Genomic DNA, 53,377 nt, shown 5'->3' on the forward strand with positions numbered 1-53,377 from the left:
TTCCTGTAAACTGGGTGTGAGTGGAGCCCTCCAGTAGTCCACCACATTCCCACTATTGTAGCTTGGGTTATTTCATTTTATTTTAAATTTAAATTTAATATTATTTTTTAAACAGTTTAAAACTTTAATAATCTTACAATGACACACAGTCTCAGAGTTAATTATTCTGAAACCAAGTTTAGGCTTTCCGCTTTCCGTAACTTTTCCATAACACATTTGTTTTGTATTCAAACACCGAAGCTGGTATGTTGTAATAATTTAAGGTTGGCTTGTGACCACTCCGTCATTACTGCCTAAATGAATGTCATGGATTTAGGTGATCCAAATGTACAGAAGAACTTAAGTACAGTGGCAGTGGAGGTGGGTTGGAGATGCATTGACCTTAAACCTGCAGGTGACCATCCTCACTGAACAACCATCTGTGACAGAGGACTCATCTCTCCTGGTGTCCTGCAAGCTAACGATCAAGTTCTTTACAACATCAACTTATTTACTTTTTATTTGCATTTTTTTCTGCATTTCCTGTAGAACACACCTCAACTTTGACAATCAACTGCATTATTACACTACTACCCCCAAAAAATATTGTAAATTTGATATAAACAATTATGCCATACATTCATTTTCCTCCACTGGGTTTATCTGCTGGGTTCAGGTGATAAGGATGTGTGACTGCATGACACCAGAGGAATAGTGGATTTTGTTCTCAGAACATTCTCAAAATTTTGCCCACATTTATGAGTGATAGTAATTTTTTAGATTTTTTGTCACTGGATGTGTCAGTGGATGATACTATCAGTGTAATTGTGCTTTCTGTCAAAACTTCAGCCATGTCTGGAGACCAAGCCTCGTGTTTTTTAACACTGGCGTGGCGATCCTTGTGGGTCACCCTGCCCGTGGGTCTATAAAACATGCTCTGTCAACATGTGTGGTTTTTGTTATTCTCTTCCTCTCCCGCCTCTGTTTATGTTTTGGTGTGGGGACGGAAGTTTTGGTCGCTGAGGGATTGCAACCCGGAAGTGTTCCCGCGCTGGAGGCAGCCACACCTGCCGCTCCTCAGCCCTCATCAGCTGCAGCTGATTGGCTGTTTAGCGGTGTGGTGGAGCTCCAGTCGACGCTGGATTCTTGAGACTCGTCAGTACAGTCGTGGATTGTGATTGTTTGAAAACCTCGCCAATGTGTTGTTTTTGTGTCACTAGGAATTGGGAGCGGAGTGTGTTTTCACGGGAGCGCTGGCACGGTTTTGGGAACAGGAGTTGTATAAAAGACCTCAAAGTTCATAGGATAAGTCTATTGGTGTTCATAAGTTTATACAAGTTTATCTACTGTTCATTTAATATTCAACCTTCTCTAATTTGGGCTAGCCCACTGTCGGACAGTGTGGGGCAAGTTACTTTGAAAAAGTAATTCAATTATAGTTACTAGTTACTTCTTCAAAAAAGTAACTGAGTTAGTAACTGAGGTACAATATTCTAAAAGTAATTAATTACTTGAAAAGTAACTATTGCATTACTTTAAAAAACGTTTAACCCTCTGGGGTCCAGGGTATAATTGGTCATTTTTAACTACTTTTGATTTTTCCTCCACATTTTCCCTTTAAAAACTATTTATTTGCCTTGGTATCATTCTTTTCAGCACAACCTCACATGCCTGAATTTACAGTTATGTTTTCATTTTGACATACTGTATTAACACAATTGATCTATAATCAGACAAAAAACATAAAATCAGAGTAGAAAAAGTTAGATTTTTTTACTGTAACAACCATAAACATGTTTAATGAATCATATTTCATAACTTTAAATGCAAATATAAATTGTCAATTTTAAAATCCTATGCACAAGTTTTGCAAACAACAAAGTTATTTGCAGCCATTTACCTTTTACCCTTTTTTTAAATAACCATTTCAAACTATTTACAGAACAATCACCTGTTCTGCATTCAATAAGATGCCACACTAATTATTTGTGCCACTCCAAAAAAATGCTTTCTGTCCACTATAAAGGAGAACATCACAGCCTGATACCTGCAGGTCTGACAGCAGCAGGTGTGTCACTCCTTTTTCTACCTGGAGACAGCAGTCGCCTTATTGTTCTGACACACAACACGAAACTATCCACAACACTACACACTAACTACACAAAACAACACATTGACTACACACTCCAAACACGCTAAACATCACTAATCTCTCACATCTCAAAACTCGCTCTCTCTCTCTTTCTGCCGTCTCTCTCACTCGCTCTCTCTCTCTCCGTCACTCCTAAAACTTCCCTATTTTTTTTTGGGTTTGGTTTGGTTTTTTCTCTCATAAGCAGAGAGTGCTTGCTAGCGCTGTCCTTAATAAATGTGATGAAAACATTAAGGAAAAAACGCCACGTATATATTGTTTATCATGACTCTGGTTTTACGTGGCCTATCAACACAATTTATAAACTGGTATATATCACCTTGTTGCTTTGTCTTTAAGTGGTCATGTGATTGGCTTACCACGACTACTTTATTCTTCCTCAGTCAAACAGCAGCAGTAAGCTGAACACAGCTTCAACCGTCTGTTTGTTGAAAAATAGTAACGGACCGCGTTTCCTTGTTAGTAACTGTAACAGCGTTGTAACAATAGGAATAGTAATTAGTTAGATTACTCGTTACTGAAAAAAGTAACGCCGTTAATAACGCCGTTACTTGTAACGCCGTTATTCCCATCACTGCTGTCCACTATAAAGGAGAACATCACAGCCTGATAGCCTGCAGCCTCGCCTCTGTCAGTGCGCCCCAGGGTGGCTGTGGCTACAATGTAGCTTACCATCACCAGTGTGTGAATGTGTGTGTGAATGGGTGGATGACTGGATATGTAAAGCGCTTTGGGGTCCTTAGGGACCAGTAAAGCGCTATATAAATACAGGCCATTTACCATTTACCATGATACCTGCAGGTCTGACAGCAGCAGGTGTATCACTCCTGTTTCTACCTGGAGACAGCAGTCACCTCATTGTTCTGACACACAACACAAAACTATCCACAACACTACACATTAACTACACAAAACAGCACATTGACTACACACTCCAAACACGCTAAACGTCACAAATCTCTCACATCTCAAAACTCGCTCTCTCTCTTTTTCTGCTCTCTCTCTCTCTCTCTCTCTCTCTCTCGCGCAGTCACTCCTAAAACTTCCCCTGTTTTGTTTTGTTTTTTTGCTGATAAGCAGAGAGTGCTTGCTAGCGCTAACGTGACGAAACTATTGAGGAAAAAATGCCGCGTATATATTGTTTATCCTGACTCTGGTTTTACGTGGCCTATCGACAGAATTTATAAACTGGTATATATCACCTGGTTGCTTTGTCTTTAAGTGGTCATGTGATTGGCTTACCACGACTTCTCTATTCTTCGTCAGTCAAACAGCAACACTCATGCGATTGTTTTGCCCCCTTAGCTCCAGGTGTTGTGCTAGACAGTGATCGTGATTGCCGTCCGCAGGAGCGCGCAGCTGCTTAAAGCTGTAGCGTCCAGATTACAGCTACTTCTGTGTGATTGATATAAGATGCGGTAAGCTGAACACAGCTTCAACCGTCTGTTTGTTGAAAAATAGTAACGGACCGCATTTTCTTGTTAGTAACTGTAACGGCGTTGTAACGATAGGAATAGTAATTAGTTAGATTACTCGTTACTGAAAAAAGTAACGCCGTTAGTAACGCCGTTACTTGTAACACCGTTATTCCCATCACTGCTGTCAGATGAGCAGTGGTGGTCCAGTCGGGGTGCACTGATTCCTGTGGGATGTTATGTGTGTGTGACTGATAAGTGAGTATTAACCTGTGTTGCATTTTGCGTTTGTTTGTGTTGATACTAGAGATGGACCGATCCGATATTAGGTATCGGTATCGGTCCGATACTGGCCTAAATTACTGGATCGGATATCGGAGAGAAATAAAAAATGTAATCCGATCCATTAAATATCAAAAAAGCACCTCACAAAACTTGCGACACGGCGTAACTCGGCTCATAACCGTAGCACGTCGGAGCAGTGTGGTCACGTGATCGAGTGGCTGTGTGTATTTGGAGCCTCGCTACCAAACCGGCATTTCATCTCCGAGGAAGTTATCCCAGAGAGAAGTAAAGCAAGTGTGTAAGTTCATCTCTGAATGTTTGTAAAGTGTTCCTGCATTAAGCTTAACAACCGATATATGGAGCGACGGCCTCTTCTCTCTCCCTCCCTCTCCTGCTGCTGCTACAATCGTGAAACTGCTTAATGATCAGCTGATCGGCTTTTCTGTCACGAGTCCATCCCTCTTCTTTGTTTTTGGCCCACTTTGCACCAGAAAGAGGAAACCAGTGGCTGAACAATAGCAGCACGTTTAAGCTTGATAAGCTGTTGTTAGAATTCATTTAATTTATTACTTTCTAGACCAGGATCCTTTTCTACGTAGCTGACGGCTGGTAACTGTGCAGGGGCGGATCTAGCAAAGTTTAGCCAGGGGGGCTGATAGGGCATGAACAGGGAAAAGGGGGGCACAAAGACATACTTTTCTTTCTTATTCTCATTTAAAATGTCTCGCTTTTAATAAATAATTATCTGAATCTTACACCCAAAGTTTTAATCTGATGTAAAATGTATAGAAGTCCATTACTGTATATAGTAACTGTTAAGTCTAATATACCCTAGTAAGCTATAGTACTTTTTCCTTTGGGAAAGTACCATCTGTGAATTCTGCAATTCTGTTGAAGAAAGATGTTGAATCTATTTAATTATTCTTGAAAAATAATTTATTTCTGTACATTTTTTTTCACCCTGCATCAAATTAAATTTGATTACATCGATTAAGCATCATGAGGTGGAGGGTGGGGGGTGGTTCCCTATTTTCTTTTGCTGGGAGTTTGCAACCCTATTAGTTAGGGTGCTTAATATTTCTGCTAAGTACTCTTTAAAATACCAGAATAGGGAGGATGGAGTAGGTTTAACTTTATTAGATTGATCAGTGTTGCTGAAGTATGAAATATTTTGGGCGCAGTGTATTTTTTACATACAGGTATAACAGAATAGCTTTAGTGTTGTTGTTTATTTAAACTTGAGTATGAACTTATACAAAATGCAGCAAGATATTTACGAAAAACTTTTATTGATTAAAAAACACACTATATCGGATTAATATCGGTATCGGCAGATATCCAAATTTATGATATCGGTATCAGTATCGGACATAAAAAAGTATCGTGCCATCTCTAGTTGATATGGTAGTATGTTTACCATTTAGGAGCTAAGGTGGTCCATAGTCGGAGCGGTAGGCCACACATGCAACGCATGAGTTCATCCTCATTTCATATGCTAATTGTGTGCATCCACACTATTGAGATCCTGTTTCTTTTTATTCTTTATTCCACTATATTCTACTTGCTTCCGTACGGTTTTTTGGCGCTTAACAACTTCCTCAGTTTTTGTGCTATTTTCACTGTTCAAATTTTACAATATTCTGCTATTTCTGCTCTTTCCTGCTATGGCTTTTGGTGCTCATAACTTCTATACTTTTGGAGATATTAAATTTTTTATGCAATATTTTTGTCCCATTGAAATGAAGGGACCACATTATCAGTGTGGTCACTGATTTTGCTTGCCGGGGTGAGCTGTGTTTTAGCTCAGTGAGATGAGCAGCCATTCTCAGAGGGGTAAGGCCCGAGTTCGAATCCCGCTTATGGTAAAAAACTTTCAGTTAACGGTTAAACTTTTTAAACTCTTTTTTTAAACTCTTTTCAACAAAAATTTCACCCCTTTTCAGTAGAAAGTTCTGCTTCTTCACCTCTTTTCAGCAGGATTTTCAGCTTCTTGGCCTGTTTCCAGCGGAATTTTCCGTTTTTTCACCTCTTTTCAGCAGAAAGTTCAGCTTTTTCACCTGTTTTCAGCACTAATTTCAGTTTCTCAACCTCTTTTCAGCAGAATTTTCAGTTTCTTCACGTCTTTTCATCAAAATTTTGTGTTTCTTCATCTCTTATCAGCAGAAAGTTCAAAAAGTTCACCTCTTTTCAGGAGAATTTTGAGCTTTTTCACCTCTTTTCAGTTACCTGAGAACCAGTTTGGCTCAGTGAGATGAGTAGCCACCTTGAAACCAGGAGGTCCAGGTTCAAAACCTGCTCATGGAAACATTTCTTTTCAGCAGACAGTTCAACTTTTTCACCTCTTTTCAGCAAAAATTTCTGCTTCTTCACCTGTTTTCAGCAGAATTTTCAGTTTTTTCACCTCCTTTCAGCACATAGTTTTACTTCTTCAGCTGTTTTCAGCAGTTTATTTCTGCTAAATTCTCCTTTAATATAGTTTTTTGGCAAACTTATTATGCTTCTTCTAAGTAACTCTATTTCTGCAAAGTTATTATATTTTTGCTACTTTGTAATTTGTCTGCAAGTTATTACAATTTCAACAATTTTTCAGATACTGACTTCAGCTTCTTCAGCTCTTTTCAGCAGTTTTCAGTGGACAGCTTCAGCTTCACAGCATCCACACAGCATTTTCGCAGGAAATGCAAATTTTTCTTTATGTTGTTAGCTTATCCTGGTTTAGCTTTAGTTGACGCATGTACGGTCTGTCATATATCCATAATGTCATTCCTGTGTTATCAGAGCTTCTCTATATGTTGTATGTGGTGCTTGTGATTGTTTACTTTAAAATACAGTTTGTAGCGGACAATTAGTTATGAGGATTAATAAAATGCCGATCGTAGTTCGACCGGAAGTAACCGCTTGCCCTTCACAATAAGAACATTACGGCAAATTATAATAGGAAGCTTTTATTTTGTACAACTACCGGAAGTAGTTCCTATGTACTGACAGTAACTTAACCTCGCACTAATGCTGTTACATAGTGTGAGCAGTTTGAAGTGTACTATATTGTTCTGACCTATATATATGGTTATGTTGACTATATTGTATTATGTCTATATCTGAGTATGTCATCTGTCTATTCTCTTTTTTTTATCATTTATTTGTATTGTTTATTTCCTTTGTAGAAAACCACACACACACACACACAGACGCAACTGTTTTACAGCCCCAGGAATTGAGTTGTGACAATAAAGTGCCTTGAACCGAACCTCAAGCTCCTTCTTCCATACTCTGGGACCATTTGGCCTTAAGTGGTGTTCTGGCCAAGACCCCGGGGTGACCGTAGTGCTAAAGACTAAATCAGTGCCACAATCATGCCTATCCTTGATATCTCCACTACAGGAGTTTTAGGAGTTGTTGTTTTTCACATGGTCACAGACACTGTCACTGTCTGGGTTTAAGGGAGAATCGCCATGGGAGCCACAGTGCTGGGATTTGTGTACAGTTGTTCATCATTACCTGAATGTAAATAAACCTCAGTTTTTCATCATCAGAGTTCTGCGTTTGGGTCCGCTCATTCCCTGTAACTCCACGGTCCGTGATACTGTCAGATATTATTACACTATAAACATTAGGCTATAATCCCACTCTCTAACACAAATCCCTATCCTACTGAGGGCACACATAGAATATTTCTGTTAGTATTTAGGAACATAAAGCCAGTCTAAAGAGATCTCCACGGTGATTCCGCTTTAGAAATCAAGGCTACAAACTAAAATCACCTGATTGTAGTGCAAGTGTGCAAGAAGAAACAAGCATGTTTGTATTATTTTTTCTGACATAACTGTAATTACTGAATGAAAGTGCAAAAACATGTTATATTACAGCTTTGCTGAAAAATGTTAGGTCGCGTTAATGAGCTAACCGCGCTAACGTGTTGACACCGTGCAGCTGGGGCAATCCGCGTTAACTCACTAATTGATATTTGCCGTGTTAATGCGTTTATGGCGTTTAACGTCATTTTACAGAGATTAATGCTGACAACACTAATATATACATACAAATATATATATATATATATATATATATATATATATATATATATATATAGCTGTCCATGCCTGAGGCCTTGGAAAACTGCCAAGCAAAGACTCACAGCCTTGGCCAGCCGCTTGAGGAGGTACACCAGAGAGATAGAAGGCAGGAGAATAAACCAGCTGTTCTCCACGGAACCAGCAAAGGTGTACTCTCAGTGGCAAGGGAACAAGAGAACAGCACCACCAAGGCTGGAGACGGAGCAATACTGGAAGAGCATATGGGAGAAGGACGCAACCCATAACGGCAATGCTCAGTGGCTAGTGGATCTGAGGGCAGACCATAGCGACCTCCCTGAACAGGGTCCAGTAACCATCACAGTGGCAGATATCCAAGAAAGGGTCTCCAGTATGAAGAGTTGGACAGCACCAGGGCCCGACATGGTTCACGCCTACTGGCTAAAGAAGCTGACTGCACTCCACCAGCGTCTGGCAGCACAAATGAACCAGCTGCTAGTTGAGGAGAGACAGCCAGAATGGCTAACCGAAGGTCGGACGGTCCTGATCCCCAAGGACCTCAAGAAGGGACCGGTCCCATCCAACTACCAACCAATAACCTGCCTCAGTAGTACATGGAAGCTCCTGTCAGGCATCATATCGGCTAAGATGAACAAGCACATGGGTCAATACATGAGCGGGGCACAGAAAGGAATTGGCAAGAATACCAGAGGCGCAAAACACCAGCTACTGGTAAACAGAACACTCAGCCGAGACTGCAAGACCAGACTGACCAACCTGTGCACTGCCTGGATTGATTACAAGAAGGCCTATGACTCAATGCCCCACAGCTGGATACTGGAATGCCTAGAATTGTACAAGATCAACAGGACCCTAAGAGCCTTCATCAGGAACTCAATGGGGATGTGGTGTACAACACTAGAGGCAAACTCCAAGCCCATAGCACAAGTCACCATCAAGTGCGGGATCTACCAAGGAGATGCTCTGTCCCCACTGCTGTTCTGCATAGGCCTGAACCCCCTCAGTGAGATCATTAACAAGACTGGCTACGGATACCGACTACGGAACGGAGCAGTTGTCAGCCACCTCCTGTACATGGATGATATCAAGCTGTATGCCAAGAGTGAACGAGACACCGATTCACTGATCCACACTACCAGGCTATACAGCAATGACATTGGAATGTCGTTCAGACTGGAGAAGTGTAGTCGGATGGTAACAAAGAGAGGGAAGGTAGTCAGAACTGAGGGGATTGAACTACCAGAAGGCAACATTGGAGACATAGAGGACAGTCACAAGTACCTGGGGATCCCGCAGGCGAATGGGAACCATGAAGAGGCTGCTAGAAAAGCTGCAACCACCAAGTACCTGCAGAGGTCAGGCAAGTCCTAAGGAGTCAGCTGAATGGTAAGAACAAGATCCGGGCTATCAACACCTACGCCCTGCCCGTGATCAGGTACCCAGCTGGTATAATAAGTTGGCCAAAGGAGGAGATAGAAGCCACTGACATAAAGACAAGAAAGCTCCTTACCATGCATGGAGGGTTTCACCCCAAGTCCAGCACCCTGAGGCTGTACGCTAAGCGGAAGGAAGGGGGCCGGGGACTGGTGAGTGTCAGCACCACAGTCCAGGATGAGACAACAAACATCCAAGAATACATTGGGAAGATGGCCCCAACTGACCGAGTGCTCAGTGAATACCTCAGGCAGCAGAAACCCAAGAAAGAGGAGGGAGACGAGGAACCATCATGGAAGGACAGGCCCCTGCATGGTATGTACCACCGGCAGATAGAGGAGGTGGCTGATATCCAGAAATCCTACCAGTGGCTGGACAAAGCTGGACTGAAAGACAGCACAGAGGCACTAATCATGGCAGCACAAGAACAAGCTCTGAGTACAAGATCCATAGAGGCTGGGGTCTATCACACCAGGCAAGACCCCAGGTGCAGGCTGTGTAAAGATGCCCCAGAGACAATCCAGCACATAACAGCAGAGTGCAAGATGCTAGCAGGCAAGGCATACATGGAACGCCATAACCAAGTGGCCGGCATAGTGTACAGGAACATCTGTGCCGAGTATAACCTGGAAGTCCCGAGGTCAAAATGGGAGATGCCCCCAAGGGTGGTGGAGAATGACCGAGCTAAGATCCTGTGGGACTTCCAGATACAGACGGACAAAATGGTGGTGGCTAACCAACCGGACATAGTGGTGGTAGACAAGCAGAAGAAGACGGCCATAGTGATCGATGTAGCGGTTCTGAATGACAGCAATATCAGGAAGAAGGAACACGAGAAGCTGGAGAAATACCAAGAGTTCAGAGAAGAGTTCGAGAGGATGTGGAGGGTGAAGGTAACGGTGGTCCCCGTGGTAATCGGAGCACTAGGTGCGGTGACTCCCAAGCTAGGTGAGTGGCTCCAGCAGATCCCGGGAACAACATCGGAGATCTCTGTCCAGAAGAGCGCAGTCCTGGGAACAGCTAAGATACTGCACAGGACCCTCAAGCTCCCAGGCCTCTGGTAGAGGACCCGAGCTTGAAGGATAAACCGCCCGCAGGGGCGTGCTGGGTGTTGTTTATATATACACACACATGTATATACATATATATATACACATAGTAGTGCATTATAGTGCAAGAGGTGGAAAAAATCTCAGGGACAGATATATCAAGGAAAGACCCTCAGAGAGAAGAAGATTGGTGCAGTGGCCGAGCAGAAGACAGCATGGCGATATTTATTCATTATGTATTTCCTAGAGCCTCATGTTAGGGAGAGGGCCACTACTTTCAGCATGTCCCAGCCCTAGAAGTAAGTTCCATAAATTTTCAAACTTTGCCATGTACCCAGGTTTATGAGTTATCACGTGGTAGTTTGTCCTACTCCGAATGCAGAATTGCACAAGATCAACAGGACCCTAAGAGCCTTCATCAGGAACTCAAAGGGGATGTGGCGTGCAATACTAGAGGCCAACTTCAAGCACAAGTCACCATCAAGTGCGGGATCTACCAAGGAGGTGCTCTTTCCCCACTGCGGTTCTGCATAGGCCTGAATCCTCTCAGTGAGATCATTGACAAGACTGGCTATGGATACCGACTACAGAATGGAGGAGTTGTCACCCACCTCCTATACATGGATGACATCAAGCTGTATGCCAGGAGTGAACAAGAGATTGATTTACTGATCCACACTATCAGGATATACAGCAAGGCCATTGGAATGACATTTGGACTGGAGAAATGTATTCGGATGATAACAAAGAGAGGGGAAGTAGTCAGAACTGAGGGGATCGTATTACCAGAGGGCAACATTGCAGACATAGAGGAGTACCTTCAGAGGGTCAGGAAAGTCCTGAGAAGTCAGCTGAACGGCAAGAACAAGATCCGGGCTATCAACACCTACGTCCTGCCCGTGATCAGGTACCCTGCTGGGAAAAGTTGACCAAAGGAGGAGCTAGAAGCCACTGACATCAAGACCAGGAAGCTCCTGACCATGCATGGAGGATTTCATCCCAAGTCTAGAACCCTTTTATTTTATTTTGTTTTAAATTGAAAAGTCAAAGTCAAAGTAAACTTTATCATCATCTCTGCTATATCCAGTGCAGCATATGGAGAGACAAAACAACAAGGCTCTGGTTACACGAGTGGAAAAACAACCTAATAAATAGATACAAAAGAAGTAAGAAAATAAATATACACTTAAGATTAGAGGATGAAGAGAAATTACAATTTAAAATTTGCATTTTACAATTTACAGTTTAGAGTGGTTTAAAGTGAACAGTGTAGCAGCTTGTAAACTTGAGCAGATTTTCTTGGGAGTAAAAATTGTCCATAGAGCAGCATGTCTTACAGAGGTAGTGGTGTGTAAAGTGCAATAGAGTCAGTTAACGGTTTGTGTGGGTGTGTGTGGTGGGGGGAAGTGGGAGAGCCGGTAGTGAGTTCAAGAGTCTGATGGCTTGTGGGAAAAAGCTAACACGCAGTCTGGAGGATCTGGCTCCGACACTGCGATAGCGTCCGGATGGAAGGAGAGAAAAGAGTCCATGTGAGGGGTGTGAGGGGTCAAGCACAATGCAGGAGGCCTTACTGATGCAGTGCTTGTGGAAGTATGTCGTGTAGCAGTGGGAGAGATGTTCCAATCATGGCAGCTGCTTTAACAATCCTTTGTAGCTGGCTGAGGTCACGACTTGGCAGTTTCCAAACCACACGGAGATGCAGCTGGTCAGAACGCTCTCTATGGTGCCCCTGTAGAACATGGTGAGAATGGATGGAGGAAGGTTGGCCCACTTCAGGCATATCAGGAAGTGGAGGCGCTACTGGGCCTTTTTGGTGATGGAGGTGGTGGTCCAGGTGAGGTCGTCTGAGATGTCAACTCCCAGGAACTTGCGGTTGACATGCGGTTAACAGTCTCTACCGTGGAACCGTGGATGCTGATTGGCGTGTGGGTGGAGCGAGATTGTCACCGATTCGGACGGACTGAGGCCTCTCTGCCAGGAAATCTAGTATCCAGTTGCAGAGAGAGGTGCTCAATCCCAACTGACTAAATTTGTCTAACAGTTTTTGTGGAACAATCGTGCTGAATGCTGAGCTAAAGTCTATGAACAGTATTCTGACATAGGCGTCTTTCTTGTCCAGGTGGGAGAGGGAGAGGTGAAGTGCAGTGGAAATAGCATCCTCGGTCGACCAGTTCTTTACTTCACGCTGGGTTGAATGCTGGAGCCACAGATAACCCATTTTATAGTCCAGGGAGCGAACGTTAGAGAGCAGGATGGATGGAAGTGCTGGCCGGAATGGGTTAGCCTTTAGCCTAGCACTAGTGTTGGTACACTTGCCTTGCTGTTGTTTACGTTTGCAGTGCTTGCGTTTCGACCAGCTGTGCCTCGCTGCCTCGGTGGGGGGTGGGGGAGTTAGCAGACCCAGGCTCCATAGCTCTGTCAGCAGATTTGTCGTGGAAATTGTGCTGTTTTTCCTGATTTTGTCTGCATGTTGTAGGTAGGTAGGTGGTCTGCATCGTAACTCGTTCGTGAAAGAAAAACAAAACAATACACCATAAAAAGGACTGAATTAGCCAGAGCACTATCAGCTGCTGCCTGCTCGTGGTGCCGCCGGAAGTATAGGGATAGAGAGGGCTTAGCCCTGTCAGCCTATTCATACCAGCCATCCCTGATCCTATGCTCTTTTCACAGTAAGACGTCTATAGAGACTGAATAGTCTTAAGATGCCACAAGAAAAGGTTAAACATTATGTACTGATGAGACACAAGTTCTACTCAAGAAAAAACATAATGATGAGCAAATAATTTCACTGAGGCTAGTTCTGCTGGAATGTTTCTTCCTGTTAAAGTGGAGTTTTTTCCCCACTGTTGACAAATTCTTGCTCACAGAGGTTCATCTGATTTTTGGGGTTTTCTCTGTTTCCTTGGTATTGTTGCAGGGCCCTTACCTTACTATATAAAGCACCAGGAGGAAACTGCTGTTGACTGCGTTCTAAGTCTCTTTTTTTATATATTATTCTTTGGCAACTATATTTAAACGTTTTCTCTTGACTCTGCACTTAATTTCACTTAATAATAAAGATATTCAGATTCTGATTATGACTATATAAATAAAATTGAATTGAATGGCCACAAGATGGCAGTAATGAAAAGGATGAATGCACATGAGGAGCTTTATGACAGCACTGTCTGACATGAAAGTAGAGCGATTGCTTTATTATTGCGCGTTTTTATTTATATATTTTTAGATTTGACTTGTTCTGACTGAATGCTACTGTTAAACAGGCAAACCTGACTTTCAAAAATTCAAAATCAGCAAGACAGAGAACTGCTGCTATGTAGCACAGATCACCTCTTTCTGTCAGGGTCCTGGGCTTTGCACATTTAAATTCTTCTTTATTATTTAATAGTCCATTTGGTTCTTGCTTTGTTTGCTTATTCTTGATTGACACTTGCCTAAGTATGTTGAGTCTTAGTTCTTTGTTTCAGTTAATGCTTATTTCAGTTAGTATTAGTTAGTATCTGAGCCTTTCCCTTCTGTGTCAAGTTCATTTGTTCAGTCTGTGTTTTGTAACTTTGTTTATATTGGTAGTGCGTTGTATTAGTTCTACTTTTTGTTGCCTCGTGTGTGGTTACTTTCAGCTGTGTTTCGTTTGCCTGATTATCTCTTGTATTTATTGTCTCTGTCATTTGTCGAGAAACATGCTGCGGTATATTTCCTACTGTTTCTGGTCATGGTGTAATTACGCATCATGGCTCCTGTGTTTTGCTTTCTGTTTTTGGTCTGTATTTTCTTTTCATCGTTCCTGCATTAGATACTTATCCTCTGTGTTTTCCATTTGGGGCTTGTAAATATGCAACCACAAACCACTTTCTACCAGAGTGCGGTGCTGTCACTTAGTGTTTGCCCTCTGTGCAGTATGACTTCCTGTTCCTGCTACAACACACAGTAGTGTTTTGTATAGCTTATTGGTGTACTTTTTTAATTCCAAACTTTTAGATAACAGATTATTCAATTTCAGTGTAATCTTCACAAAGCACACTCTTTGTTGAATCCTGCTGATTATATTTGCTAGCTCATGGTGAGTCTCAATAGCAGCATTGCTTCTTTACGTGTCCCTCCAGCTTCTTCCTTAGTGCTTGCTCAGTGTGAAAGATGTTTAGCTACTCCTCAGCCTCTTTATTTGGGATTCTATTTTGACACCTGTGAACCTAGAAACACCAGCAACCCTAGTAAATTGTCTTCCATGGGCCAGAGCAGGCAACACTGCTGGCTAAAAAGAAATGTAAATTCTGTAAAATTCAAAGATGAAGATGAAGAGAATTCAAGATGGCTGCTAGGGTGCAGACACACAGCTTGGCAGGTCCTGTGCTTTTGCCCAAAAAAACACCTAAAAAACATCTAAAAACCCCTGGATCTTGGCATCAACTTGCCATTTTGTTTTTATACATTTTTATCTTCTGTGGAGTTCAACATGTCCAAGAAAGCTGGATAATTATACCATTTTCCCAGCCAAATGGAGTCAACATCTTTTGTTCACAAGATTCTTGGATTTTGGTCATGCTAGACCACCCCCAGGTAAACATGAACAATTAAATACACCACAACTGTCGCTAGAGATTCTAAAACTTGTCCTGATGCTACTTTTGGCTGGTGATATAGAACTAAATCCTGGACCTATTTCAAACATCAGTGATTTGGACTGGCTACAACTAATTAGCCTAGTTAGCCTATGGGCACAGCTATCTCTGCATTGCTTTCCACCTCAACTAACTGTGCTCCAACCACCGTCTCAGTTAGTAAGGCTACATCTGCAACTAATAGTGTTTACGCCCCTGTTGTCTGGGCCTCCGCTTCTGCTGTTTGGGTTACCACCTCAGCTGCCTGGGCCTCCATTTCAGCTGCCTGGGCCTCCATTTCAGCTTCCTGGGCCTCCATTTCGGCTGCCTGGGCCGCCATCTCGGCTGCCTGAGTTTCCACCTCAGCTGCCTGGGTTTCAAACTTGGCTGCCTGGGCCTACACCTCAGCTGCTCGGGCCTCCACCTCGGCTGCCTGGGCCCCCATTTCGGCTGCCTGGGCCCCCACCTACTGTACCCATATAGTCTGCGGTAAAGGGTTTCTCATCATTAAATGCTCATAGCATTGTCAACAAAAGGACAAGAAATCCTGCTATTAAAAGTTCCAGAGGAACAAAGATCTGCAAGACATTTAATCAACCTAAAGTAATCTGGGACACTAAAAATAAACCAAAGGGGCTTCTATGTGGACACATTAACATTCGCAGTATGTTACCAAAGCATGAGCAACTGGAACATATTCTAAGCAATTCCAATATTTCTATTTTGGGTATCTCTGAATCTTGGCTCACAAGTTCTTCTCCTGAGTCTGCAGTTGTCTTTCCAGAGTACACAGTATTCAGAAGGGATAGAATTGGAACAAGAGGAGGAGGAATACTTGTGTATGTAAAAAAAACACCTGGATTGCTCTTTACTTAGTTCAGCAATAGATGTTGAAATAGAACATATTTCTGTTAAAATCACTCTTTCCCCAGAAATGTCATTTACGTTGATCTGTTTATATCGCCCTCCTTCCGCAAAGAATATTTTTTATGAACAACTACAGATATTACTTAAATATCATACTATAAATAATAAGTCTAATGAAATAATTGTAATGGGAGATTTTAATGTCAACTGGGGCTGTGAAAAGGACAGAAAAACACTCAAGGACATAATGGAGACTTTAAACGTTACTCAACACATTGAACAACCCACAAGAATAACGAGACACTCTAAAACTAAAATAGATCTGGTTTTCAGTAATAAGCCCGAGCGAATTATTAAATCTTATAATTTTATCACTGGTATTTCAGACCACAATTTTATATTATTTTCTAGAAAACTTATAAAAACACGGGTTAAGAATCACTTTCACAGTTCATCTAATAGGAGATCCTTTTATGAATTTATACCAAGAAGTCAGCGACAAAATGTAGCAGAAGCATTAGCATCAATTAACTGGGAGCCTTTATTGTGTAGTGATGATCCACAATTCTGCGCAGAGAATTGTGCAAGAATCTAATGACAACAAGAGATCAATTACTAAAACAGTTCCTGAAAACAGGTTTAACTCTGGATAGACAGAGATTTACTTCAATGCGGAACAAAGTAACAAGAAGTTTGAGACAGGTCAAAGCAAATTTTTTTATAAATATAATTGAAAGAGCCAAAGGTAATGATAAAATTATCTGGCAACATGTAAATAAATTACTTGGCCGTCTTTCAAACAAAAGCAAAAATACTGGTTCCACAGAACATTATACCCAAATTACAATGGTGAGTTTTTTAATAGTACAGTCTGTATCTGTGAAGTTGTTGGTCAAAGAACTGCCATTTACAACATGTTAGCTTTAATATTGTTTTTCTATAAAAACTTTGAATTTTTCAGTAAGAAAACCTGGACAAGCGAGCTGGATCTTTGGATAGAGGTCAATCAATGATGAAGGAGGCGCAGAATGGTGGTGCCACAACCCTGAATTAGATAAGGAAGAGAATATGTATGGCACCTTATTTTTGTGTACTGTGTTAGGGTTCAGAAATTGAAGGAGGAATACAAAATAATGACCACTGATCCGGCCGGGTGAAATTAGACGAAGATTTAATGACACACGTGCGGAGAGATCTAACCCTGTTCGCAGACAGCATCAGATCTCTGTCTACCAATACTCAAACAAAGGTTTTATAGGGTTGGGGTAATACAGCCCCCCCCCCCCCCCATGCATGAAGCAGACACAATACAGCGTAAGTCAACCCAAAACCACAAACGTTCAGTTGACTTTTGACACAGTTTAAAAGAACATCGCGTCTTCGCCTCCATGCAGGTGTCTTCCCCCACAGCTCGCCTCACCGCTGTCGCTTATCGCTGGAATCAGCAGATCGGTTTCCTGAAACAGCTCGGTCGCGTCCGCCGGCACTCTTACAGTTATAGCAGAATTAAATCTGAACTCTTTACCACAAAATGAGCCTACTACTATGTGTATGTATGTGGTTATGTCATCACCGCAGCTGCACTTTGTCTCACCTCTCACCTTCTCCCCAGACAAAGGCCAGCACATACACAACTGAAACTGATGTGTAATATATTGAATAAATGTCTTACTTAAATGGTACTACTTAAAACTTAATCAAAGAATGTAAACAAATAAAAGATCATAAAAATAACCTGATATACATGTCTTGTAAGCGTGTGTTACGATCCTTCCACAGCTCCAGTCAAACTCACAGTAGATTGGCTGATCATAACGCCAACCAAAAGTTTTTGACCCTCACTTGACCAAGGAGCGACAGCTCTTTAATAAGCACAAAATGCAATTGTGTATAGATGATTATAATCATTTTCATAACAGAAGTTCCAACAGTTTCAAAGGTTGCCAATATGTTTGCTCCTCCTAATATAGTCTAAAACCAACCCCAAGCAAAACATGATTAAACTTTCACCTATAAATGATTTCCTCTAACTAAGTGTGTGTGTGTGTGTGGGTGTCTACGTGTGTGTCTATGTGCTAACCACAATCGCACCCTATTTCACCTGCCGACTAGCTCCTCAGAATAACTCGCACTCAGACTCTGGTTTTGGTTTCACTTCCTGCAAAGCATGTAACTTCAAAAACATGTAACTTCCTGTCTTATTTTGGCACAGAGTTACTCTTTCACAATGCAGTCTGCATATAAACATTTAAGATTATAAATTCAACTCAAGAGTTTAAAGTGGTTATAACTGCACCTGTAATAAAAGCTTAATTGGGCGCCAATATGTTTAAACATCTAAATGCAATATCACTATTAATAATTAATGGAATGGTAATATGATTATAAAAAATAACAGCAAATAATAGCAGCAAAATATCTTTCTACTCTTCACAACTGTACATTTTAAAAATGTTTTCCACTTTCTTTCCTACCTGAAATATTTTTTTTTATCATATCATGTATTGCCATCCAGATATAAACTATGCTGTGAAATTCATGTGTTATTCTTTTACGCTTGTGTTTCCAGTTCATCCCAGACTTCCTGATGCTTGTTTTAATAAGTTATCAATACCATAGCATTAATTCCTGCTCATTACACAGAAACTCCCACAGGTGTTTCCTGGTAGTCATCACTATTCTTTAAGTTTGTGTTAAGATTATTAAGATGGTTACTAATATGTTATTAAATAGAAACAATGTCTCCACTCCAGACTAAGTGGTTGTTGTTGTTGTTGCAGGCACTGAATAATTGTTTTTCCAACCCTGTGGTGGGGTGGGGCAATGGACCAGTTGTCTGCTGGCTCTTACATGTCCCACCTCCCACACAACACATCAGTCACACACATAGGGGTCTTGAGGGGGGTTGTGGTTTGCACTGGGTAGGGCCATTCACGTGGCTTTGCTGGCTGTACTGGTGACCCGCCACCCCCCTTTTTTTAAATCACTCTATTCAATTTATTTTATTTATATAGCGCCAAATCACAACAAAAGTCGCCTCAAGGCGCTTCATAGTTAAGGGTCTCTATACTCAATACAGTTCACAACTCAATAAAAATACACATAGGGCATTGGGGGACAGGTGCATTATCCACTATCTGGTGGGCGAGGCTACTGCAGTGGCTCACAGGATTTTGGAAAAAATAAAAAATAAAATAAAATGTTTGAGGTACATATTATTGCTGAGCTTTTGACACAATGCACATATGCTGTAGTATTAATACTTTTATCTAAGGATATACAAATAAGTGGAAGAAGGATTAACTTCTCAGAATAATCAGAGGCAGCTACACCATGTGGGCTCCGTGAGTTTTTGTGGCCTGCTAAATGATGATTCATAATCTAAATCAGGCACACAGTTTTCATTCCTGCTGTTGTTGTTTTTTTAATTAAAACATGAACAATAATTTTTCAAATAACCACATTCTACCTAGCACAAACAGCTCTTTGATATAGTTCCTGTCAGTCTTTTTATGATTTATGATTTGTAAATACTGAAGTATATAAACCTATCAAACTAAAATGAACATTTTTTAAAATAAATATTTTGTTGTAACAGTAGACAACAGACTGATATGTGGAATTCATGTTTGGTCTGGTCCACAGCAGGACACCAGAGTGATGGAGCTACAGACAAAGGTGATTCACTGGTTGGCTGCACAGAGATAACGACAAAGTAAAAAACCCTAGCACAACTAGCCAGCAGCTACAAGCATGGTGTGTAATATAGTTATACGATGGTTTAAATGTACACGGAATGAAAGCAACAAGCTTAACTTTTATCAGACACTAGTTCAAATCAAACAAATAAGTTACTTACCATTGTTACCTTGTGTTGTAAAGAGGCAGCCTGTCACTTCCTCCATTCTCCTGTCCACCCCAGACTCCCTGTTCTAGTGAAGGCCGAACCCCCAGCAGCTGAAGGTCTGTAGCCAGATGTGTACAGATGTGTCTTTCACTGAGTGATAACTGGCAGCAACGCAACGTGTTTAATATTTGTTCTCATTTTGAAAAATCAAGTTTGCTCAATTGACTACCAAAATAATTTTTTCCTTTTGTTAGAAATAATGTGTTTTCCTTATTGGGATCATAAAAGACATACAATGGTGTACAAGAGATTAAAAGGACAGGAGTGCAGAGGCTTTGTCCAACTCCAGGCCTCGAGGGCCAGTGTCCTGTAGGTCTTAGATCTCACCCTGGGTCAGCACACCTGAATCAAATGATTAGTTCATTACCAGGCCTCTGGAGAACATCAGGACATGTTGAGGAGGTCATTTGGCCATTTAAATCAGCTGTGTTGGATCAAGGACACATCTAAATGCAGGACACCAGCCCTCGAGGCCTGGAGTTGGACACCCCTGCTTTAGACTGTGCCACGAATGCTCCACTTTGAAATGTTACTTTTACACTGAGCCTTTGTAGAGCTATTTATGGATTGTCTCCAACTTTATAAAAATATTCTAGGCCTTGGAGGACACGAGTACCTAGGCTAAAGCTAACATTGACCTTTATTGTTAGCATTCAAGGTCAAAGTTGGCCTTAAAAAAATTTCAAGAAACCATATCAAGTAATATATCATATAAAAGGGCACAGAGAGAGCTGTGCAAACACTCGTTATTTTTTTAATATGACACCCTACAACATAACAATGAATGGATAAAGTTTTATAAACTCACACACTATAAATATATCTTAAAATCTCAAGTTTACACTTTGTAGAAGCCAAAGGTTTCAGCCTGTTCAGAGCTTTGGTTTCCACTGGATCATCTCCAAACTTTAAAGCAATATATTAGTCATTGGGCAACATAAGAACTTTCTTTGTTTGAGCTCTTTAAAACATGTTTCAATACACCATTATATACCTTCACAGTAACACAAGAAGATTAATACACTACACTAGATTTCTATGTTACCAAAGCTGACATGAGCATTAAACATCAGCGTTTTAGTTTAGCTCTTGGCCTTTGTGGGGAGTTGTGCTCTCTCTGTGCTTTTGAGGTGGGGTCTGTCGCTCTGATGCACAGATTTTGGGAGACTCATGTTGGGTTATGTCGTAGGTTTTCAAAGGGTTTTGCAGATAGGACACAGCCATGGTGGAGATTTCCTGCTTAACCATAAATCCTGAGTAACTGCGTTTAACATAATTATGTTTTTTGGACTGACTGCATTTTAAACATGACGTCAAAATATCAGTTGTGTTGTGTCCCTGGGGAGAAACTGTTAGAGGGGGATTAATTGGTCATACCAAACCATTTTCTCTGCGTGCTCTTATTTTTTTTAATTCTTTTAACCTTTTGCTCTTTGACTACTCTTCTGATGGCTCTGTCATTCCCTCAGGACTTGGCTGACTCAACTAGTACATGAGCTTTACATTGAAGGCCCAGAGAACCAAGATTCATGTTTTTACAAACAGAAAAAAGTTAAAATAATAGTGAAAAAAATGAGCCACACCTTCTTGTTGTTCTGTTTACAGTAAAGGCAGGTTTAGAAAGTTGGTGCCAAGTTTTTGAAATGTGGATAAACTTAGTGAAAGTCAGAAAAAAATCAAAATAAGAGAGAAATGTACTGTATCTCCAAAAGTGGCACATATACAAGCCCCTCTGTCTGTCTGCCCTCACTTACCATCACCTTCTCTGTCTGGGTAATGAAAGCCAGATGTATGTGCACGAGGCCTTCGTTCACCCTCCTCCCACTCTCTAACTGTGCCTCTGTTTCTCTTTCTGGGGTTTCCTCTGCAGGCTCTATGCCTCTCTGTCCCCCCACCAACCCCCCCACCACCAACTAAGCAGGAAATACTCTCGGTTCTTGGCCAGAAGGGAGGATTCTGTTTCTAACTACTACCAGATGGAGGAATGAAGGAATGGAGAAAAGGCTTTAAACGGACTGTAGCATAGCACAGAAAACCTGAAATCGACTGATTTCTGACTCAATGTTAAATATTTTCAAATGTTGCTGCAAGTTTTTCTTTTGCTGCTGTGGTGACATGTTTTCTCCTCTGCACCCCTCCTCTCCCCTTCAATGAACTGAAACAGCTGAATCCTAAAGTCATAAAACAGCCCAGCCCATAGAAATCCCCCTTTGGTCACACACACACACACACACACAAATATCAGTTCAATTCAATTTTATTTATATAGCAGCCACCTAAAGGCACTTTGTTTGGTAAGGTAAAGAACATAAAATAATAACCACACTTTTTTACTTTATTGCTGTCTTGATCACAAAATTGCTTTGAAGAGAGCAGCTGACCCCTTTTTGGTTACTCATAGGCACCAAAGTTATTTGGCTAAGTTTGGGAAAAGAGCACGGTTTGATTTAACGTTACCAGAAAGCTCAGTTTTCCAGGACAGCAGGGATTGATTGTCTGAGCAATCTCCCCGTTTGAGTAGCCTGCTGGGACTGGAGACATGAGAGTCTGCTTAGCGCTGTGGTATTGTAAACATTGTGAATAAATGGACACTCACCCTGCAGCTGCCTGTGTGTGTGCCGAGTCATTGTCACAATAGAAGCATTTATTATTTCATTTTTATGGTGATTGATTTCAAATAATCTGCTTTTTAAAAATCCCTTGTCCAACTTATTGCATCCTTAATTTTGTAAAGTTGACATTACACACTCGAAAGAGAATATTGAACCCTAGATATCAGAGACATCAGAGTCACACAGTGATTGAAAATAGCAATAGAACTTAATGTTAAAAATTTTTGTAAATGTGTAAAATGATAAACAGGCAATAAAGACAGAGTTACTGGTCTACTATTAGTCTGCCATCTCTCTGTGACTGAACTGGGTTCAAGTTATTTGCAAAATACATTTAAATACGATTGGCAATGACTTTATTTAAATGCTGCAGTCGTTCTAATAGCCTGTGCTCATCTACATACCCAGAAATGAATGACTTACTTTCAGAGTCCAGCTAGAAGCTAACAGATCTGAAACAACCCACCGGTCATCCAGACATTGAGGGGGTTGTTGGTGTAACCTCTGGGGGTCTAGCTTTTCACTGCAACTGCTTACAGTCGTTCTCCAACTGTAAAAAATTAATAAGTAAAAAAAGGACGATTTTTTTCCCAGCTGCAAGCACTTTTCCTGTTTTTGCTCCAGTGAAACTGAACTATAAGATAAGTAAGACCTGTCCATAAGGAGGTTCCAGTTATCGTCACCTTATCTGGAATATCTTTCAGTCTTGTAGTTTTAATGGTTCAATGCATGCACAGGTTTTACTGTACTGTTTCATTTTTTTGTACTTGAGAATATATAACTTTTACCTGAGGGCACTGTGTGAGATACGACATACTAAACAATGCAAATATATTAAATAAAACAAATTAATATTAATGTACTTAAGCTCTGCTCACACGTGTCTTTGATTTACACACAGCACCATTTTGGGTGAGTAAAAGTAGGCACATTCAGACAGCGAGCTCACCAAAACCTTTGAAACTTGGTTTCTAGTGAAACCTTGTTGGTATGTTGTGCCTTAAGATGAGTAGTGTTGTGAAGTGAATTTCACAACACTACAGACACAGTCTATAATGTTGTGATTTATACAACCAAGTCCCAAACAAAAATCTTGGTCTCACATTAGGCCCTTTATCATTTTAATTTGTGTCACACTAATTCAAATGAAGACATACATGGTTTGGAATATGATATACATGTGCATGCGTGACAGTGTTTCAGGACTTATCTGACCAAAGACAAGGAGTTTTTTAGCGTGAGTCATCTACTTAAGACTTCTACTATCATGGAAAATGTCATTTATACATCTTACTTTTGAAACAGAGATTGGAGATGCATAGATGCATAGAGTGACAGCCATTTCCTTCATTGCTTGTTGAGACTAAAACCCATTCATGTCCAAAATCAGTTCATTAGCATTTCCATGTAATATGTCATCACTGTACATAAACTCAAGGACTGCATCTCATGTTACTTCACTTTGGCATTTGTTTCACTTCATACAGTGGTCATTACTTTCAGTGAACCAGTACGGAAGCGCAAGATCTTCTTTTTAAGTGCATGTGAGGCCTTTATCTTGACAAAAGCCTTAGGCTGCAGAGGTGCTCCAGATGGAGCAAGTGTTGATGGGAGGGAAAGTCTTGGGGGTAATTGCTGTGGCCAAACCAGACCACCACTTTCATCTGAATCACTGGACAAAGAGCTGGAATCTGGAGAGTCAGCCTCACTCATGCTCGACTCAGACTCTACCTGACCTGCGTGAGAATAGTCATCGGTGGCCTGACACAGTTGCGCTTGGTCCCTTTCCAACTGAAACTCCATGTGCTGATGATGGTGGAAATGGTACGAGGTTGTGGGGTAAGCATATGATGTGTGTGTAGGACGGGGTTTACGTGTGCGCCTAAGACAGCAGTTTTGGTTGGATGTTGAAGAGCTTTGCACAGGTATTGTCACAGGTGGCTGATCAGCTTCATCTTGGCTGAGCTCCAAAGTGGACAGCGAGCGCCTGTAGCTACCGCTACTTTGTTGCTGCTTTTTGCTTCTGGGTTGATTACCGCGGCTTCCCCTTCCAGCATTCCCATTTCCACTACCATCCCTCTCGACTGTATTAAACTTGCGCTCTGGAAACCTTTGTAAGCTATTCTCTGACTGAGACCTGCACGCCTTCTTCCCTGGCTTTCTGCTGCCACCACTTCTGTCTTCATTTGATCGACATTTCTTTGGGCCTCCTCTGTACCTTGGGGGTTGGATATGAAAAGCCGTGGGTTGCTGCTCCTGATGATAGAGTCTTTCTGGAGAATATGTACATCGGTTGGATTTGGACACCCCAGGACCTTTGTGGTGGTTGGTGTGGTGATGTGCATAAGCTCGGTTGGAGGTCCGACAAGGCTGACCTGGAATATACTCTGCACTGACCAGATGATCTTCGGGAGAAGATGGTTGAGTAGACTTTGCTGCTGCTGCTGGAGGGGACTGGTACTTGGGGAGATGTTGGGATAAGTCAGGCTCAGTAGTGCTGGAGTCTGGTTGGACATCTTTACAAGCTGGATAGTCAAGCAGCATCATGGAGGCTTGCCTGGGTTTGGTATAAAGCCCCTTTTGCTGGAGATGATATGGGAGTGGTGGATCTTCAGTAGGCCCTATCCTAAGGTATTGCTCCTGATCTAGGTTATGGCCAGCCTCTGAAGCAATTCCTTCTGACCACTGGGAGGGTGCAATGATCTCTTGAGAAGACTCCTGTTTTGGTAAATGTTGCTCATCCTTTTGGCACAAACTACTCTGCCTTACCACATTAACAACTCGGGCATCATGTGCCAGGCTCGTACGAGGCTTTGAGGGCCGTGTGGGTAGAGTTCGTCGTTGAATCACTCCAAATATGTAAGTCTCAACCTTTTGGGTTTGTTGATAATCATACAGACTGGGGTCAACTTCTTTCAATTTCCCTACAGCACCGGTAACGATGGCATGTCTTGTCAGGGTGGACATATATGGTTTTTTTGTCTCTTTCTCACCACTCCCCTCAGGGGCTGAGAGGGAACATGGGGTCACGGGGTGGCAATTCATTTCAGAAGATCCATTTTGCTTGGCTACACGGGCCTTCCCTAACAAAAATAAAAAGCAGAGGCAATACATATGATCATTCTGATGTCAGTTCTCACTTTAATGAACATTTATCTGGAATTATGAATCTTGACCATTGCAGATAAAAAGGAAAAACTATGGACCAGTGTGACACTTATAATTGAAACCATATATATGTGGTATAGATACACAAACAATACAGTAGTTTTCACTCAATAATCTATTAACCTTATTAGAGGAATAATATGCCTAGACTCTTCCATGTGCTTAAACTGCAAGGATTTTTTTTTTTTTTAAAAACATCAGTGTGATAACCATTAAACATGTCTACACCAATGTTTTGTCTTTATTTTACAGCCATAAGCTAAATTTTCAGGTGTCAAGACAGGCTAGGGTTAGACCTAGGATATGAAACCTTTTATGTGCAGTAACTTGAAAAAGGCACCTTTCCACAAGAGCGGAATTATTAGAAAACCGATAAAACTGTCTGTCGCTCTATGTTATAGATGTGAAACTGAACTGCTTTTGAAAATATGATACAATTACAGTTCTAAGAAAAGCTGGCATGTATGTCAAATGTAAATTAAAAACAGAATATTATAAATCTATAGAGAAGATGTTTAACGTGAAAAAATGTGGTCATTTTGAAGTTGATGGCAGCAACACTCGCCAAATGGGACAGGGCCGTGTTCTCCTTTTAACAACAGTCCATCAGTTTCTGGGAATAAATTTCTTCACAACTATGGAGTCAAACTTGTCTGAAAGGGCTGACAAATGTGTATGATATGATCCACAAACACAAGCTAAGATTTACAAATGTTTGCAATGATTTGTGAGTCATTTTGAATACTTGCAAACTTGTGCTTTGGTCCGATGACAAATACAAAACAATCTGAATGTATGTAAATCGATTTTACAAATCCATAAATAAAAACCTGAACAACTACTGCTGTTCAACTTCACAAGCCTGGTCGTTTTTTAAAAAATGCTTTCTGTGGATAGCTCATCCTGTGGATAGCTCATCATACACACCAACACATACATTTATCAATTATACTGTAGATTAATGTATGGTAAATGTATGCTCTGTAATTGTGCCCCTGCATAGGAGAACACAGCATGACAGCACATCCCTGTGGCTTATCTTTATCAAGTAAATGAAGTGAATGTATGCTAGCTTTCTGTAAGCACTATGAATATAAGTATGATCCAGCTAACTGTAGCTGACCTGTACGACCGTTTAGATTTGATCAGTTTTGCTTGTTCCACTGCACTGTACTGAAACAACAAACAAAAAACCCAAACACAATGAATGTGGCATATGTAATTCTAAAATTTGTCAATTTTTGTTTACTACAAATCTTTCTTCTAATTTTTGTTAATCTTAAAGACTAAAATGGAGTGAAATCACCTGTATAAAGCTGAGGTGTGTCAAATGATCATTTACCATATCGTCCATTTCTTCTGACAGTGGCACCCAAGATGGCTGAAATAATTTAGGTTGTATTATGCATCAGTTCAAAGCGATAATTAGTGTTTACTGGCTCATACAGTGCAGTGGGAAGCAAAGGATGTTTCATTAGCTGGGACCACATCCTTGGTAACGATGGGCGATGAGGGATGAGGAAGTGTGAAATGGTGCTGCGGTTTGGGGAAGGCCTTGAAGGGGACTGGCGACGGCTCTCGGGCCGGGCAGATCCCCATGTACTAATGAGAAATGAATGAAGGAAAGGAAGAGAGGAGAAGAGGGAAAAATGGGGGGAGGGGAAGGGTGGGGCATGAAAATGAGAACAGCAGGTATTGGAGAAGGGGGCTTTTATAGCCTGAGGATGGAGGGGGCGTGAAGGAGGAGTGGTCCCGCTCCTGAAATTCAGATGATATCTTCACTTCACTAGCTGGGACCACATCCTTGGTAACAATGGGCGATGAGGGATGAGGACGTGTGAAATGGTGCTGCGGTTTGGGGAGGCATCGAAGGGGACTGGCGACGGGTCTCGGGCCGGGCAGTTCCCCCAAGAAGGCATTCCCTACAGGAGTGAAGACTGGGCATTACGGAGGTCTTGGAGATTGTTGCGAATGTATAACTGGTAGGCTTGTGATGACCATCGACCCAGGAGCTTGATTAAGTGGTCGGGGATTCCTTTGTGGGAGGCAGAAGTCGCAGCACCAATGCAAAAGGAATGGCCAGAGAAGAGATTTGGAGGAATCCCAGAAGACAAGAGCACTTGGCGAAAGTGTGAGAGGAACCATGACCCGGTCAGGACGTGGCCAGATTCGGTGATGAACAGTGGATCTGAAGTTAAGGCGTGCTGAGATTTTCTGAGGTGGAGGTAATGGGTTAGTGATTTGAAGGGACTTAAAGGTGAGTTTATTTTGAAGTAGTATATAGGCGTGGGGCCGCCCAATTGATTGGTTTTACTTCGTTTGAGGGAGAAAATGAGGCAGTCTTCAGAGACTGGTTGGATGTCGCTCAAGCACGGGTGAAGAGTTTTTCGAAGAGGATTTCGAAGAGGATTTCGAAGATGAGGAGGTGAATTCGGAACAAAGTAAGAAGCCGAAGAAGGCGAGCAGGAACATGGCTTCGAGTGTGCGTGCCAGGAAGTAGTTGCTATACTTCAGCCGGAGGGTAGAGATGCAGCGATGTAGGCGATCTGAAGTTAGGGGTAAGCGGTGTAGGGTCGTGGCAGGTGACTGACGCTGGAGACCTTTGATGAGTAATGATATCTGGTACCACGTAATGGTTGGGCATGGCGAAGTTTGGCAAAGAAATTGATGCTGCTGAGGTATGTCTTTATGGTGGGAATTTTTATGCTCAGAAACCGGAAGGCATTAGTTATGAAGCTTGAAACTGTTGCGACGTCGAATGACGGGCAGGTTGAAGTTATGATGGAATGAACGGAATGTGTTCCAAGCGGTCCAATAGGAGGACAATGTGCTTGCTGCAAGAATATTTATAATCGCTTCTTGGGAGATGCTGATGAGTTCTGCGATGATAGGGTTTAGATCTCGAACGTCGTGGCTGAAAATGGAGGAACTGGGGTTGGAGCTGCCTATGCGTGGGGCGCCAAGGCTCTGAATGTCTGGAGGGAGAGACGAGGCAGGGAGTCAGCAATGGAATTGAAATGTCCTGGAATGTGTTCTGCTCTGATTAGGAGCTGGTGGTTGACTGATTGCCATGTGAGCCGCCGCATGAAGGGCATGATGGATGGGGAATTGCTTCGGCTTTTGTTGATTATGTCGACTACGGCGAGGTTGTCGGACCGAATAAGGATGCATCTTTTTGACCATTCGTGGCCACACAGTAAGGCTGCGATGACTACCGCAGATAGTAGATTTTGTAAATGGCTGACGAAGGCAGGAACCGATCGTGGATATATTTACGGAGGAGGCCAAGCTGAAGAGAACCACCTTCCGCCGTAGTAGCCCCCAAAGCCAGCAGAAGGTGGGTATTTGAGATAGTAGTCATCACTGGGGATGAGGCTATTTATGCTTGGAATCTGACTGCCGTGGGGAGCAGAAAGATCGATGATGATGCGCTTTTTGTCTGAATTTTTTCTGGTGGCTATGCCCAGAGGGTTGATGCGAAAGAGGGGGAAGGGAGGTTTGGGGAAGGGTCCGATCATGAAACCCTCCCTGACTTCCTTGTCGAGCAGGCTGTCAACGGTTTCTGGGTCTTTGAGTGCTGACTGCAGGTTTTTGCAAGCGCAAGAAACCGATGGCTGGGCGACGATCCCTGGGTGGAAGCCTTCTGAAAAACCCTTCACTAGGAAGTTGACGAAGTTTGGGTTAGGGTGATTTTTTAAGGCGTCTTTTAGTGCCGGAATGTGGATGGGTGTGGAAGCTGACATAGGTAGTCATGGCTTGGTGGGGTTGTGGGGGCATGCGGGGTGGGAATGGCCGTTGCCGCAAAAGGAGCAGCAGTGAAGATAGTGGCATTGAAACATGGAACAGCCGGAGTCGTTGAAGTTATTGCAAATGGTGCGGCCTCCGAGTTGCATGATGGGTCTACCCCGCTTGTCTGAACCTTGACTTGCAGGAGAGAGAAGAACGAGTGGCGCAGACGCGGCAGTAGAGTTCCTGGTCGAGACTGCCCCAGAAGGTGTCTTGGTTAAACCGCTGAAGGCAAACAGCTGCCTGAGAAGCAAACTGGATGTGGTACTGATAGAAGCCAGTGCCGCCGAATTGCAACACGAGATCGAGAATAATAGTCAGATAGGAGTCGAACTCTTGTCTTCGGGGGGGGGAGGCGGTGCAGAGGACGTCTCTGTATAACGAGAAAGCAAGAGCAAACTCGAGCGGAGTGAGCTCTTTTGCCCGTGAAGGGGCTGCACCACGTATGATGATAGAACCGTCATGGCCATCAATCACCCTGGGAAGATCAGGCTGCGTGAGAGGAGGGAGAATGAGCTCAGCCAAATCTACGTATTTACCAGCGATGATTTGTTGGCGATGGTTAGTGGATACAGGAGAAGGCTTTGGAGCCGGTGGGTTGGGAGGAGGAATTGCCGAGGCCAGCAAAAACTAGACAGTGTTAGCTTGAAAAAATGGACCCTGGGCTAAAAGGCTAGGCCAGGTGCAGCTCTGAACTTCACCGATGGGAGGAGGAAAGGCTGCTGGGTTGGAGGGATGAACGGTCAAACGGCTGGTTGTAGGAATGTTAGCTGAAACATGATGGGAAGGAGCAAAGGTGAGGGGACCTGGCAACCCGGTGCCAAGATTAGCTGCTGTGTTTAACAGAGGAGGAATAAGAGGCTGGGAACCTAGCATCCCGGTGCCGAGGTTAGCGGCAGAGTTTAGCAATGGAGGAATATGTGGCTGAGGGCCTGGCAACTCGGTGCCGAGAGGGTTTGTTGGGGCGAGTTGCTAAGGGGGGATTGGAGAAAGCAGAACTGGCAACCCAGCCAAGTGTCACACTGAGTGGGAGGAGCAGCTAAGGAGGGAGCATGCGGAGTGGTGGCGAGCTGCGGCTGTGGCTGGCTGGGTGAGGCTGAAAGGAGTGAGGAAGCGTCGTGAATGGAGGCGCTAGCTTCGTTTGTGCCCGGAGGAGGATTAACTGTGTTCGGTGAATGAGAGCGGGAGCACTGAGATGTTAAGAAGAAACGGAATAATGCAGCCTTGTTATCGGATCGGTGAAACAGAAAACGGATGCTCTTTCAGAACTCGTTGGAGACAGGCGACGGTCCAGTCAGAGATCTTCGTGGGCAAAGAGTCTTCGGGAGATCTTACCAGAGCATGGGAACAGCGGCGCAACCTCGGAGTTGAACGCTGAGATGGACCGTGTTTCCGGGAAGCTCCGCGGGGCTGGAGACGTGCCTCAGGGCGATCTGGAGTGGAGCTCTGCCGAGGACTTTTACTGGGAGTGGATCGTCCTCTAGTAGCAGTTCGAAGGTTGTAGTTTTGCGGGGAAGGAGAGAGACCGGAGCCGCTGTATTGTTGAATGGAGCGGAGAGAGGACTTCCGGGGAATACGAACGGCGGAACTGCCGAGGACGGCTGCTGAAAGGCGTGCCGGACGGGCCGGCTGTAATCGGGCACTCCACGGCGGCTTCACTAGGAAGATTAGTTTGCAGATCCCAGCCTGCCTGCGGAAAATCAGGTGGAGAAAGAGTTAGGTCTTGGTCCGATGAGCTGAGTGACGGGGAATCCATGGTGATGAGCCGAAGGGTGAGTAGGAATCAAGCTCTTAGAATTTGCGAGGCGTCTGAAGACAAGGGGTATTTGCATGAGAACAGCAGGTATTGGAGAGGAGGCCGGAAGGGGCGCGATGGAGGAGTGGTCCTGCTCCTGAAATTCAGATGATATCTCCACTACAAGATGGCAGCCAGGGAAACACTCTGAAGGTCAACATGAATATGAAAATGGGCTCTTCCTGTGTGTTTTTATTAGTTACTAGTATTTCGGACACATTTTAAGAGTTGCACTACATGTTTAAATTGTGAAATAAAGTCATTTTTTATACATATGTGTATATATTTTCCTTATGAATTAAATTTGACTTTTTCAGGGTTTTACTCGGTCATTTGCACCTCCACTGACGAAATTAGGCAGTTTTTTCTGAAAAATATTATTTCCTGACCCTGCCATTTGTCCAAAACGCCTGCAAACCTGTTGATGTCAATTTGTTTTGTTATATGGTGACCCTGTTCAGTCCTGAACTGAGTCGTTAATGGGTCTGTGTGTGTGTGTGTGTGTGTGTGTGTGTGTGTGTGTGTGTGTGTGTTGTTTTTTGTTCATTTAACAAGACTATATCTGTATAAAAGGTCCCAAGTTCATAGGATAATTCTATTTGAGTTCTTATACAGGTGTTTGTAAGTTTATATACTGTTCATTTAACGTTTAACCTTCTGTTAGTTTGAGCCAGCCCACCGTCTGGTGACATCATCCAGTTAGTAAGGTGGGCAGTTTAGTGTCAGATAAGAGGTGGATGGTCCGATGGGATGTGATGTGTGCGTGAATAATCACAAACCACACATGCACACCTGTGTTTACAGCCACAGGAACTGAGTCGTGAGAATAACGTGCCTCAAACCAAACCTCAAGCTGCTTCTTCTGTACTCTGGGACAATTTGGCCTTCAGTGGTGTTCTGGCCGACACACCAGGGTGACCATAGTGCTAAAGAGTAAATCAGTGGCACAATGCTGTGTGTTCCTGATATCTCCACTACAATATCTGTTTTTGGCTTAGTTGAAGAGGATGGTGTGAGATTAACGTGTCTTTTCCTTGGACCTCCAACTGCAGTTGTTGTTGTTGGTGCTGATTTAAAAGCTATACTGATGCTATTGATATTACTGATTATGCTTTTGCACACTAGTAATTCTCTTCGCATCTATTTTCCAGTCATGGTTGTGAGTCTACTAGTCTCATACATATAACAAACAAAGACCTCTAAAATCATTCTGTCTTCATTAAAAGTAAACTGTAGTACTTACACAGATTAGACCTAATGACCAGCTGCCAATTATATTGTGTTGGTCCCTGTGTTGCTGCCAAAACAGCAAACATCTGTGATGTACTGTGTATTTTGACACCTTTCTATCAGAACCAGCATGAATCAATGAGGCTTGGCTGTCACTGGCGCTGGATCACCACTGTTACTGTTACTGACACCCGCACACTAGTAAAATCCCACAAGAGCTGCAGTTTTGGAGATGCTTGTTGGAAAAAACTGACCTTTGAGTGTTTGAAGGGCGGAGCCCAAAGGAAGCAGGGTACTGATGTGATTGGTCACTTGATGGACCAGTGTACCTCAGTTTGTGGCAGCAACATTGAGCTCTGTTAGAAACCATATTTCTTTACATTTTGGAAAATGAAGTTTGCCAAATTAACTGTCAACACGTATTGTTTTCCGTGTAGCAGTGGAAACGCTGACAGCTGCTACTGGATTACTTTAATGCTAAAGTAGAGTTTTTTTCTTCGTGTGGGCGCTGCTGTCCGAAAAGTCTAGATTGACATTAATAGAATTTCATGCTCCCATGATCTAAATTACTCACAAATGCATGCTTTTGTGAGTAATCCACACACAAATACAAAGTAATTCAAACACATGGAAAACTGTACACATAATTCCATATTGGAACATAAGCAACAGCTCCAGTTTGAATTTGACCTGTGACCCTTTGCTGCATGTCTTTCCCCCTCCCTCTCTTTTCTGTCTGTTCTTCACTCCTAAACTGTCAATAAATGAAAGTAAATAAATATGATTTTAAAACTTACACAAATTATTGTATATTTCAATCTTAGTTTCCAGTTCTGGATCATATAATAGACATTTGTGAGCCTTTCATTTTACCTGAAATGACTTGGCTGGCATCCAGATTAGTGGAGTCTGATGATTTGACTTCACAGTCCACCTTCAGCTCTGCCACCTGCTCTTCTAAAGATGCACTTAAACCCCAGGGAGTAAACTGCAGACTGCTCTGTAATACACACAGAAAGAAATTCAAATTGTCAAAAAAAAAAATCAAAGACTGAACATTCATTCTAATGCTGTGTTCTTCTATTTGTGTTCACACTTTATGTCAAATTTTCTTCCTATACAGAGGCTACTGATCGCCGTGGTGTATATTAAACGTGACAGTGGCTTTGGCATTCATGGCTTTGGGCTGCCACAGCAGCTCTACATGTTTGCTTTGCTAGTTTTATGCTGAACACCCTTCTTGATGCAACCAAGGGACCCTATAATCATTAATAATATAAGTTAATTTAATAATTTAATAATTTTTTGAAGTTGACATACATAATTTTAAATGAAGTTATAGGAATCTCTTGGAATCTCATACAACTACTCCCTAACTGCAGAACTCTGTGAACAGATGTAAAAATACTTTCCAGTCATTCCCGGGATGAGAGTGGGTAGAAACAGAGCAGTGACCTAGACATTAACAGACAGCTACACCCACAAACGCTTACTATCACAATTAAACAACGACATGTACAAAAACAGGTACCTTATAGCTTAACAAGTGAACATGCAGTTCACTTGTTATAAGAAACATGGTTTATTCACAGGAAGTAAACATTTAGCCAGTATGCCATTGTAGGCCGCAAAATGCAATTTTTGAATTCTAAAGTTTATAGTTAATTTAGCTTTCACTATAAATAGAGGCCCTAATAATAATAATGCTGGCAGTAAATTGAGTCTTTCCTATTTTTGCAGTGCATTTATACCACCTGAGGCTGTCACCTTTGTGATAAACCCCAACATTTCAGGAGGACGTCCTGGTCCTTTGGATGTAAATTTCTCCACTTTTGTGTGGATTATTGCAAACATCTTGCCTCCTTCTGTTGTTGTTATCGGCTCTGTTGTGATTAGCAGATTTGAATGTGTCCCCTACCTTAAGAAAACTGTCCTTCCCATATTGTTCTGGTGGTTTATTGAGGGAGGGACACAATCAGACCTTGTATTCAGTTAATCATAAACAGAAATCTAGTTTCTGGTTTGGTAATTTCTTATTTTAAACAAGCATTGGTGCGTCCTTTGAATACAAAAAGTCATCTCAGTAGATTCAAATTTTCACCCAATCTTTAATCTCCCTCTTATTTCAAATAAAGCTCCTGTTCTCACCAGACATTTGTGGGATTATTGAGATATTGCAAGTTTGTTTTGAGGATTTTCACACCACAGAATCTGTTCTTAGATTAGGTTTTAATGGTCACTTTAGCTACTTACCCTGGGGACTTGTTTATTTTAATTCTTTTTTCATCTTTTGGTTTTGTTTGACATAGTTGACCACAGGATTCTCATTTCTTGCCTTGGTAACTTGCACTTGAACATCTATTTCCACTGTTATGCTGATGATTCCCAAATCTACCTGCCCCTGAAAGAAAATAATGACACTTCACTAAAACTATTGTGAAAATGTCTCAGTCACATTGAAGACTGGATGACCTTAAATTCTGTTAAACATTAATAGGAACAGAACTGAAGACATGACACTTCTCTTTTACACCTTCATATGCTCTAAAATGCCACTGCTCATCGTTTACTGGTCTCTCTGAATGGTTTTAGACTGATTTTAAGATTTTATTATATGTTTTTAAATCCCTTAAGAGATCAGCAAGATCTGCTGAAGTAAACAAATTAACTCCTTATTAGAGATGGACCGATCCGATATTACGTATCGGTATCGGTCCGATACTGACCTAAATTACTGGATCGGATATCGGCGAGAAATAAAAAATGTAATCCGATCCATTAAATATCAAAAAAACACCTCACAAAACTTGCGACACGGCGTAACTCTGCTCATAACCATAGCACGTTGCAGCAGTATGCGTCACGTGATAGAGCGGCTGTGTGTATTTGTAGCCTCGCTACCAAACCAGCATTTCATCTCCGAGGAAGTTATCCCAGAGAGAAGTAAAGCAAGTGTGTAAGTTCATCTCTGAATGTTTGTAAAGCATTCCCACGTAAAGCTTAACAACCGATATATGGAGCGACTGCCTCTCTCTCCCTCACCTTCCTGCTGCTACTTCAATCGTGAAACTGATTAATGATCAGCTGATCGGCTTTTCTGTCGCGAGTCCGTCTCTCTTCTTTGTTTTTGGCCCACTTAGCACCAGAAAGAGGAAACCAGCAGCTGAACAACAGCAGCACGTTTAAGCTTGATAAGCTGTTGTTAGAATGTATTTAATATTACTTTCTACACCAGGATCCTTTTCTACGCAGCTGACGGCTGGTAACTGTGCAGGGGCGGATCTAGCAAAGTTTAGCCAGGGGGGCCGATAGGGCATGAACAGGGAAAAGGGGGCACAAAGACATACTTTTCTTTCTTATTCTCATTTAAAATATCTAGCTTTTAATAAATAATTATCTGAATCTTACACCCAAAGTTTTAATCTGATGTAAAATGTATAGAAGTCCATTACTGTATATAGTAACTGTTAAGTCTAATATACCCTAGTAAGCTATAGTACTTTTTCCTTTGGGAAGGTACCGTCTGTGAATTCTTCAATTCTGTAGAAGAAAGATGTTGAATCTATTTAATTATTCTTGAAAAATAATTGATTTCTGTGCATTTTTTTCACCCTGCATCAAATTAAAGTTGATTACATCGATTAAGCATCATGAGGCGGAGGGTGGGGGGTGGTTCCCTATTTTTTTTTGCTGGGAGTTTGCAACCCTATTAGTTAGGTTGCTTAATATTTCTGCTAAGTACTCTTTAAAATACCAGAATAGGGAGGATGGAGTAGGTTTAAGTTTATTAGATTGATCAGTGTTGCTGAACTATGAAATATTTTGGGTGCAGTGTATTTTTTACATACAGGTATAACAGAATAGCTTTAGTGTTGTTGTTTATTTAAACTTGAGTATGAACTTATACAAAATGCAGCAAGATATTAAAAAAACAGTTTTATTGATTAAAAAACACACTATATCGGATTCATATCGGTATCGGCAGATATCCAAATTTATGATATCGGTATCGGTATCGGACATAAAAAAGTGGTATCGTGCCATCTCTACTCCTTATATTCCTTAAAAGTCACTGAGATCTGTTGTCCAGTCACAAAGACTCAAGCTAAGAGAAGGGGGGAAGGAACCTTCTCAGCCACTTAACTGCTGACTAGGGCTGTTCGATATAACGATATATATCGGATGACGATAGAAAAACGTCTATCGTTTCATTTTACGCTATCGTTTGTTTCGTGGTGTCGCAAAATAAACTGTTTACGGCAATATTTTTTCATCATTTTGATGGTCACTGTAGTGGCTATATTAATTTCTTAAAGTTCTCTCTTTATCTTATATTTAATATAACCACACTACGGACGGACAAGCGCTTGTTTTTTATGCGTTTTCGTTAGCAACAATGACGGTAAAACCACGGCGTGTCCGCTTGTTTATTTTCCACATAAACCTTTCACAATAAAGCTCAAGATCCTGTTGAGGCTTTTCAAAATAAAACGAGTCACGTGAAAGATGCAGAGTATTAACGGATGAGAAGCAAAAAAGAGCCGCCAGGTGCTAAAAAATAAACCTTAGACTCAAACGTTAGAACAGACTTTTCTCCGCAGCACGCTGTGTAATAAATACTCACAAAGAAAACGGCGGCCGTTACAACTTACGTCTAAAAATGTATAGTTCCATGCATCGGTTAAAACACTCGACTCCAGGTACACAACGCCCAGCTGGAAACACTTCACGCAAGTCGAGATGCCCGAGATTCACAGAATTTACAGGAAATGTTACATTTTTGTAATTTATATCGTTATATCGACGATAGATGTCTTAATATCGGGATATGAGATTTTGGTCATATCGCACAGCCCTACTGCTGACCATAATATTTAATTACAGAGATTAGAGCATGTTGTAGGTATCTAACAGACACCAGTTTGTTCATGTAAATGGAGAGTCCTCTTCACACACTGAGATTAATTATGGAGTTCAACAGGGTTCAGTGCTAGGACCAATTCCGTTTACATTATACATGCTTCCCTTAGGCAGTATCATCAGAAGGCAGACAGAAGGTCCTTCAGCTAATCCAAAATGCTGCACCAAGAATACTATAAGGGACTAGAAAGAGAGAGCAGATTTCTCCTATACCAGCTTTTCTCTTAAATCCAGAATCAAATTTAAAATCCTGCTCATCACTTACAAGTCTTGAATGATCAAGCCCCATCTTATCTTAAAGATCTTGTCTTAGTAAATTAGGACCATATCACCCCATTAGAGCACTTCACTCTCACACTGCAGGCTTACTTGTTGTTCCTAGGGTATTAAAAAGTAGAATGAGAGGCAGAGCCTTCTGCTCCCAGTTCAGGTTCAGAGACAGAAACACTCTATGCCTTTAGGCTTAAAACTTCTTCTTCACTCATCTATTTTCACTCACTATGTGTTTACAAACCACTCTGCATTTAACAATTATTTATTATTGATATCTTGCTGAATTGCCAAATTTCTCCACAGTGATGTGAGGGACCGATAAAGTCATGTAGGAAACGATTACTTTATGTTATTGCTGCTAAAAGTGGTTGGTTATGCTTAGTTTTTAGACATGAATGTGCTAACGATGTCTACCAACGTCCCCAGTCATTCAAGTCGAGAATGTCTAACTTAATATGTTCTATAAATACATACTGCATAATTTGGGTTCTTTATTCTTAAAGTCAAAAAGAGACAGCGCAACAGGGATGGTGGACGAAAAAGCATGACAAAACCTTATGTGTAAAAATTGGTTAGCACTAGTAATTTCTCACTACATGGTCTAAAAGGTTCAAATTCAAGCTAATTAATGTTTAAACCTGTGCTGCATGTGCAAAATATGGCTACGCTCCATGTGGCTCTGTTTGTTTCTTGATTATGTTGCATGTCTTTATGGTGCGTTTGCATGAGGTTGTATGCACATGCACATACATGAGTACTACGAACAGCTGCTTTTCCTCATAGTCATGACTTTCATCATCAAATTTCAGTGAAAACTCAGAGGTCATGATCTTGTGTTTTCAACTTACTAATTCTAACCCTAGATCACACTGTGAAGACTTTCACTAGCAACATGTCTCTTCCCCTCTGATGACATGGTCCAAAAAATAAATAAATTGTGGCCACAAAATATTACTTCGTGGGCACGAAATGGGTATAACCTGCCCACGAAATACTGTTTCAAGGGCACGAAATAGGTATAACGTGCGCACGAAATGCTAATTTGTGGGCACAAAACACTTGACTGATAACCGTGATCCTTCCCAGGCCTTTGCAGTTGGTTGATAATAAAATCTATCCCGGTGTCCAGGTCGTACTTACGTCTGTAAAGCAACTGTCACCCCGGTTCCAGGGACTCGGGGTCCGTGAGCAGTATGGACTATGATGATGATTATTATTATTATTATATTATATGGGTGTTTTCTGCTCTGCTGCTTTTCCTGCGCTCCATGTTTGTGTTTTGGCAGGTGTGTGTGTGTTTGTGGGCGCGGTCGTGACAGGCACCTTCAGGCCTGGTGGGTGTGGCCCTGCCAGTTGACCGGTCACACCCAAGGATCTCCACACACACCTGGCGCCGATCAAGCCTCGTCAGAGGAGCTACAAAGCAGTGTGTCTGTGAGCTCCTCGACGCTGGATCATTGAGTAACTACCCGTCAGTGTTTCCAGCAAAGTCAGAGCATGCTAAGTCTATCGGCTGCCTTTGTGGTTTTCCAGCAGGAGTGCGGGAACTGGAGAGCAGCGAGCACAAGTTTCGCGGGAGCGGAGACACGGAGCACGGGCACTGAGAAGGAAAAAACGGCACGGGAGTTGGAGACGCACGGGGAATTTGTGTACTATTTACTCCACTGTAAATAAACGCACTGTTTGCATCGCAGAGTCCTTCATCTTGGGTCCTCCTTCCCCACACACCCACGGTCTGCCACACAGACCGTGACAGCAACTGGGCTCTCAATATCCTGTTTAAATGTCTCTCCGTAATAATGGTTCCTTGCATTGCCAGGCTTTTCAAAATGCATTTGTAGCTCATTCCCAGCCTAAAATAAAACTCAATCATACTGTCTCTGTCCATGGTGTATAGGTTTAGCCTACTCTTATGCTTAAGTCTCTACGCAGCTGTCCAGGAATTGTATCAATATGATGTGCGCACGTTATCTATTTCGTTGCCACAAATGCGTAATTCGTTGCCACGTTATACCCAATTCGTGCCCACAAATTAGCATTTCATGCGCACGTTATACCTACTTCGTGCCCTCGAAATAGTATTTCGTGGCCACAAATAAGTATTTTGTGGGCACGTTATACTATTTCGAGGGCACGAAGTAGTATTTTGTGGCCACAATTTATTTATTTTTTGGACCATGTCATCAGAGGGGCTCCGTACTTCCCAATTACATGGTATGAAAGCAAGCCCAGGGTTCATTAAATGAAACAGCTGGCAGTCTGCAAGGTGGAAAGGTATCTGAAATTGGCAATTAAAATTTCATAAAAGAAAAATGCATAGTGATACATGTAAGACACAAAAACATAAAAGGATGTATAATAAAAATGTATAAAATATTAGGATGTGAATTAATTCTATTAATTCAGACACAGAAGGAACAGATGTGGACACGCCCTTGTGACCATGAGTAAAAGTAAATCGTTGATGGCAAATATATTTGAAGTTACTTTGTGTCATAAGTACGTTACGTTCCCCTAAAGGGTCCAGGCGATGGGGGAAAGCAACAAAAAGTGTCCAGGTCGGAAAAAGGAGGCAGGACGGCAAAAGGGTTAAATTAAAGAGTTTCTATTAGTAACTCAGCTAAAAGAGACGGACAAGCTGCTATCACCATTTTTAAAAAAAAAACAAAACTCAGGCATCGGTCAGTAAACTGAAAAGTAAGTTTAAAAAAAGAGTTTAGTCCCCAGCACTCCTCTCCGAAGAGCAGGAGTAAACAATCACCGAACACAGCTCACTAGCTGAACCCACCAAACACACACAGCTCACTAACTGCAAAAACCAACATGGCTCTCTGGCACCAGAGCTCAACTTACTCTGGCCTTATGTACCTTTAATTGCTGATGGGAGCCAGCTGTACAAAAGAAAAAGGTGTCACCTAAGGCAGGAGAGACGGTAGGACACCCCCACAAAGGCAACTTCAGGAGGAGGCCCTGCTAGGGCTGTAACAAGTGTCATAATAATGTTGTATGTAATAATCAGAATTATTGTCTGAAGGGCTAGAAAAATGCCATACTGTTTGCTATACTGATGCACCTGATATCTCCAAAAGTTGATTCTGTTCATCTGGACGTAGCGTTTTCAGTGGGAGAAACGTTTCATCACTCATCCAAGTGACTTCTTCAGTCTCAGCTGACTGCAGGTTTCCCCAAACCTTATAAACAGTACATTTGCATAATGACTGAAACCAGCCCACTGAAGGAACAATGGGCTGGGAGGTCAGTTCCTTAATCATAATTATGCAAATCCTCATGACCATTGATCAACAACCACTGATCAATGGCCATGAGTACCATTCACAGAGAGTTGGGGAATGGCTGCAATCACAGCATTGTAAGATGGTGACAGGTGTACCCTTAGGCCCCCTCCTCCATTCAGAGATGGTCTTTCCCTTTTCACATAAATGGCCTCCTTGACTCCGCGCTCAAACCAGCGTTCCTCCCGGTCCAGGATGTGGATGTTTCATTGATGTGGATGTTTCTCTACTCAAAGTGGAAGACAGGTTTGCTCTGACTGATTTATAGTCAACTGATCTAAACAGGACCTTAGTATTTTTTAAGTATAACTTAAAAGACTTCATTATTTTCATTAAATTATTTTAATTTACTTGTTGATATTTTTGATGAGCTGCCTTAGATATTGTAGACATCCATCCATCCATCTTCTTGATGCATTCTCAATCATCCAGGAAAGTAAATCTCCAAAAGTTGAATCTGTTCATCTGTAACATAGTGTACGCTGTTAAGTGCCAGGAGGATTGCCAGGATTTATACATCGGGGAAACCAAACAACCTCTAGCGAAGCGGATGGCACAACACAGAAGAGCAACCTCATCAGGCCAGGACTCTGCAGTTTATTTACACCTACAGGCCAGTGGACACTCTTTCAACGATGAGGATGTACACATCCTGGACAGGGAAGAACGCTGGTTTGAGCGCGGAGTCAAGGAGGCCATTTACGTGAAAAGGGAAAGACCATCTCTGAATCAAGGAGAGGGCCTAAGGGTACATCTTTCCCCATCTTACAATGCTGTGATTGCAGCCATTCCCCAACTCTCTGTGAATGGTACTCATGGCCATTGATCAGTGTTCTTTGATCAGTGGGTTTTGGTCAGTGATTGTTGATCAATGGTCATGGGAATTAGCATAATTATGATTAAGGAACTGACCTCACAGCCCATTGTTCCTTCAGTGGGCTGGTTTCAGTCATTATGCAAATGTACTGTTTATAAGGTTTGGGGAAACCTGCAGTCAGCTGAGACTGAAGAAGTCACTTGGATGAGTGGCGAAACGTTTCTCCCACAAAACGCTACGTCCAGATGAACAGATTCAACTTTTGGAGACATCCATCCATCTTCTTCTGCTTATCCGTGACCAGGTTGGAGGGGCAGCAGCCTAAGGAGACAAGCCCAAACCTCCCTCTGCCCTGGAACCTCCTCCAGCTTGTCCAGGGGAAAAACCAAAGAGTTCCAAAGCCAGCTGAGAGATATAATCTCTCCAGCATGTCCTGGGTCTGCCCCAGGGCCTCCTTCTGGTGCGACATGCCCAGAACACCTCACCCAGGAGGCATCCTTGTCAGATCCCCGAACCAACTGGCTCCTTTTATGTGGAGGAGTAGTCAATCTACTTTGAGCATATCCCAGATGGCTGAACTCATCATATCTCTAAGGGAGAGGCCAGCCACCCTTCAGAAAAAGCTCATTTCCGCAGCTTGTATCAGCCTCTCCCCAAGCTGCGTTCTGCTTGGCCTGCTGGTACCCAGAGCTGCCTCCAAAGTCCCACAGGCTAGCCAACCTGATAGGACTCCTTCAGCCTGATGGTTCCTTCATCTCTGGTGTCCTCCATCTGGTCCAGGGGTTACCATTATGACAGGCACCGATCGCCTTGTGTTGGCAGCTCAGTGCAACAGCTTCAGCAGTGGAGGGGCTGAACATGGTCCATCCAGACTCAATGTCCCCAGTCTCCGTTGGAATGATATCAAAGCTCTGCCGGAGGTGGGAGTTGAAGATCTCGAGGACAGGGGCCTCTGCCATGCGTTCCAGGTCTACCCGCACTATACGTTTATGCACCCAAGTTCTATCCAGCATCCTTCCCTGCCACCTGATCCATCTCACCACCAGGTAGTGATCAGTTGACGGCTCAGCCCTCTCTTCAGCCTAGTGTCCAAAATATACAGTCTTCTCTTCCCCTGGCTGCCAACGAACACAAACTGCCGAGCCACCAGGTGCTGGCCCTCGGGCACCCTACCCAGGCCTGGTTCCCGGCCAGCGACCCGGTAACCCTATTCCAGGCAGGGTAAAATGTTTCCTAGATTTTCTGCTCACAGGGGTGTTTGAAATAAAAACACTCCTTTTTAAAAACAACGACGGAATATTATGTAAACATTTGATGTTTAAATTTATATTTGTTCATATTTTTTGTGTCTGAAGTGATATGTATTAGCTGTTTCACACAAACATGTATACAGTCACTTTAATTCTTTCTTGCTGCACCAACAAGTTAGATGTCCATTTATTTTTAGAGTTAAGAAAGTAATGTGCTATGGAGTATCACTGCAAAGGCTCTGTAGGTTGTTGTTTATTCATATTACATTTACTGTAGTTACTCACACAGCTACAGTAAAGCTGTAAATTACATTTTTGGTGTTTTACTGTACATATTGTTCATATTGTTTTAATGTTAATCCAACAATTTGTTTTTTCAGTACAGGTCAGCAAGTTCTCATACAAAGCAAACGTTATGATCCACAGAAGGAATGCATTCCCTAGACTTTTCATCTTCTCTTGGATTATCTGACTCATGTCTACTTGGGCCCTTACATTGAGTCTTGATTGCTGAATAGAATAACTGTTGCACTGAAACAATAACAGGAGAACTAATTTTTTTAAAATCTCCTTTTCCCTTCAGAAGTATTCAGCTAAATAATCTGATGTGAAGTGCAAACGATAGACTTTGCTATGTGTGGCAATAGTTCAGTTCTAGTTGAACTAGTCATGAAGAATACTTGTGAAGTATCACTCGGAAAGCCATGGAAATTAATGGAAATTACTTTATTTTAAAGATATTGAGCACTTTTCTTGCTTATGAAACACAAGGCCATATTTCACACTTGTGAATATGACCGTATCCTAAAGGTTTAATTGGCTTAAAGCTATACTCTGATATGAAAGTGTTGCTTTTATTTATTTTTTGAGCAGTGTGTTTTAGTATTGTACTATACAAAGGATTTATGTGTGCATGTGTATGTGTACACATGAAAAAAATTAAACTGACCTTATGTCTGGGGTGTATTATATAAAAGGAGCTGTGTGTGGGCCAAGCAGCTACTCATGTGAGACCACACTGACTCAATGGTTGCTTATGTCTTCTGTGTGTGTGTGTTTGTGTGTGTGTGTGTGTGTGTGTGTGTGTGTGTGTGTCTGTTGAAAGTCTCCCACACACTCCCTTGTCTTTGCATAGACCAGAGGTTCCCAAAGTGTGGGGCCCGCCCCCTAGGGGGGGGCGCAGAGCCATTGCAGGGGGGGCACGGTATGAAAAGAAAAAAGAAAAAAAAAAGAGCGCTTGGACACTGTGGACAGGTTTTTGATGGGGCTCCCACACAAACGCAAAGCAGGAGATGAAGCATCACCAAATATGTTTCCAAACCAACTTCCTTCCAAGCCAAAGACAGGAAAATATGGTGAAGCATATCTTCCCTTTGGCTTCACCTGCACAAGTGCCAAGGTAGGTCTCCCCTGCAAAATTAGTTTCCCTGCGTCGGGAGCAGCGCTGGGCTCTCCAAATCCCGGACAAACAGTATCCCACATTCTTGATTTTTAGTTCACAAACACTTCTTGTAATGACTAACTACTCCTGACATTTTGGACATGTTAGCTCTTTATGCAGTAAAGTTACAGTGGGATACAAATAATATCAGGCTGATCCTGCAGTAATTTGTTCCCCCGGTTCAAATCACAGACAAACAGTATCCCACAGCTGTTTATGTGTTTGAACCCATTTTGCACAGAGAGGCATTTTTTGAAAAATGTATTGACAGCAATGTTGAATATTATTACACAGGAAAAAAAACCCAACTATAAAATAATTACACTGTGATGCGAACATTTTTCTTGTAAAAAAGGGGGGCCTGGCAAAAAAAGTTTGGGAACCACTGGCACAGACCAACATACAGTCATGTGTGAATGAACACACATGCATCAGTAACATTGAGCAGCGTAGTACTGACCATCGGAGGGATTCTACAGGGACTGAAATGTAACAACATCCCAGAAAATGATCTCTCTTTATATTCTAGTTGACTTCAGTTGGATTCATTAATCATGCAACCACTGAAATCATACTTTAGAGAAATAACTGTATCAAGTTTGCAGTTTTCTTTCCAACTTAGTGTGTTTTTATGTCATCCAGGTAAGGGAATCCCAAACAGTTGATACTGCTCATCTGAATGTAGGGTTTTTAGTGGGAGAAACGTTTCTTCACTCATCCAAATGACTTTTTCAGTCTCAGCTGACTGCAGGTGACTGCTGACTGAGTATATTTGCATAATGACTGAAACTAGCACCACAGCCCATTGTTCACCAGTGGAGAAGTCACTTGGATGAGTGATGAAATGTTTCTCCCACTAAAAACACTACAATCAGATGAACAGAATCAACTTTTTGGGATTTCCTTACCTGGATGATTGACCACGCATCAAGACATTTTAACCTAGAGCTGCCTAAAGCTACGTGAGTATGAGTAAACTTAGAACCTAGAACCTAGAACTCAGAACTTCTATTATCATTGTACAGTTGCTTGCACAATGAAATAAGGTAGCAAGACCACAAAGGTGTGAAAGTAAAGAAAACAATATACAGAAAAGAAGAAGAAAAACAATATAAGAACACTATGTACACTATATATGTTTTGGTTACAGGAAGCATTGGGGGAGTGTGTTCAAGGCCATCGTAATAAAATATATAAATAATAAATAAGGGTGGAAGGGCTATGGTTGTTAAGGGATGGAAATTGCACATCTGCCGTAATATTGCACAGGAAGAACAGAAACCCAAAAAAGCAACATAATAAATAGCAAGAAGCAGCAACAGAATTACTGTCAACACTCTTAATTTGCATTTATTGTACTGACAGCCCATGGGTAGAAGCTGTTCTTTAGTCTGTTGGTTTTGCAACTGATGGATCTGAACCTTTTTCCAGAGGGCAGGATGTTGAAGATGTGGTGGTTAGGATGGAGGTGGTCTTTTATAATTGCGCTGGATCTGTCTAAGTTGACCAGCTTAGCTATAAGGATGTCTAGGATGATGGTATTAAAACAGGACGTAAGATGGCTGATTACAGGAACCACCTGAGATTCAGCCTCAGATGCAGACAAAACAGGATTACTCCTAAAAGTTTAATAATTAGCTCTTCAGTTAAAGGCTTCCTGGCAACTAAAATCCTCCAGAAGGGACAGAACCACCTGTGTAATGAACGGGGGACACAAACAAATTTTACCATTGATGTGCTAAAATCTAAAGAGGAGCGGATCTGACAGAGACTTACAATACTTCTAGTTGAGAATACTCTTCAAAAGATTTTTGAATTCACTGACAATGCTTGTCTTGTCTTATCACAGCATGAAAAGTCTAAGACCAGGCAAGAAAGGAAGTATGACTTACTTGTTGTGCATCGGAAACCACAGCAAAGTACAGTGTCCTCACAGACCAGAAGGATACCACACCAAGTTTTGTGGACAAGTGGGCGAAAAATTTGTCTGACAGACTCACCCAAGCAGACAAAAACATCCCTGCAAAAGGGTTGAACGTTGCTGTGATGTCGAGACAAATGCCAGTAGTGGAACTGATCACAGCCACTGTTATGGCCGGTCTAGGGGACCCGACCGCAACAAGAGGAATGATCCATCCCCTGCTCGACCCCAAGCAGCACATCACACCATAAGTTAAAATATGAAATGGTTTATTTACAGACACGAAACAAAAATGGGTTTCACAGGAGTCACTCAGGCTTCGGGGTGGACCCACGCCAAAATAACAAACAAAAGGAAACTAACTCAGGGGAGCGACTGCTTACCTAGCCCCAAAGAAACATAACCAAACAACAATCACTTACCCTCCCTGACTAACTAAACATGAGAAAACTGTGCCCAACTGAAAAGGCAATCCACCCCTACTTCCTCCTGGATTCACAAAGCAACACAGGGCATGTCACAGCCCCAGCCGGTTGGGGTAAAACCGAGGATGGATGACGGCGTCCTCAACCGCGCCGTCTTATACTCTGTCTCCAGAGCAGCATCCAATCCTGGCACACCATCTTCGAGATCCACCACTCCTGGAGGCGCACCTGCACACTCACATTTACATGTCAGAACCCCAGCCCATGACGGCAGCCGTAACAGCCACAGAAACAGCAATTCGAAACAATAACATTGCAGAAGCAGAGCAACTGCATACGAAAATTTCGGCCTTTCTAACCAATGCAAAGCCCCCAGCATCCAACATCAGCATGGAGGAGAGGTAGGCACTCACATCCCTTAGTCATAACAACATTATCAAGACAGCAGACAGGGGTAGGTGCACAGTTTTGCTAAACCAGAAAGCCTATGAAAAAATGTTGTCTCTGTTTTTGACAAAAGTACTTATGACCTCCTGAAACAAGACCCAGGAAGTGGTTACAGGAAGAGGGTGATAGATTATCTGAAGCAGTTAAAACAACACAATGCTACTGACCGGACCTCATATCACAGGCTATACCCAGGCGAATCTACACCACGTCTGTATGGTTTACCAAAGATACATAAACAGGGTGTACCTTTAAGACTGATTGTCTGTATGATCAACTCTAAGTTTTTGGCTTTGATCCTCAACCCGCTGGTAGGCAGCTCCCATTTTACTTTTAAATACTCCAGGAACAACAAGTAAGCCCGCAGTGTGAGAGCGAAGTGCTCTAAAAGGGTGATAACGTCATTAAGATAAGATGGGGCCTGATTATTTAAGACCTTGTATGTGAGGAGCAGGATTTTGAATTCTGGATTTAACAGGAAGCCAATGAAGGGAAGCCAATACAGGAGAAATCTGCTCTCTCTTTCTAGTCCCTGTCAGGACTCTTGCTGCAGCATTTTGGATTAACTGAAGGCTTTTCAGGGAGTTTTTAGGACTTCCTGTTAATAATGAGTTACAGTAGTCCATCCTGGAAGTAATAAATGCATGAACTAGTTTTTCAGCATCACTCTGAGACAGGATATTTCTAATTTTAGAGATGTTGCACAAATGGAAGAAAGCAGTCTTACATATTTGTTTAATATGTGCGTTGAAGGACATGTCCTGGTCAAAAATGACTCCAAGGTTCCTCACAGTGTTACTGGAGGCCAAGGTAATGCCATCCAGAGTAAGAATCTGGTTAGATACCATGTTTCCAAGATTTTCAGGGCCGAGTACAATAACCTCAGTTTTATCTGAATTAAGAAGCAGAAAGTTAGCGGCCATCCAGGTCTTTATGTCTTTAAGACATTCCTGCAGTTTAACTAATTGGTGTGTGTTACCTGGCTTCATGGATAGATAGAGCTGGGTGTCATCTGCATAGCAGTGAAACTGTATGCTATGTCTTCTAATGATGCTGCCTAAGGGAAGCATGTATAATGTAAACAGAATTGCACACAAAGAGGTTTCTTGTTGTAAAAAGGAGGGTTTTTCTTCCAACTGTCACCAAGCTAAATCTGTCGTTACAGACCTGGGTTTTAAGATGGACAGTGATTTTAAATTAGACAGTCAAATTAGGGCTACTGTCAAGTCCAGTTTTTATCATCTAAGGCGCTTGGCAAAGATAAGACCTATTTTATGCAGGCCGCATCTTGAAACGGTAATCCATGCTTTTATTTCATGTTGTTTAGATTACTGTAATGCACTCTATTGTGGAGTTAGTCAGCATCTTCTCTCTCGTCTGCAGCTGGTCCAAAATGCTGCTGCACGACTTTTAACCAGAGCTCGTAAAAGAGAGCACATAACTCCCATCCTGGCTTCACTCCATTGGCTGCCTGTATATCTTAGAGTTCATTTTAAAATTCTCATGTTTGTGTTTAAATGTTTAAACGGTCTTGCCCCAACTTACCTCTCTGAGCTTCTGCATCCTTACTCACCCCCCAGGTCTCTCAGGTCAGCTGACAAGCTGCTCCTGGAGGTACCCAGGTCCAAGAGAAAGCTCAGAGGGGACAGGGCCTTCTCTATTGCTGCTCCTAATCTGTGGAACAATCTTTCCCAGCACATTAGAGAGGCCCCTTCGCTGTCCACTTTTAAAACATGTCTTAAAACCCATTTTTACTCCTTTGCTTATGACACAGTCTGACCCTGATTTTATTGATTTTATTGTTTTAATCTAATGTGCTGATTTTATTGTTTTAAATGTAATTCTCATCATCATTTTTTTATACTATTTTATTATTGTTTTTGCCATTTGTGCTAATTTTATTTATTTTAAATGTCATTTTAATAATCATTTTTCATATATATATATTTTATTTATTTTATATTATTATTATTATTATTATTATTATTTTTTAACATGTTCAATGTATCATTTTTGGCATGTCAAGTGTACAGCACTTTGTGTTCAGCTGGGGGCTGATCTGAAAGTGCTATATAAATAAATTGCTTGCTTGCTTGCTTGCTTCTAGGGGTTCATCTGATTGTTCGGGTTTGTATATGTGTATATAGTACCTTGAGGTGACGGTTGTTGTGAAGGTGAGGCAAGGTTTTAGTCTCCAAGCAAACCACTTTATACAGGCCTTATCTCAAGATAGGTATCACTTGAGTAAATTTGAAGGATCATATTTGACCAAATTTATCCTAAGTGCACAAACTTCATCGTTCAAAGAGGGCATTTGCTACCAATATATTTGTATAGTCATTTCTGTAGTTGCAGTGTGGGTGTTTTATAAAATAAAAAAATCAGTTTTATTTATTGTTGTTTGTTGATTTTAGGTCAGTATGTCATGTTTTCTTGCTGTTAATTGTGAATTCTGGGCACAGACTTGTATACATAACTGGTTATAGGGTTTTAATAAAATAAATCCTATGTGGGAATGACTGGTTGGAAGTGACAATTTATATTTATTAGACTTAAAATATAACTGGTACCTTAGGATCTGCAACCTCTACAAGTTAGCACTATCTACAGGCTTCAGGGTAAACTCTGCTCAATGACGCAATTAATGTTAAACGCAGCGGTCCCAAGTAATTCGCAGCCCTACAGTGTAAATTGTATGATGACCCTGTGTAATAAATAGATATCGCTCTATGCTGGTGGCAATCATGACTTACAGGACTTGTGTTTCTGTGGCAGCTAGCTTGTAGTGTGATTACACTGCAGAAACTGCACAGCTATTACTTTTTGATTTTGAAACTTCACATAAGTGATTTGTCAGATCAATGCACCTCCATTCCAACCACACCAGCAGAGACTTGCTGCTGTGTTTGAGCAACCCTATTTGGTGTGAAATGTAGGCAAAACACATATATTAAAATTGAGAATGTTTACATTTGGCTTGATACACAGATGAAAAAAGCCTGGAACGGAGATTGTGCATTTGTGCTGTCATTTTAGCATACCGGTACTAACTATAAACACTTATATGTAGACATTCCCACAAAGGCCACACTTTTGGAATGCAAGTCACTTTCTGAGGTTGTTATCCTTGGAAATTTAATGCACTTCTTCTCGTTCCTAGACACGACTCTTATATGATTAACATAGTTGTTAGATAATCCAGAGTGCATTCACACAGACACGCTACACATTATGAGTTCACATTGCCTCATGCCCTCTCATTAATCTCTTTACACACTGGAGGCCACTGTGAAGGTTGCTCTGTTTCTCCACCTGCTGTCAGCTGTCACATGGCTGTCAGCAACTCCTGCTCACTAATAAACATATATACCCTCTCTTCATGCATACACATCATTTTTTTCTCAGTCTAGTTGTCTTTGTTCCCACATTGCAGACATAAGGCCTTTTTGTCCCTTTTTTCCAGTACTGCCACACGCATAAACAAATACACATTCCCAAGGGAGCAAGGGGTGAATGACTAATTTCAGCATTAACCTCTATAAGTCCCAACCAGTTCAATTATGTATAATATGAAACCAGTATGAAGCCATAGTGCCACTGCATTAGGTGTCATGGTTTAGGAATTAACCGATGATCTACATAAAAAACACAAAGACAGACGAAGAGGCAAATGTTCAAGTCACAATATCTTCTCTTGGGGTTAGGGAAGAGTGTTGTGTGCAACCTTAAGAGCAGTTTGGACATTTTCTAAATTCTCTAGATAGACAGAAAAGTCACAAGATGGAACTATTTGTTTCTTTACAATCAATCCCTGTATTCCTAGTGTTCCTAGTTTTGTGCAAAGTCATATAAAAAGAATTATATGGCATAGTTGTAACATTTAAACTATTTATCCCGAGTCGGACAAACTCCACCATTCACCATGTAGCACGTCTTACACTGTTCACTGTCAAAGTCAGCAGCTCATGTGCTGCATCCTTTTACAGTAGGACATTTGTCTCACTCATGTTTTAAGCGCACACTAGATTTATCCATAGAAATGGCAACTACTTGTCTTTCAGATGTTACCTCGTTTCAGTAAGAGTTTCAAATTTGCACAGAATGAATATGGCTCTTTATGATGTGAAAAACAGTGTCTTATACTTCAAACTACAAACTGTTGTTGACATCTTTACATTTTTTTAATTGCATCTTTATTTCTGGAAGTGAAAACCAGGACAAAGTGCAGCATCCTTGGAGATAATAATAGTGCATTAAATTCCAAAACTGTAAATGATTATCCAATGCTACATTGTGCTGCAATATGTAACACAATGTATAATTTATAATGATATAAACATATAAAAGGAACATCGTTGGTATCTGAATGAGAATCCAAACTGCATCCTGAGGCCACAGAACAACTTCTTATCTGCTGTTGATTCTTGGAATTCATTTTAAAGAGTCAAAGATGGTTTGGTGTAATGCCAAAATAATGACCTCAGTCTTCATGTGAGAAATGATTCAAACTCAACAGACAGATCTCTGGATAAGCCACTGTGTTCAGCATAAAATGGATAATGTAATGAAGCTCTCCCAAACTGACCAAAAATGGTAATGTATGCCTGGCTCTCCACGTTTTCATGCACTAACCGCACACAAAGAGCAGCCACCGACATTTTTCGCATACTGACAGTTCTTGGTCGTTATAGTTACCATCGTAATGTAAAAGCAAGAAGCCATTTTAAAGCCAATTAATCCCTACAAGTCAGCACAAGTAAATGGTAAGAAACGAGCCATGGGTATTAGCACTGCACACCTCTACAACCCCCCCCCCCCATGTATGGGATCAGCTGTCTTCATATGCGAACTTTTGGAAAACGGATCAACTGAAATCTAAACTAGCTGGCTATCACATCGGCTATACTAACTTTAATATTAATTTAGCTAATAAGCTAGGACAAATAGAACTTACATGGTGGAGATTGAGACCATAGCTTTCCTTCCCGTTCGGTGCGTCCATAGCACAAAGTTCCGAGCATAGAGTTCCCCAAGCCGGGCCCCCGGTTGACGAAGGGTCCTTGATCCCAAGAGCGCACAGCACCCTGCTTTCCTGTCTCTGTTTGAGAAGCTCAAGCTCACATAACCCGGCCAGGCTGGCTTGCAACCGCTCTTTATTCCGACTGCGCCCCGTTTTCATGTGTTGAGAGAACGTTTCAAAAGAGTCTCGAAGGTCTTGGAAAGACATCACAGAATACCGTTTTCCTAAAAATTCAAGCTGAATGAATTCCCTAAAAGTCTGACTGTCTCTTCAAATTCTTCGAATACCTGTTGTGGAACGGTATCCGTTGTCTGTTTGTGCTGAAGAAGTCACTGCTTTAGCACTCGGTCCCATTCCCCTCCTCTAGCCTGCGCTCTGCCGGACAGTCTCACTTGGACAGCTGTTGGCGGAGCCTAAAGGAATGCTGCTGGGAATCCTGCACAACCACAACTACGTCTCATACTCCTCAGTGAATGCCTCATTCCAAATAAAAACGACACTCCAAGATAAAGAGCAGACATAGACACGTTATATTACTGCCATGTATTCCTGTGAGTATTCCAATGTATTTTAGGATGATGAAGCGGTTGTATACGCCGCACTAGTTTTGCACACTTAAAACATCTGGAGGCAGGCCTTTATTATAAACTGTAAGCACTTTGTCTAGTTTAGTGAACAGCCATCAGCTCAAACTCGCAGGACTTTGGACTGTGAGAAAAGGGCGAATATTTAGAGCAAATCCACGCAGGCAGACGGAGAACACGAAAATGCCCCACAGATATCCACAGCAGACAAGGAGCCCTAAAGTTTCTTGCTGTGACAGCGCTAGCTGCAGCGCCACACTGCGGTGTGACTTTGGATCGCCTTTTTAGTAATATTACTGTTTACTGTTAATGCAGCTCGTATTCTGTCTGGCACTTATTATAGATGCATGCATACACAGATAATCAAACGAGTTTGTTCTTGTGTGTGTGTTTCTGTGTCTCAATATGTGGCCCAAAAGACTGGGATATAAAATGCTGTGTAGTCCCAAATAAAGCAGGGCAACATTTCACCCATAGGAAAAGATGTGGTTACCGTGGCTCCAAGGCAATAACAGTAACAGACTGAACCAAATCGAATAATACAACATATTACAATGTTGACAAAATATAAGAAATAGCTCTAAATACATACGACTAGTTCAATTATAAATATCCAGAATGTTACAGGTGAAATATATATGTAACTCTTCTAACTCT

At 41.9% G+C, this 53,377-nt stretch overlaps 1 protein-coding gene across 1 annotated transcript; it reads right to left on the reverse strand.

The window, feature by feature from the left end:
* Positions 1 to 22,342: 22,342 nt before the first annotated feature.
* Positions 22,343 to 52,908, reverse strand: LOC102080070 (dapper homolog 1). Its single transcript, XM_005464686.4, has 3 exons — positions 52,071 to 52,908; positions 33,203 to 33,329; positions 22,343 to 25,433 (listed from the first exon to the last, which is right to left on the reverse strand). Exons 1-3 carry the CDS (start codon positions 52,341 to 52,343, stop codon positions 23,830 to 23,832), a joined length of 2,004 nt encoding a protein of 667 aa, XP_005464743.1. The 5' UTR covers positions 52,344 to 52,908; the 3' UTR covers positions 22,343 to 23,829.
* Between the last annotated feature and the right edge of the window lie 469 nt (positions 52,909 to 53,377).

The sequence above is a fragment of the Oreochromis niloticus genome, linkage group LG10 (assembly GCF_001858045.2).
Source record: "Oreochromis niloticus isolate F11D_XX linkage group LG10, O_niloticus_UMD_NMBU, whole genome shotgun sequence".
Lineage (NCBI taxonomy): Eukaryota > Metazoa > Chordata > Actinopteri > Cichliformes > Cichlidae > Oreochromis > Oreochromis niloticus.

What these genes read in the sequence shown, in the direction of transcription:
- LOC102080070 (XM_005464686.4), bottom strand. Translation starts at nt 52,343, where the DNA reads ATGTCTTTCCAAGACCTTCGAGACTCTTTTGAAACGTTCTCTCAACAC. An exon ending in ATGGTCTCAATCTCCACCAT is followed by an intron (nt 33,330 to 52,070) that starts GTAAGTTCTATT and finishes TGTGTATTACAG; the next exon opens with AGCAGTCTGCAGTTTACTCC. An exon ending in TGCCAGCCAAGTCATTTCAG is followed by an intron (nt 25,434 to 33,202) that starts GTAAAATGAAAG and finishes TATTTTTGTTAG; the next exon opens with GGAAGGCCCGTGTAGCCAAG.